The 61,452-nt window shown below is 36.1% G+C and overlaps 1 protein-coding gene and 1 long non-coding RNA gene across 2 annotated transcripts; one reads left to right on the forward strand and one right to left on the reverse strand.

The window, feature by feature from the left end:
- Positions 1-25,522: 25,522 nt before the first annotated feature.
- On the reverse strand, positions 25,523-27,207 carry PGK2 (phosphoglycerate kinase 2). Its single transcript, XM_050786372.1, has one exon. The coding sequence runs from the start codon at positions 27,057-27,059 to the stop codon at positions 25,806-25,808; it is 1,254 nt and encodes a 417-aa protein (XP_050642329.1). The 5' UTR covers positions 27,060-27,207; the 3' UTR covers positions 25,523-25,805.
- A 78-nt stretch (positions 27,208-27,285) lies between these two features.
- Positions 27,286-52,847, forward strand: LOC126952031 (uncharacterized). Its single transcript, XR_007724770.1, has 4 exons — positions 27,286-27,318; positions 46,629-46,786; positions 50,793-50,942; positions 52,708-52,847. It is a non-coding gene; the product is annotated as an uncharacterized LOC126952031 (long non-coding RNA).
- The last annotated feature ends 8,605 nt before the right edge of the window (positions 52,848-61,452 follow it).

A 61,452-nucleotide genomic window follows, 5' to 3' on the forward strand; every position in this document is an offset into this window, starting at 1 on the left:
TGAAGTTGAATTCATGTGGCTTTTTCAGGATGAAGTGCATACTGTCAGTTGCTCCACTCTTTTGGGGTCCAGACAGTGGCTCCACTTCTGCAGCCTCACTAGGCATTGCCCAGAATGGAACACTTTGTGGTGGCTATGGTCCTATGTCATACATCTGCTTGAGTACCCAGGCTTTCCTATACATCCTCTGAAAACTTTGCTGCTTAGAAATTTCTTCTGCCAGATAGCCTAAGTCATTACTCTTAAGTTTAGCAGTCTACAAAGCCATAGGCAATGGACACAATGCAGTCAAGTTCTTTCCTATGATGTAATAAGGGTGACTTTTGCTCCACTTCCCAGGAAATTCTCTTTTACATCTGAGACCTCCTTAGAATGGTCTTTACTGTTTAGGTTTCTGTCATTGTTTTGTTCATAATCATTTAAACAATTTTTAAGATGTTCCAAACTTTCTCTGTTTTTTTGTTTCTCTTTTTCTTTTTCTTTTTTTAAACGGATCTAACTCTTCCAACGTCTGCTCATTGCCCAGTTCCAAAGCTGCTTCCACATTTTCATTTATCTTTATAGCAACAGCTCACTTCTTGGTACCAATTCCCTTAGTTCATATAATGTGATTATTACAAAATATCAGAAGCTGGGCAATTTATGAAGAATAAAAGGATTATTTGGCTCACAATGGTGATGACTGGAAAGTTTAAGATTAGACATCTATACCAGGTGAGGGTTCCAGGCTGCTTTCACTCATGGCAGAAGGTGAAGGGGAGCTGGCATGTGTAGAGATTACACAGCAAGAGAACAAGGTGGTAGGAAGTGCTGGGCTTTTCTTAACAACAGACTCTCTCGGGAACTAATAGAATGAAAACTCACTCACCTCCAAAGGAGTGATTTAATCTGTTGGTGAGGGATCCACTCTCATAACCCAAACATCTCCCATTAGGCCCCACTTATAATATTGAGGCTCAAATTTCAACATGAAGTTCAGTGGGAACAAACTTCCAAATCATTGCATATGCCCAGCCTATCTAGCATGATAGTTTAGCCTGGCCTACGTTAAACATGCTCAGAACACTTACATTAGCCTACAGTTGGGCAAAACCATCTAACACAAAGCCTATTTTATAATAAAATGTTGATTAACTCATGTAGTTTATTGAATACGGTACTGAGAATGAAAAACAGATTGGTTGTTTACCCCTGTGATTGCCTGGCTGACCACGAGCTGTGGCTCACCTCCACTGTCTAGCATCACAAGGGAGTATCCTACCACGTATTGCTAGCCTGAGAAAACATCAAAACTCAAAATTTGAAGAATGGTTTCTACTGAATGTCTATCAGTTTTTCACCATCCTAGAAAAACCTGAAAAACCCAGGTTGAATCATCATAAGTTGGGGATCATCTGCATAAGCCACATGGCATTTGCTAAGCACTTGGTATGTGTAATTTATTCTGACTTTTGTGTAGAGAAGAGGGAGTTTGCAGCTCATTTGGATAGATTAATGCAGTGCTCCTAAAAGTAAATAAAAAACAGCAAGGTGCTTACCCTTTTTTTTTTTTAAGCATGTGGATTTTTGTCTTGCTTTATGTTGTTTTGTTTTGTTTTATACTAAACCTACTGACTCAGAATCTCTGGAAGTGGAGTTTAGACTTTGACATTTTCAGTAACCTTCCCAAATGATTCTTATATTCGGGGAACTCTTTTGAAGGCCAAACATGCGTTGAGCGACTTGAAACTTTTTCAAAGCTGGTTAGAATGACCATCTAATCATGGTACTTTAAAAGTGAAAGAAGACACTATTAAAAAATAGTCGCAGAACTCTCTCTCTCTAAATATACATATATGTGTGTGTGTGTGTGTATATATACACACACACACACACACCAGGGACTTCTCAGAAAACCAAGAAATACTTTCATTTTAGTGAGAATGGAATACTAGGATACATGTCTTAAATACAAAATCCAGGACAGACAAAACGTTTTAGATGTATACTAGACTGTTAGCTCCAAATTATCCCTATTCCTTTCAAGTTAGAACGCAAATTGTTGATCCAAGTTATTGCTAGTAACAGCTCATCTTTTACAATTGAAGCACCACAGTCCTAGATTGGGCCAGGCCCTCAGTTATTCTCCAGATTATACCCTTATTGTAGTTCTTACTCTTTCCAGTTTTTGTCTTTCTTCCATTCTTTCTTCCTCTTGATGCCAGAGCAATGATGCATAAATGATCATTCTATCATGTTTAAAATTGATTGTTTCCCCTTGATTTCAACTCTAACAAGGTACAGGAAACACCACAAAAATATATAGTATTAATATGAATAATAAAATATATAATGATGAAAATAACAGAGTTCTTATTTAACCAGTGTATACCAGACACCATTTGACAAATTATTCCTCTCCTTACCCCTTCAACTTCTCCTTGCCCTCCTCTGGAACCAGCCTGACTTCTGCTTTCAGAACCCAAATGAACTGTCCCACAATCTAGCAACGACTAAGTCTCAAATTGGCCCAGAAGTTTCCTGCTGGACCCTGCTCCAGCGCTATGACTTGAAAATGTTTTGCTAGATCAGTGTTTATGTTCTACTCATTATGGTTCATTTTTAAATATCCATTCTGAAAATATATAATCTGCTTTTCAGAGTATTACAAAATACTTCATGATTCGGCTCCTTCATATCTCATCTGCTGTGTGATTTGACCCCTCCTACTCTATGCTTCATTGCTGCAGAGAATGATATCTTCCCTTCCTATGTCTCCATGCTTTTGCACCTGCTTTCCAGACCACTCCTTTTTCCTACTTTTCTTTCCCCTAAACTTTGACTTACTGCTTGTAACTCAACTTGATTAACCTTTTTTTTTTTTTCATAAAGGTCTTTCCTAGCTCCTCAAGGCATATTTGAATGCTTTTCCTATACTCACATTTTATTCTGTATATATCTCTAACTCAGTTTTTAAAATATGGCTATTTATTTGTGTGTTCATCTTCCTTCTCAACAGTGATATTCTTGACTTCTGGGTTCATGTGTTTTCATGTGTATTTATCTCCAGTCCTTTGTACTTTTCCTGCATATATATTGATTGAATGAATAGATAATGCTAACTTGAAAGAACACACAGTTTTAAAAATGTTGGTTAAGATTAGTTAGATAGGGATTCATGAACATGATAAATTTTCAGCTGTACTTTGAAAGAAATAATGAACATGTTGGAATAGAGAGGAAGTTGATTTACACTGTCAACAACAGCAATATCAAAAAGAAAAACGCAGAAAAATAAATTAATACAAAGGTATTTGGAGAATGTAATTTGGGTTAGTAATTGAATGAGAGAGAAGAAAGAGAATTGTTCTTGCAGCATTTATTCTTTCATGCCAGGTTGAGGAATTTAGAGCTACACTACTGGAACAAGTACATCCAAAGCTTTACTTCCACACAATAACCTTGGGTTTGTAAGAATTGGAAAGTTTGTTCTTTCCTGGGCTTGGGTCCAACTCTGTACAATATCACCATCTGTGTCCCCAGAATGATTCAAATCCATGGTGAGCACTACTATACTCCTGTGCATTTGCCTTCTTTGAGCTCATCTTGTTTTTCTCTCAAAGGTCAACTGATGGTTGCTTTGTCTTGCTCATTCATTGTCCCTTAAGCGTGTAATGTTGTTTGCCAAATGTTAATTCCTTTTAAATTAAAGCTCAAGGAATAAAGAAATCCATTTAGTGATTTATCTGGGTGTTTCTCCAGTTGGCTCCGAGTTTTTGTTCTTTGATATGTGACCTTTTTATGTTTGCTTTAATACTTCACTGGTGTCCAAAGTTTATGATTCAATCCTTGGGGCTGTAAAACTATTTCTTGTCCCTCATTGAAGAAAGACCTCATCCGTCTTTAAAATGAAGCTTGTAGATTAGCTAACGTTGTTTATTACTACCTTTTAAAGGCTATTATTATTATCTAGGATACTCACGAAGTGAGAACAATTCAACCATCAGGTTAAATAACTTCTAGCGTGAGATTTTACTATTTCTTCCAAGTTACACAAAAATAAAAGTGACCCATATCAATTTCAATGTAATCTTAAGCAAAAGGAAAAGATTTTACAACCTGCCTGGGTTTACAAAACAAATTGTAATTATAGATTTTTTTACATGTGAATAACAAGTACTGACGCTTTCTTATATTGTCAGATCATGTTATTTACTCAAGTGATACTGGCCTTGGAAAGTCTCTTTCTTACATGGATTAATTACATTTTTCTTCTGCCTGCTGGAGAATTTTTTGGATTTAATTACCATGTGCTGTTTTCCAGGTTTCAAAACATTTTTCTATCTTGGGTTGGGTCTCCAGACATTCTTGATAGTTTAAGTGCCTATTTCTTCTACTGCTTGAAAGGTACCTCTTGGCCTAGGGAAACTCATGAAAAGGGATTACTATATTTATATGCATGGTTCTCAAGATTTGTTATGAGCCAGCTTTCAACGGAACCATTGTTCCACTTCATTTTATTGTTTAATTTGTTTTTCAGACTTTCCCTCTCGGAACTCCACGCTCCAGAAGGGTTGCTTTCCACAAATTGCACTTTGTGTTTCTCAAACAAATCACATTCCTCCTCCCTATTGATGTTGCAACAACACTGGATTTCCTAACATTTCTCACTAAAAGCTTCTTCCCACTCCAGAGACTTTGTACTTTCTGGACTCTCCACCTAGGTTGCTCTGTCCCTCACTCTCTCTCTCCTTGTAGCTTCATGGCTAGCTTCCTCATATCAAGTTTGGCTACCTCTAATTCCTTCAGATTTAAACTCAAATAATATTTTATTCAGAAAAGTCTTTTCTGATTCCCTTAGATTATGTTACATATATTGGCCATTAATACAAATGTACTGAATAAATGACTGGGTGGGTCCAATATTATACATGCCATATTTGAGGAAATGAAGAGATGCTGAAAGTACTGGAAGTGTATAGATGAAATGAGAAGGCCAGAAATAGATCCTATTAACATTTGCTTAACACTTTACAGTTTACAAAGCGCCTTTGCCTATGTTATATCACTTGAATTTTTAATATCTGTTAGAGAAAAATGTTACTATCTCCATTCTATAGGCTTAGAAAAGTAAAAAGACCTCAAGATCACATAGCTAATGAATAGAAGTTGGAACTATATTCTTAGCTCCAAATTTAGTATATTGTCCTCTATGACATGCTGAAATCCCCTGTCTTAAGTCTGAGGTTTATGAGAATAGATGTTCCAGGCAAAATGCCAGAAACATGAAGTGTACAAAAATCATCAGAAGTTAATTTCTTTCATGGACATTCAAATGCCTTCTTTGCTGTAGGAACAAAGGGAAAACCTTATCCACAGTCCCATGTGTTATCTCTGGCTGAGCCTCTTCCTAATTATATTACCAATGGCTAACTGTCTGCTTTAATTTTCTCTGTTATACATGAGGATAATTATAGTTTTAGATTTGTGCAAAATTAATTGCGGTTTTTGGCCTTGAAAGTAATGGCAAAAAATGCAATTTCTTTTGCACCAATCTAATACAGATTTTATAAAGGATTGTGAGAATTAAATTAGTTTATTTATAAAAAAGAGGCTGTAAGTATCTGAGCATTTCATTATGTTTTCTGGTGTAGCTGTGGAACAAAAATTTTGAATTAAAGTATATGTAACTTGTGAATTACTTTCATTTACTTTCTCTGTTAAATTATATATTATATTATTAACATTAATCTTTTAAAAATGTTCAGTACTGTTCTTGGTATTATGTTATTTAATAACATAATACATAATGTTATATAGCATTGTAATAACACAATATATGTAATATATAATGTTATATATTGTTGTATTAACATCAATTTACCAATTGTTCTTGACTAGGTACATTAGCATCTGCCAGTAGACTCTAATATTCTGATAGGAGATCCCTATATCCAAAACATAATTGGCATGTAAGTCCATGCCCGTTTTCAGTAACCATGGAGAGTTTAGAAATTTCCTGCTTTGAAATTATTTGATAGTGTATGTGTGTGCTTTAACTCTTCAAGACTTGTTTTAGTGGGGATGTGTTTACTCTCTTCACATTGTTCCAAAGTAGATCTTGCTCATAGATTTTACTTATATGCCAATTATGGTAAATTTCTAGGATTTGGTTCCCTTTGCAAGGGAGTTGCTAGGATTCTTGATATGAAGAGAAGAGCAGTGATAATGTTCTCCCTAAAGACTTTATGCTCAGAAACTTCCTTCCTATTCTATGATATCTTCTGCAATCTTTGATAAGATTGCAGTAAAAAGAAGTAATGTCTCCTTATAATTAGTCTGATATAGTGGTTCTCAACCCTATCAGATCCAGTGCTTTCTTCTTATAGTAAATTTTAAATACCACCCCCTGACAGACACTAGTTTGGAAATAAATTCAGGGATAATATACCCTTGATTTGTAGAGTGTGCAAAGCCCTGAGAATATAGTTTCTGTGGTGCCTCTTTTTAGTTAAACTACTTGACTTACCTAAAATCAGCAAGTAAGCATAGTCCTAGAGGCCCAATATTATTTAATCCTGTTAAAACACACACACACACACACACACACACATGCAATTAGGAGTGATCCACTGACAGGCAGCCTACTTGGAACTGAGGCCTGGCCACAGAAGCTGAGATAACCTATAGATTCAATCATGATGCCTTTGGGGGCAACTAGACCCCACGTATGGAGCAGAGACTTAGACAGAAGCTCAAAGGCAGGGAAATGGAGACTAAGAGCCACTCAAGTCCTAGACGTGGCTTCTAGGACAGCACCACTGGTCCCAGCTTATCCCAGCCACAGAAGGGAGGCTTAGGTATTTTCAAGAAAGTTACTTTAAATAAAAGCCGTCCCCTGAGATTCAGATATAGGGGCAGGGGTCCTGCTAGCTAAACATTTTTTTAGGATTGATGTTAATAACATAATATATAACATTATATATTATATGTAGTGTTATTATAATGTTATAAAACATTATATATTATGTTATTAAATAACATAATACTGAGAACAGTACTGAACATTTTTTAAAAGATTGATGTTAATAATATAATACATAATTTAACAGAGAAATTAAATGAAAGTAATTCATAAGTTACATATACTTTAATTCAAAAATTTTGTTCCACAGCTACACCAGAAAACATAATGAAATTCTCAGATATTTACAGCCTCTTTTTTTATGAATAGATTTGTATTTAATAAAATAAGAACATCACAAGCCTTTCTTTACAGGAAGTATAGAAAATAAAAGAACAGAAGTATAGACAGACACCAGAAAATATAGGATTAGAATAGTTAGAGACCAGACATATTTATATATGATAACAGAAAGAGGGAAATAACCTTAAATGAATTTGCGATTACATGACAAAGCAAATTAAAGATCGACGAATTGAAAAAATAAGGAAGTAAGAATTTCTTGTAAATGAGCTCAATGTTATCTATAAACGCACTGATAAAATAATTCCTTGGACTGTAATTTGGGTCTCAGAGGATTATTGTACTTTGGAATGATTCCCTTGAAAATTTCTAAGTCCTCTTCTTGTGGCTGAGACCAACTGGGTCTACAGCGACATGCAGGAAATGTTGCCCATGCCAAGATAGGTACCTACATGGGCTCCAGTACCCATTTCTCCTCTTTAGATTGCTCTTTCAATCCTGTATATATGGGGTGAAATTGGTGAAGCCTCACAAAAATTATATCTGCTATATTGAATTTCTAGCACATATTCAGGCATACTTTTAGTTTCTCTCATTTAAAATAAACTTGGAGACCATATTCTTCAAGAGGCAGTAAGGAATATAGGACAAATTTAAAAAATAGTGATTTGAGAGATTGTAGAGGAATTATGTAATATGCTGCTGAGGAGAGTATTGAAAATGATTGAAGACTGAAAGTGGTCCTTGACTCCAGAAAGACTTCTTGTATTGTGTGGTAAGAAAGTTGGAAGGTATTGATGACTTCCAAAAGGAGGTAATGTAGTGCGAAGTTAAAAATATCTCCCTACTTCCTCACTTAATCTGTCCCTATGTGGATGGTAGAATCAGAGATTCAGTGGAAGGGTGTCTGGCAGTCTACTAAACCATTTTCACATTTTGCTTTCAAACTCTGGGCTTTCCTGGGAATTGTTTAATCACTCGCATGCTGTAACTCTGTAGTACTCACTGCACATTTGAAAATAGTGTGGATTATATTTATCATCAGATAAAAACCGTTTTTGCTTACATAATTTGTTTTTACACAAATGAAAATATTTGAAGAACCAGAGGGAACAAAAAAGAGAAATCAAATTTGTCTTCAGAATATAATTAATTTCGTACATTTATTACCCTACTTATTGAATAATTATAATTTCTAGTGATTAAAAATTCTGTGAGGAAATAAAAAATAGGTTAGTTTTTGCATGTCAATCATATATTTGCTGGCTTCTTTTTTTTTCAGTTGAACATGGTTTTAATCTTATTGTCCCACTTGTTGATAATATTCTTCAATCTGAAAGTCTGATAATTCTTTGGACCACAATCATAAATCATAATTATTTTTAAAGTTAGATTTGCCTTTTCTACTTTAAATTTTTAAATTTTTAATTGTTGTGGATGACGAATGCATAATAATTGTGCATATTTATGAGGTACCTGTGATATGTCAATACAAAGCATACAATGCGTAATGATGAAATCAGGGTAATTGGCATATTCATTGTCTCAAGCATCTATCATTTCTTTGTGTTAGGAACATTTCAGTTGCAATCTTTTGGTTATTTTGGGTATCATACTAAATGGGGAAAAACTAAACCCCTTTCTTTTAAAATCTTGAACAAGACAAGGATCCCCATTTTCATTACTTTTATTCAACATAGTACTGGAAGTCCTAGCCAGAGCAATTAGATAAGAGAAAGAAATAAAGTTCATCCAAATGGGAAAGAAAGAAGTCAAATTATCTTTGTTTATAGAGGATATGATCTTTTATATTTAGAAAAAGCTGAAGTCTCCACCAAAAAATTCTTCATTGAATTGATAAACAACTTCAATGAAGTTGAAGAATACAAAATCAGCACACATAAATCAGTAGTGTGTCTATATGCCAACAGCAAACAATCTGAAAAAGAAACCAAGTAAGTAATCTTATTTACAATAGCTGCAAATAAAGTAGAATACATAGGAATAAACGTAAAGAAAGAAGTGAAAGCTCTGTACAATACAATATTATAACACATTGATGAAAGAAATTGAAGAGGACACACACAAAAGATGGAAAGATATTTCATGTTCATGAATTGGAAGAATTAATATTGTTAAAATGCCCATACTACTCAAAACAAACTACAGATTCAATGTAGTCCCTATCATGAATTATTGACCATGCACAGCAGTTTGTCATATTCTTACAGAAAATTCAATTTTATAAATCCTTCTGGCTCTTCCCATTTGTTAGTACATCTGGAGGAACGTTACAGACTGATCAAGTTTTACATGCCCACTCTACATAATTATAGGACTTCTGTAGATTATTTTGTTTCTTTTGAGATAGGAACAAGGAACGTTCAAATATCTATAATTGCCAGTATGCTGCATTTCTGCAGACAGAAATATTGGTTGAAACTATGGAATTGACATTATGCCATCTTGTTCTTTCCAGCCTTGCATATATAATACAAATTATACTGAAAGCGGAAAGGAGGTGTAAATGCCATTTCCTTGGTTAGTATAATCATGTTTCTGGATTTGGGTAATATTGTGGTCCTGCAAAATCATTGGGCAAGTAGTTATACAGTGTGGTTGATTCAGGAAGGAACACAATGTTTTCTTCAGTTAGTTCCACTTGGATTGTGCTTCTGAAACGTATCTTATTTCCACACCTCAGAAACAGGATGAAATAACAACAGTAATAATGATCTTGTAACTATGTAGTACTGTCATTATACACAATAGATATGTATGTCTTCAAGAGTTTGTAATACAAGTGCGATAGCAACTGCTTATATTATAGGCTCCCAAACACCACTGGTGCCTCATAGACATTCACAACTCAAATATTAAATAGTTAGGAACAAATGCTCTGACTTCATTATTAGCCAAATCATTCAAATTTCCTATATATTTTGTGTGTTGTTTCCACGGACACCTTTGCTCTATCTACAGTATCCCAGTATATCCCGTGAAGTTTGGTTCAGCTGCTCAGCTTGACCATCCTCCCTCAGCAGAGTAAGGGGTGAATATGGATTTTTGTTTGGAATATTTATGTAACACAATAATTCTAGGTCATATTTCTTCAAGTTATTTCTGTCTCATTATCAATAATTTCTCCCAAAGAGAGAGAAATCTGTCTGAAACCTAAGTCTGTCCTTTAGAATTGAATTCTTAGTCCTCTTAAAGCTCCAATCAAGCGTTCATCAGCACTAGTGTTCTCTTCTACCTAGGTAACCTAAATCACAATAAAATTCCAAGATGACAGGAGAGTACTTATAGGAGAAAACTAATTATTTACATTGGGCATTTCAGAACTCTTCAAAAATTTAAGTAGTAATAGTTTGTGTCAAAATTAATAAGACGTAGTTCTCCTCCAAAAGTATAGGGTGGGATATATGCATAGCCAGATAAAAGTAGAGCAAGTGCATTGCTTGACACCACTGAAGCAGCTATCTAGTGAACAAAAGTAGTCTTTATTCCCATGGCTACAAAATAATGAAAGATACAATATTCCCTCAAATTAACATGTAAAAGAGAAATAAAAGAATGTGTTTGTCAAAATTTCAGTACTAGTATGGTGACCTTTATAATCACTGAGAAAAAGGATGCATTAAAACTTTAATTGTCAAAGCAGGCTTTAAATACCAAGAAAAATGACTGGAGATCAAGGAGAGTATGTTTCCCTATATTTCAGAACATAGCTCACCCAAACTCTCCAAGGACACTGAAAGACTGCAGTTGAACAAAGAACTTGACAGGTATTTTGTAAGACTGACCTGACAGTTTATAAAAATGGTTTCCTGTAAATATTTCTTCTTTCCAAGGAAACTCTCATCTTATGAAAATGTTTTTAATCCATTTAACCCTGAATAGTTGCACAGAGTAAACCATTTTCTTATTATTACTAATATAAATGCATACCTATTTTTGAACTTTCTTTCAAACACTGTGGTAAGCACTTTACAAATATTGTATCACTTGGTTTTGTTAAAGAAACACTTTGGACAAATTAAATTTAACAGAGTTCATTTGAGCCAAGAACAATTCATAAATCAGGTAGCAGTCAGAATCAGAAGAGTCTCAGAGAGCTCCACCCAGCAGTGTGAGCAGTGAGATTTTATAGGATAGCCACAGAAGCAGAGTTGAGAAATTACCTGATTGGCTACAACTAGGCATCTGCTTTATCTGGGCATGGAGTGATCAGTTGGCTACCTGTAATTGCCTGAAACATGGCTGCTTGTGATTGGCTGAAACTAGACTCTTCCTTGTACTCCTAATTTAGGTTTGAGACTATTTGCATATTAACTTAGGTTGTAATTTGCTTTGTAGGGACTCAGGGTATGGAGACAACCTCAGGCTAATGGCCTCCTGCTTATTTATCAGTCTTCACACACACAGACACACACACAAACACACGCACCCAACTAATATATCTTAATATCATTTCCATTTTACAGATAAAAAACAAATAAGAATGCTTATGTGCCTCACTTTAAAAAAACTAGGTTTGATCAACAGTATGCCTTTAAGATAAGGACATAACATCTTTAATTTAGAGAACTGTTTTTCTTCTTGGCTGATGATTGCAAAACAACATTCTCAGTCTTTCTACTGTTTGTTTAGAATTCTTCTATTCGAAGGATTAATATTATCATGAATTAACTCGATAAACAATTTCACCATTAAGTAGTATATCTGCTTGCTTCAGAGTCAAAATAATCCTACTGGTTCTAGTTTTTGATAGACTATGAGAAATTAAATACGATTGAATACTTGAATATTGATAATTTTAAATTGGCTTATTGGTAGAATGGTTAAACTAATAAATATAAGAGTGTTATGGAAAGGTAATAGTCAGGCATTTTCACCTTTGCATCATTTTTATACAATACGACAATATATAATGCTTGGAAGTATTCAGATAATTTGCATATTGTATGACTGAATTAGAGATGTCTCCATATTTTGCAACTTGCTAAGTTACAGCTGAGTGTTTGGAGTGCAACATTCTTTTAAAGGTCACGAAATAACTGTAATTTGCTCAGGGAAGTGTTACAGGCTAGACATTGTTCACCCCTCCACATCGACACTCAGTCTCTCTTTACCAAGTTTCAGCTACTGGAGTCTGATTCCTCAGAAGTTCTCTTGTTTTCTGGCTTTCTGTTTGACAGAAAACAAGATTCTGCCAGTGAGAGATATCATCAGGAAATCTAAATGTGAAGAAAAGAGGTTAGGCATTTAGTTCCACCTTCCTCTCTAGCCCGCACCTCAAGCTGAAATTTGGCTCTGTACCTCCTATGCAACAGCTTCTCTCTCCAGCTACAGCTTTCACTAGTCTCTGATAACAGCTCCTTCTCCTTAGAAATTTCTGGTCTAGGGCATCCCCAGTAGCGGGCCCTCAGGTACTTCATCTTAATTCTTAACCCTACCCATACTTAAATAGTTCCTTCAATAAACTGCTTTGAATTAAGTATTTCAGTGTGCTTCCTAGGGTGACCAACTATTCTGGTTTGCATGACACTCATGATTTTATTTTAGCACGAAAATCAGATGCCCTTGCTACACACGAGGACAGTTGGTTACCCTCAGCTTCCTGACAGAGCCTTGTCTGATCTAGATGTCTAAGATAGTAAGGGTCTGGTAAAAATATAGGCTATATGGTTGAAACAGAGAGAGATATTTTATTTGGAAAGAGAGAATGTTAAGTTTTGCTTCAAGATAGTTGGCTTATTTTATAGTAAAGAGTGTAGAAAGTTTAGAGAGGGGTCAGAAGAAACCATGTGTAAGGTGAGCATATAAAGTGTCTAGCACTGTGGTAGGTGATTTTTATAATATTATATATATCTCACCATACCATAAATGTTTTTGAGTAAAGGAGGGTCTGTAAATAGTACACTTTACCAGCTCAGTAGACAAGAAAATTGGTTGCAGTCATTACATAAACTTAATCAATCTAAAAATTAATCTACAGTTACCTTAGAATATCTGTCAGAATTTTATTTATTTATTTATTTATTTATTTATTTTTATTATTATACTTTAAGTTCTAGGGTACGTGTGCATAACATGCAGGTTTGTTACATATGTATACTTGTGCCATGTTGCTGTGCTGCACCCATCAACTCGTCAGCACCCATCAACTCGTCATTTACATCAGGTATAACTCCCAATGCAATCCCTCCCCCCTCCCCCCCCTCCCCCCCCCCCTCCCCATGATAGGCCCCGGTGTGTGATGTTCCCCTTCCTGAGTCCAAGTGATCTCATTGTTCAGTTCCCACCTATGAGTGAGAACATGCGGTGTTTGGTTTTCTGTTCTTGTGATAGTTTGCTAAGAATGATGGTTTCCAGCTGCATCCATGTCCCTACAAAGGACACAAACTCATCCTTTTTTATGGCTGCATAGTATTCCATGGTGTATATGTGCCAATTTTCTTAATCCAGTCTGTCACTGATGGACATTTGGGTTGATTCCAAGTCTTTGCTATTGTGAATAGTGCCGCAATAAACATACGTGTGCATGTGTCTTTACAGCAGCATGATTTAAAAGGCAAACCGGATTCAGCAGCACATCAAAAAGCTTATCCACCATGATCAAGTGGGCTTCATCCCTGGGATGCAAGGTTGGTTCAACATTCGCAAATCAATAAACATAATCCAGCATATAAACAGAACCAAAGACAAGAACCACATGATTATCTCAATAGATGCAGAAAAGGCTTTTGACAAAATTCAACAGCCCTTCATGCTAAAAACGCTCAATAAATTCGGTATTGATGGAACGTACCTCAAAATAATAAGAGCTATTTATGACAAACCCACAGCCAATATCATACTGAATGGGCAAAAACTGGAAAAATTCCCTTTGAAAACTGGCACAAGACAGGGATGCCCTCTCTCACCACTCCTATTCAACATAGTGTTGGAAGTTCTGGCTAGGGCAATCAGGCAAGAGAAAGAAATAAAGGGTATTCAGTTAGGAAAAGAAGAAGTCAAATTGTCCCTCTTTGCAGATGACATGATTGTATATTTAGAAAATCCCATTGTCTCAGCCCAAAATCTCCTTAAGCTGATAAGCAACTTCAGCAAAGTCTCAGGATACAAAATTAATGTGCAAAAATCACAAGCATTCGTATACACCAGTAACAGACAAACAGAGGGCCAAATCATGAATGAACTTCCATTCATAATTGCTTCAAAGAGAATAAAATACCTAGGAATCCAACTTACAAGGGATGTAAAGACCTCTTCAAGGAGAACTATAAACCACTGCTCAGTGAAATAAAAGAGGACACAAACAAATGGAAGAATATACCATGCTCATGGATAGGAAGAATCAATATCGTGAAAATGGCCATACTGCCCAAGGTAATTTATAGATTCAATGCCATCCCCATCAAGCTACCAATGAGTTTCTTCACAGAATTGGAAAAAACTGCTTTAAAGTTCATATGGAACCAAAAAAGAGCCTGCATCTCCAAGACAATCCTAAGTCAAAAGAACAAAGCTGGAGGCATCACGCTACCTGACTTCAAACTATACTACAAGGCTACAGTAACCAAAACAGCATGGTACTGGTACCAAAACAGAGATATAGACCAATGGAACAGAACAGAGTCCTCAGAAATAATACCACACATCTACAGCCATCTGATCTTTGACAAACCTGAGAGAAACAAGAAATGGGGAAAGGATTCCCTATTTAATAAATGGTGCTGGGAAAATTGGCTAGCCATAAGTAGAAAGCTGAAACTGGATCCTTTCCTTACTCCTTATACGAAAATTAATTCAAGGTGGATTAGAGACTTAAATGTTAGACCTAATACCATAAAAACCCTAGAGGAAAACCTAGGTAGTACCATTCAGGACATAGGCATGGGCAAAGACTTCATGTCTAAAACACCAAAAGCAACAGCAGCAAAAGCCAAAATTGACAAATGGGATCTCATTAAACTAAAGAGCTTCTGCACAGCCAAAGAAACTACCATGAGAGTGAACAGGCAACCTACAGAATGGGAGAAAATTTTTGCAATCTACTCATCTGACAAAGGGCTAATATCCAGAACCTACAAAGAACTCAAACAAATTTACAAGAAAAAAACAAACAGCCCCATCAAAAAGTGGGCAAAGGATATGAACAGACATTTCTCAAAAGAAGACATTCATACAGCCAACAGACACATGAAAAAATGCTCATCATCACTGGCCATCAGAGAAATGCAAATCAAAACCACAATGAGATACCATCTCACACCAGTTAGAATGGCGATCATTAAAAAGTCAGGAAACAACAGGTGCTGGAGAGGATGTGGAGAAATAGGAACACTTTTACACTGTTGGTGGGATTGTAAACTAGTTCAACCATTATGGAAAACAGTATGGTGATTCCTCAAGGATCTAGAACTAGAAGTACCATATGACCCAGCCATCCCATTACTGGGTATATACCCAAAGGATTATCTGTCAGAATTTTATATCTCTGAAATTAATTGAGAATTTCTAAATAAACAATGAATGAATGTGAGTTTCAACTACCTCTGTATCATTTACTTAGGTATAATTATATAAATAACTTAAAAATAATAGGTAGCAAGTAGAGTTTTGATATAAATTTCAATTTTTTCTCTGCTAAGGAAATAATTAGTTTTTGCTGATGAAATAGTCAAACAATTCACTCTCAATATCTCATCACAGTCACTGGTTCCTTTCCCTTCATCACTCTTCCTGCTGGTATAGTATGCAGAACTAACTTTTTGTGCCTTTCATTAATGACTTCTCATTACTTATATAGGAATTCAACTCTTTTTTTCTCTAATGATTGATTATCCTGTATCCTGGTTAGCTCACTTTCTTTACTGTAGCATGCTGTGATAAGTGGAACATTCCATTTCCTTTAACAAGAAAAAAAAATTCTTGATTGTGAAAATGAGGTTCCTGTTATGTAGCAACATGGACATTGTTACATTTTTGCTCTCATTGTACAATTTGTATTTTCCACATATCTCTCAATATTACTTTCAATTTACAAAACAACAGCATCACCAACAATAAGAAATCAATAGCTGCAAATCTTCTATATGCCAAATGCTGTGCTAGACCCTGAAGTAGAGGGTTGAATAAGATGTAGTCTCTGACCTTCAAAAATTGAGAGAGGGATATGTCAACAAAACATTCCAATAATATTAAAGAGTAAAACAACAGGTTTGCACAAAGAACAAAATACCCCAAAAGTGTGATTCATTCATCTGGAAGTGTGGATTGGGCAGGAAATGTTGGGTTAAGACATTTTGCAGAGGTCATATCTGAGCTTATCCAGTTAAGTCCATTTCCTTCTCAATTGTAAATGACTTGTCCCGATGAAAAGATGATTAATGCACTAATTATACTGTATTAAGAGTGCATACAATGAAAACTAAGCCTCTTTCTCACTCTACATTTTTTTTTGCTATCTATGCAAGCAACCAAATCACAACTTTAAACAACCAACAAGAATAAGCAAATGCAAAATCAAATACTTAAATGTGCTGGTGTTGTATTAACTATCAATTTTCTCCTACAGAAACCAATTTCAGACATTTTGTGAATACCCACTTTTTCTCACCTGGGGAGTTCTTCACCTTCTTTTTATCTAAATAGCTCTATTAAGACAAAGAGTAGTTGAATCCATTTCACTGTTTTATATTTCTTTAAGTTCTTAGACACTGTAGTTTGGGGGATGTAGCCTTCATATATAGAAAGTAAATGTCAAGTTGCAAAAGGAATGTATAGTTGGAGAGCCAAGGTTCTGATTTTTTTTTTCTTCATCTACAATTTAGACCTCCATGTACAATGTCCTTTAGCTTCTAGGTCATTCTTTTCTTTTTGTAAAGAGTCTTAGTAGATAAAAATTACAGCCAACAGTCTCAAGGATACCAACCAGGGTTTCAGAGCCATATAATTTAAAAACTAGAAAGAACCTCAGATAACATATAAATAAATATATGCTTTTTCAGCTAAAGAAGCTCAGAGAAGTGAAATGATTTGCCTCAGTTAAAACAAGTAGGTAGTGGCATGACTGTCACTAGAACTAATTCCTGTTTCCTTTTAAACTGGTCTTTACCCTAATACGAAAGCTGAAATAGAAACACTGGAGAGCTGATTACAGTACATATTACTGGATCTCATCACCAGAGGTTGTAATTCGGTAGGTATAATGGAGGCCCAGTAATCTGCATTTCTAACAAGTTGCTGGCTGCTGCTGCTGCCTTAGTAAGAATACATGGAGAAACCTGCTCTACAGCATGCATCTTGAGGCCTTACGTAAGTATTCTTAAACCCAAGCCTGTAATAACTTAGTAGAAAGAAGTTCTGACTCTAAAGTGAATATTTCCTTTTCCTTCCTAATAAGACACTTCATCTCTCTGTAGTACACTTAAAGGTTTGATCTAGAACCTGAAGATTTTCTCTTCATAATTATTTATTTAATTTAAAGCCAGTTAATGTATGCATGCTTCTTAAAATATGAAATAACATTTTTACTGTATGACTTACACCTTTTTCATTAATCGAAAGTACCTTCATCAACATTCATGATTATTGATTTACACATCGTGAATTTACCTATCCAATATTTACCCATCTTGTCAAATTAGTCAACAATGACTGTAAATTATTCTGTCACAAACTTGCAATCCCCTGCTAACCCTTTACCTCTCTGCCTCCATCTTCCTTTCCCTCCCCATTCACTACCTGAGCTCATGTGGTCATGTCAGAAATATATCATTAAACTGCAATGATTATACTTTTGCTTTTCTTTGCTCCACAGACACACACTGACAAAAATCATTCTTCTTTCAAAGAAATCACAGTGTCTAAATAATTCCAAGGTTTTATAAATATATTAAGAAAACAAATGCATTGAGCAAATATAACTGCCATATTAAAAGATATTTTTAATATCACTAGACTATTTTTGCTTTTCTAAAAGTATAATTTCTACTAGGTCAGCTATACACGTTTAATTTGTATGCTCATTGCTTTCTATTAAAGCAATTATGTATATTTTCTGGAAAAAAAATCCTAACTTTTAATAGACAGAATTTAACTAGGGTTTTTGACAGAGATATTCTCAATCAACTAGCTATTCTTCTCGCTTTGGATGGTCATGAAGGCAGTCATAGAAAATGAAGGTTTATAATGAGACACTATAGTACCCTACCATGGGGACAATGATTGACATCATGTTCTCGTTAATCTCTCTTTTCTTCTTTTTTTTTTTTTTGGTAAAAAATAAAAAAGCCATATGAACATATAAACATTTTTCAGGGCAAGCATGGAGCCATTATGAAAGCTAAAATTGATTTTCTTCTTGAACATCTAAACATACACACATGTGGAGGACATATTTGGGTAGTGATTTTTTCTCAATGACATTCTTTTGGAGAAGGATGGGAGGTCATATCTTTTGAAGAATTTTATGAGCCTTAATTTTTCAGAAAGTCTTAGGTCTTCTTTATGATTCTAAAGAGTTAGAGAAACCTGTGGTAATCCAAAGAGTGAAACTAAAGACCCCTGTTAGTCTCCTTAACTCTGGGTTTAGTTGAGAAACCTTCAGCAGGATTAGCTACATAATTGTAGGGGGAGGATGTCCAGTACAAAGCATGGCTTGACTTCATGTTAAAAATTCTTAACAATTTCAAGATGGCAACTGTAGAGCATTAAACCAAATGTAGGGCTCTTCTGAGAGCAGGGCCCTGTGTGCCTGCGCAGGCCACAAGCTCACAAAGCTGACTCTACCTCCAATGTCTCCATGGATCTATTTGTGTATTGTGAAATTTTCATAGTATTTTTTTTAATGTTGTCTTAAATTCACCCTTTGTTATTCTTCCTTTTAGCAGCAGTTTTAATGGGGCCCATGATGACACAGTCAAAGAATATTATTGCCCAGGTTCCCTATCACCTAGATGTGATCATATTGCTAAGTTCAGGCTGAGGGGATGTAAACAAAATTGATGGGTGTGACTTCCAGTGCTCCTCCTTAAAGCTGACTCTACCTTCATGTTTCCTTCCAGAATGCAAAGCTCAATTCATCTGCAGAGAAAGAAGCTGGGGATTCAGAACAGAAACTATGAAGAAAAAAAAGAGTTGCATGTATTTGTACCTTTTGATAAATGAAACATGTCAAATGATACAAATGAAAAGTACCCTACTAAAAAAATTCCCAGGTGAAAGAGAAGGCAGGAGAACTTGAGGTACAGTTTGTTGGACTCTGAGGTGAGGAGATGCCAGCTAAAACATTGCTTTTTTAATATGTAAGTTCATACGCCCTCTGATTTGTCATTTTCCAAATTTTTCTCTGTTACTTTTTATGAGATCTCCTCCTCTTTCTAGGTTTATCATTAATATACTTTGCTTTAGAGAATGGTAACTGAGTCACAACATCTAGGAGACTTCTAATAAATAAATAAGATTTGAAATTAAGGTAAAGTTTAAAGCATAAGGACATAAAAATGGCACCTACTTTTATTTTCTAGCATTTAGTTTATCACAGCTTTACTAACTAATGTTCCTTGAAATAAGCTATATCAATTTACAGATATTATTAAAAATGCACAGAAAATAAATGAATACTAATATCTAAGCATGTGAATTAAATAACTCAAATTGAAACCTTGGCAATACCACCATTTTATGGTAACATTTTAAGGTTTTTAAAAATATGATATTAATACATAGCAAAGTATTTTTAATGGACACAATTATAATATATAACTACAAAATTCTTATAACTATACCAAATATTACATTAAATATATACATATATCATATATGCACATATATGATAGAGGTATGTGTATGTATTTATATACAGTCATACACACATTGTTTAACAACTGGGATATGTGTACTTACACAAATCTAAATGATATAGCCTACTACACACCTGAGCTATACGGAGTAGCCTATTGCTCCTAGGTGACAAACTCATATGGCATGTTACTGTACTGAACAATATAGGCAGTTGTAATGCAATGGCAAGTATTTGTATGTTTAAATATATATAAACATAGAAAAGGTACAGTAAAAACACTGTATAAAAGGCAAAAATGGTAAACCTATGTAGGGCACTTATCATGAATGGAGCTTGTAGGACTGAGAATTACTCTGGGTGAGTGAGTTGAGGGTGACTATGAAGGCCTGGAACATTACTGTGTACTACTGCAGACTTTATGATTTATTTATTTATTTATTTATTTATTTATTTATTTATTTATATCTTGAGACAGAGTCTCGCTCTGTTGCCCAGGCTGGAGTGCCATGGCGCAATCTCAGCTCACTGTATTCTCCACCCCATGAGTTCAAGCAATTCTCCTGCCTCAGCCTCCTAAGTAGCTGGGATTACAGGCGTGCGCCACCATGCCCAGCTGATTTTTGTATTTTTAGTAGAGACGGGGATTCACCATGTTGGGCAGGCTGGTCTCAAACTCCTGACCTTGTGATACACCCGCCTTGGCCTCCCAAAATGTTAGTATTACAGATGTGAGCCACCACGCCCTGCCTACTAGTGCAGACTTTAGAAACACTGTACATGTAGGCCACACTAAATTTATTACAAATATTTTTTTCTTTAATAATAAATTGACTATCTTGCTGTAAGTTTTTACTTTATAAACTTTTCATTTTTAACATTTTTTTACTCCTGCTTTTTGAAAACTTTTGTAACAAAACAAAGTACAAAGACATTGTACAACTGTACAAAATTTTTTATTTCTTTACATTCTTATTCTATAAGCCTTTTTCTATTTTTAAAATAATTTTTAACTTTTTAAACTTTTTTGTTAAAAACTAAGACACACGCGCACACCTTAGCCTAGGCCTACAGAGGGTCAGGATCATAGAGGTATCACTAGGTAATAGAAATTTTCCAACTCAAACCTGACCATATGGGTCCACTGTTGTACACACAGCCTGTTGTTGAGTGAAACATTGTTACTGGTCACATGACTATATGTAGCTCCACAAACATCTCTTTCTAAAACTTCATTGTATTGTTATTTTTCCAATATGCTAATTCACTGATTTTTTTCCCCCTGCCCTTTCAAGTCTTTTATTTCTACACCATTTAATATCTTGTACTGGCAGTACTCGAATTTGTCATGTATTTTTATAATCATTGTCAGTTTATTTTCTATCTCATGTGATTATCTTCTATATTCAGTTTTCTTCTTTCATAATTTTTTAAATGAAGTGTGCTTGTTCTCTCAATGGTCTCCTTTCTCTTAAAGTAAATCATCTATGAAAGCATTTTCTCCATGGGTCTTCCTAGTGTCTTGTGAAATTTTCATAGGTTTTTCTTTTTGATGTTGTCTTAAATTCACCCTTTGTTATTCTTCCTTTTAGTAACAGTTTTAATGGGGCCCATGATGACTCAGTTAAAGAACATTATTGTCCAGGTTCCCTGTCACCTAGATGTGATCATATTATGAAGTGCAGGCTGAGGGGATGTAAACAAAATTAATGTGTGTGACTTCCAGTGCTTTTCCCTAAGAACAGGATGTTTTCCCTGAATTCCCTTTCCCTGCACAGTAGGTTGGAAAATGTCAACAACCGAATTAACCATCGTGCTCCTAGAGATGAAAATCAAATACAGATAATGACAGAGACTTTATTAGGTCCTTGGATGAGCTCAAGAAGTGTCTACTTAGCTGAAACCCCTTGGAAAGTTACCTTAAGAAAGTAAAATTGCTATGTTGTTTGAGAAGTTATATTTTTAAGTATTGTTATTATGGTAGTTTCTAGATCAAGATTTCTCAACTTAATATGATTGACATTTGGGGCTGAATGTGTTTTTGTACTAAAAAGCTGTCCTGTGTATTTTAGGGTGTTTAGTAGCATCCTTAGCCACTACCACTAGACGCCTATGGCATTCTTCTGGTCGTGACTAGCAAAAATGTCTCTGGACTTTGGCAAATGTCCCCTGTGGAACAATTGTGTTTCTGCTTGAGAACCACTAGTCTACAGATTAATGAATGTAGACATTGTTCCCTGTAGTAATGCTGCCTTAATAAAACTTATAAAATCTTGCTTTCACTTAGGAGTCGGTGAGAAGAAGTGACAAGGCATTGAAGCCTGCAAGGTGGTGATAATTCACCTGCTGCAGCATTGGATAAAACTGTTAACTGTGGAAAGTACTAGGCAGAACGTATTCCTGTGGAGATTAAAGCTGCTAGAGAAGTGCTTAGAAAGGCAGAATGTCAGTATATTTTGATTGCTATACGCAGTTTTTAGTAAAATATTATAACAAAAAATGAGCACAGCTAGGAAAAAATGAACAGCTGAAATTAGAAATAGAGGTGACAGAACTTTTTAAGGGAGATAACCTAAAATTGGCTAATAAACTAGAAAAGTGAGATTTCTTAGAGTTGAAAAAACTAAGTCCCTCAGTACTTCAAACAATGGGAAAAAGAGTGTCACTCATGGCTTTTTTAAGAGTCCCCCCATTTGGACTTTTCAGCCAAAAGTATGAAAAAGTCACATGCAAAGATTAGATTATAAATATTGCCTTCATACCACTATGAACTTTTTCATATGACCATGTTAGTCATCTTTAAAATAAAGAAAAGTGGGCCCAGGGCCAAGCTTACGCCTTTAATCCCAGCATTTTGGGAGGCCGAGAGGGTGGATAACCTGAGGTCAGGAATTGGAGACCAGCCTGGCCAACACAGTGAAACCCTGTCTCTACTAACAGTATAAAATTTAACCAAGTGTGATGGCATGTGCCTATAATTCCAGCTACTTGGGAGGCTGAGGCAGGGGAATTGCTTGAACCCGGGAGGCGGAGGTTGCAGTAAGCAGAGATCGCACCACTGCACACCAGCCTGGGCGACAAAGTGAGACTCCGTCTCAAAAAAAAAAATAAATAAATAAAAAATAAGAATAAAAAAAGGCCAAGCAAAGAAGCCAATTAATTAAAAACAAGAATCAGAAGGTAAAGAAGTGTAACTAGAAGAGATTTTTGGTGAAGTTCTTCCAAATGAAACTAAATAGACCAGAAACTTTAATTCTTGAGAAAGTTGAAAAACCACTAGCTCAGCATTGAAAGGCTTTTAATGGTGTGATACAAAAAGATATCCTGGGTTTATTAAACCAGAACCAGCTGCTTGTCATGGTGGCTCACACCTGTAATCCCAGTACTTTGGGAGGCTAAGGCGGGAAGATCATTTGAAGCCAGGAGTTCAAGACCAGCCTGGTCAACATGGTGAAACCCCATCTCCACTAAAACTACAAAAATTAACCAGATGTGGTGGTACACACCTTAATCCCAGCTACTTGGGAGGCTGAATCATGAGAATCTCTTGAACCCAGGAGGTAGAGGCTGCAGTGAGCCAAGATCATGCCACCTTACCCCAGCCTGAGTGACAGAGACAGATTCTGTCTCGGAAAAATCAAACAAACAAAACTGTACCAGCAAAAAGAGGCTAGGAAATCTGTGCAGTGGCCTGATATGGCCTGATGAAGCATACCACCTGCTTCAGAATATGCCATGGAAGTTAAGGAAACAAAGAGAATTTCCCAATTGGTCAAATGACCAACCAGAAAAGAACAATGGATAAGTTCCTCCCAAAGACCAGAACCAGTGTAACCAAGGAAATTCTGCTGCTGCCAGGTCAGGGAGTTCTCAAAATTCTGATCCAGAGTGATTTATTTCATAATTTTAATGAGCCAGTGACTTTTTCTAGGTAAGTATTTTTGTTGCAGTTGTCCTATTTCTTTTTCACCATTGTATATTGGCTAGGTATGGAGTGGGGGACTGGGAGGTATGAGAAAAATGACTGTGTTTCTGAGTTCATCACTGTTGGGCCCCCACTGGATCACACAGAAAGAATTGTGTGTAATTCAGAGATACTCAATTTTGAGTAGGATGCAGTAACTGGACAAGTCATTTGATTGTATAGTATCTCTTGGAGAACAGATGTTTTCTTTTTGGAAAGCAAAACAGAACAAAACAAAACATGAATACTTGTACATGGATACTTGGGAGGCCAGTATGGAAGTCTGTCAGAAACCATTAATTTTCCTCAGTGTTTTTCCCCTCCTTACTTCCTTTCAACAATAGAATCTATTGACCTTTTAGCTGGGCACAAGGTATGCAGCTAGAGAGAATACATCCCCAATCCTCCCTTGCAAAATAGGCCTTATCTCACAACTAATGCCAGTAGGATAAGTGAAAACAAATTTCTAAACTTTTTGAATCATGTATTGAAAAGAAAACTAATTGCCTTTCAAGAACTTCCCCCTGCAGGTTGGCAATCAAGTAGCAAAAACTTGAACAGTGGCATAATACCATACACAGACTGAACCCCCTCACTGGGAGTAACAGATCTGTTTCACCAGTTTGGTTCCCTAGATGACCTCATAAAGGAAAGCCCATGTTATTTGCCCTGGGTTCTCAGGTGAGAGAGTGATATGTTTTAATCTTGTTTCAACTACAACTACTGAAGTTTTGATTCCATTAATCCTAACTCCTACATCTTTCCTGGGATTACTATGATATTAACATTCTGCTTAAAATATGTTGAAGTTTCAGATGTATTAAGATTTATATTTGAAGCTCAATTATTCAGGATATTGAATATACACAATTGATCTGGGGTTTCAGGACATGAGACATTATAGCTGGGAAAGGTTAATCTGCATTTTTACTCTTAATTACTATTGTTATTAATAGCATTGCTCTGAACTACCTCTTTGTCTACAGAATAAAGCAAAATATTTTCCAATAAGTGTTTTTTTTTTTGTTTTTTTCTACATTTCCTATCATTTTATCTTCTGTTTTCTAAGAGAATTATCTCTATTTTCCCATTATTAAACTATGTATATATATTTTATTTATCTCAAAAACCAAGTTTTATAATGTACCAGTTATGTTATCTATTTATTAAAGAATGTCTGCCTTAAAAATAAAACAATTACTTATTTCCAACTTGGGTTTAACTTGTAGCTCTTTTTCTAGCTGGCATTTGTGTGTATTCTTGTGCATTGATATGCACACAAACATAATTCTTGAGTTTAATTTCTTTTCTTTTTAAAAATTCCTTGGGTTTAATAAGGATCTTTCATTTCTCTTTCTTTTTCCTATTTAGTATAACGTTTCCTCTTAGCAGAACTTTAATGGTACCCATGAGTTCTTATACTTAATTATTTTTCTCAGTTTGAGCATATTTATTGTTTGTTTGTGAACTTTCATTCCACCCTTTCCCAACAACTTAAGTTTTGACTTTTGGGTTTCAAATTGTGAAACAATAGCAAAGTTGGATTAAAATAAAAAGATTCAGCTTCTTCAGCTCACCTTCTTTAATAGGCAACTTAAGAATAAGTCCTCCCTACAATGCACAATGGTGAAGTTCAAATGAGAACTTGAATAGACAAATACACGACCAAACTAAAATGAACTGCTGTGCTGATATTAAGAGTTCCTGGTGGCCCATTGCTTGTCCATTACATAGGTCTTGATCTAGGAGTAGATTTTAACAAAAGTCACATCGAAATGTGAAAGCACTAAGCTGAGTTAAAGGCTGTGGACAGAAAACAGAAGGAAGTAACACTATGTTAACTACATGTTGCTGAGGGCCTCTACGCCAGGAAGGATTTTACCTTCCAGAAGCTCTAGACTGGCACCACCTCCAGTGCTGACATGGCTGACTTTATCCTCAGTGTTCCATTTGGCACAGCAAGTAGCAGTGTCTCCACCCCCTATAATAGTGATGCAGCCCTTGGAAGTGGCTTTCACAATTTCATCCATGAGGGCTTTGGTTCCCTTAGCAAAGGCATCCCATTCAAATACTCCTAACGGCCCATTCCAAACAATTAGCCTTGCTTGAGCCACAACTTGAGCATGATTCTTATTGCTCTCAGGACCACAGTCCAAACCCATCCAGCCGGGAGGTATGCCAGATGCTACAGTGGCTTTTCCAACCTGAGCATTCTCATCAAACTTGTCAGCAGTAACAAAGTCAACAGGAAAAGTAATCCTTACACCATTCTTTTGTGCTTTGGTCATGATATCTTTGACAATCTTGGCTCCCTCTTCATCAAACAGAGAAGCACCAATCTCCATGTTGTTGAGTACCTTAAGGAAGGTGTAAGCCATTCCACCACCAATAATCATCTCATTGACTTTGTCCAGCATATTTTTGATAAGTTGGATCTTGTCTGCCACTTTGGCTCCACCAAGTATAGCCAGAAAGGGTCTCACTGGGTTTTCCAAGGCTTTAGCAAAGTAATCTAGTTCCTTCTTCATCAAGAATCCAGATGCTTTATGGGGCAGATTCACTCCCACCATGGAACTATGAGCCCGGTGCGCAGTGCCAAAAGCATCATTGACATAGACGTCCCCTAGCTTAGAAAGCGATGCTCGGAAGCCTTCTATTTTATCTGGCTCAGCTTTAATCTTCTTTCCAGAAGGATCTTGGCCCTTCCCTTCTTCCTCCACATGAAAGCGCAAGTTCTCCAGCAGGATGACTGAACCAGGAGCTGGGTTGGCACAGGCATTCTCCACTTCTGCGCCTACACAGTCCTTCAGGAACAGAACATCCTTGCCCAGCAAGGATTTAAGCTCAGCAGCAACAGGCTGTAAGGAATATTTGTCAGGCATGGGAACACCATCAGGCCGACCTAGATGACTCATAAGAACTACTGCCTTGGCTCCATTGTCTAGGCAGTACTTGATGCTTGGGATGGAAGCCTTGATCCTCTGGTTGTTTGTAATCTGGTTCTTCTTCATGGGAACATTGAAGTCTACTCTCATGATTACTCGCTTCCCTCTAACATCCAGTTTGTCTAAAGTCAACTTCTTAGAAAGAGACATCTTGACAATATAAAAACATAGGCTGACACCTGGATCTTAATGCTGAAGAACCAACTTGCTGTTGGGAGGCTGAGTCGGTGGTGATTTTTAACGTCCTTGCCCCTTGCCCCACCCCTTTCTTTTCCACACTGTCTCCAGCACAACAGCCACTGTTAGACTGGAAAGGAAATCTAGCTTTGTGATTGGCTCATGGTCCTGTCAATCTGGATCTGAAATGTGTTGCTAGGTGAAGATTCCAACTGCCTGGACAGAGGGCCAGGTAGGGGATTAGAGGTACCTGGCTTTGGGTGAGACTTGAGTAGGTGCAGAAATCCCAGAATAAGAATGGTTCTAAAAAACAACAAGAATGGTCCTCAGGTCTGCGACTCCTTCTGGCTCTTTTTGCCCCCACCCCACAGCTCGGTTAACAGTTGCTCTTATTATTAAAAACAAAACAAAAAGAACTCCACCCCCACACCCGCAAACCTAAATACACCACATTCACTTTAAATCTTAACATTTTGATATATAAAAACCTCTGTAGTGCCAAATTAAATAAATATTTGAAATAATGATTTTCATATGAAACCTTGCTTATTCCAGTCAGCATAGTATAGTTCTGTTTTTTCCTTGTCTTGATAAATATTTCTGTTGAGGATGCGGCTTGTTGTTAGCCTTCATCTTTAGATATATTCTAGGATGGGATGGTAATGCTGTCATATTTTCACTACTTTGCTTCTTCCATTTTACTACCATGGAAGAATTTCAGACTACCATGAAAGAATGGTCACTTCTGCAGGAGAATCCCATAAAATCATAGCAAAAAGAGTATCAGTAACAAGTGCTGAAAGTAATGGTGACATTTCTTTCAGACTACAATGTTACGTTGAGGTTCTTTATTTTTTCTCTCCTCTCTGTTTGCTTTCCTACCTATACAACTTAGAAAATGAGCTGAGAAAAGTGCATGGTTTTCATAAGGATGAAAACATCTATTAGAATTGAAAGTGAGTGAGACATTCCATTTTTGGAGAAAGCAAATGTATGTGGCTAGTTGGTTTAGTAATGAAAATTGGCTTTACAATTTTTTTCATTCAACTCTATAAGCTGAGTGAACTAAATATGTAAAATGAAGTCTTTGACAGAAATATATTTGAGGCATCACCTACTGAGATAGCCAAAATAAAAAATAAAAACAAGTGTTGCGAAAGACATGGACAAATTGGAATCCTCATTTGTTGCTGATAGGAATGTCTAATGGTGCAGCCACTTCAGAAAACAGTATATCAGTTCCTCAATGTTGAAAATTAAGTCAACAGTATTTAAAAGCAACCTTAAATGGTGTTAAAAATATATAGTAACAGAAACTCTCATTTATTGCTCCCAGGAATGAAATATGCTACAGCCATTTTGGGAAACAGCTTGGCAGTTTCTTACAAATATGCATAGACTTACCATACAAGTCATCAATCCTATTTCTAGATATTCATCCAAGGACATCAAAAACCTGTATTCTCTCAAAATTCTGTAAACAAATGTTTAGAGTAGTTTTCTTAATAATTACCAAAAATTGTATATTCTTCAAGTAATAAATAAATAAACTGTGATATATCCATGCGATGGAATATTACTTTAAAAAAAGAAAAGAAACAAGCTATTTACTTACACAAAAGCCCTGGATAAAACTTAAATGTGTCTTACTAGCTGAAGAAAGCCAGGCAAAATAATTATGTAGAGATTGTACAATTCCATTTGTATGATATTTGAAAAAAGGCAAGACTATAGTGATGGAAAACATACCAGTGGTTTCTACATGTTAGGAGAAGACAGCGTGGTCAACTATAATGGGGATACGCAGAAGGATTTTTAGTGTGGTAAACTTTTCTATGAGTTACTGGAGTGGTGGATACAACATTCTATGCACTTGTCAAAATTCATAGACTTGTACATTGTAGAGAGTGAACTTTAATGAATGCAAATAAAAAAATATGATCTAGAGTGTTAGGGAATCTTATTATGTAATGTAGCCTCTGACAAATAAGCCTAACTGTATTGTAATATATAGGAAATTTTACTACAGGTGATGTGGAAATTTTACTACAGGTCATGTGGAAAAAAAAAGAGGATGACTTAAGTAACTTTGCAAAAGAGGTATTCAGTTTGTAAAATTAAAGACGAAAACAACTGTCCATAAATATAATACTCTAGTTGGTAAATTTGAATATCACACACTTATAGATGAATAATTCTTAAACTATGTGTGTTATTAGAGATAAGCAAATAATGGAAGATAATAAAAAGTTTCTCACTGTCAGGAAAATAAGTTACAAATAAGCAAGAGCAGAATGAACTCTGTGGTGCTAGACTAAGAGTCTGAGATATCCGTATGAACTCATATTAAGTTCAATATACACATAGGTTGATATGGAAATAATTACAGATATGTATATAATATGTGTTCATTTTCTATTGCTACTGTAGCAACTTGTCACAAATTTAGCTACTTGAAATAACACAATTTTGTGTTCAAAAACAATCCTGTACGTCAGAAATTCAGGTTGGCTCTCCTGGTTTCTTGCTCTGGATTTTATAAACTTTTTTTGGCTGGGTTTTCATTACAAGGCTCTAGGAAGAATTTACTTCTAATCTCGTTTAGGCTTTTGGCAGGATTCAGTTCCTTGCAATTATAGGACTGAGCTACCTGCTTTTGGCTAGCTGTTAACAAACCCCTGAAGGTCCTCTCAGGTTTGTAGATTCCTATATCCGAGAGCCAGCAATGATGCATTGAATTCTTAGAATTGGAATCTCTCTGATTTTCATTTCTACTCCATCTGTTTTCCGCTTTCAGCCAGAGAAAATTCTCTGCTGTTAAGGACTCATTTGATTAAGTTGGGCCAAACTAGATAATACAGGATAAACTCCCTAATTAAATACTGTGATATAATTATATCTGCAAAGTCTCTTTTGCCATGTAGCACCAGTATTTACAAGTTCTGGGGAATAGGATATGGACATCTTTGGTGGGCCATTATTCTGCCTACTCAAACAGGATTTGGATACACACAAATATTTTCAAGCTCTGTTCATAAGAGGGCAGAGAAGCAGTGACTTATAAATAAATAAGTGGGGGTGGGGGAAAGGACAAAATTTGTAGAGGAATTCCAAATAATGTGTGTAGATACATTCCTCTACTAGAAGTGGAGCTTAATTGACTGTTTGAATGTAGTGATAAATAGATTCTGAGTATTCAAATTATTATTCACCATGATTTAGAAATATTAGATTTGAAAGACCCAAAAGGAAAATATGCTCTTCTGTTTTGACACCTTTCTGTAAAGAAGATTTGCAGTGTGTTCTGCACTGACCTAAACCACAAGGGCATTTTGTCACCACTTCCCCAAGATCTGTCTTCATGTAACAGCATCAAGCTCTGAGGACCTTGTCTTTCAAAATTAAAATCCTGATACCATGTATCACCCCACATAGAGGCTGAAATGTCTTCTTGACTAAATCAAGTTTTCATCTATATTCACAGTATCAGTGTCTCTACGTCCTGCTGTTCTTGGACAGGTTTTTCAGGTTTTGTTTATGCAAATGTCCTCTGTTTCTCTCCAGGACTTTTAAGGCCTGCTTACTTAGCTACTAGTATTTGCTCATGGTGGTGACTGATTAAAATCTATGGTGGAAAGATTTCATTACAGGTTTTCAATATTCTTTGAAAATTGGAACATGTTATGGATATACTCTATTCTTCTTTCTATTAGGAAGCCTTTGAAATATTTGGAGCAGTTTAACTTCAATTCACCTTTCTGTTGACAATGATTGTAAAATATGCAACTACATATTCCCTATGTTATGCAGAGTTCTGGGTGCTGAAATGACCAATAATCTATAGTTACATATATTCTCATGTACATATCGTGTCATTTTAGTCACTAATTTTTAATATTTCAAAATATACCAATCCTTCTTTTAAAAATTTAAAAATAATTTTTAAATTGCTTATGAATTTGTAAATGTCCCTATTAATAATAGCAGCAAATTACAATTTATGCATTTGAAAATATTTCCATGAGTTCTTGGGATCATTGTAAAAGGTAGGCTAATGTCTGTGTGGTGCTATTTCCCACTTTCAATGGTGAAAACCGCTACTCTTGTATCAACCTAATAGATAACTTCTTACATAGTGCAGAACTAGTTTGAAAACAACAGAATAATTCACACGATAACATTACGTATGAATTAGCTGATGCATTTGTTTTAAAGTATACCTTTTTTGCATTTGTTCCTCCATCTACTTATCTATTCTTCTAACATAGTTCTGTTGCATAAATTTTAAGTAAATTTTACTCTTTTTATATTTTGTTTCTATAATTTAATTTTTTAGAAGATAAAAGGACATATGGAGATATGGCCAAAATTAAATAGCTAAGTTACCCAATCACAAATAGGTAAATTTTAGGACTTTTGTGTATTAAATTCCTACAGATCTCTGTTATTGATTATTAATTGATGTAGGCACTGAATAGGCCACACTCAATGTGAAGACTAAGGTAAGAATTTTAATGTTATTGCAATAAAGTTAGTGCGATATAAGTTCTATAAATATTATAGTATATAATACAAATCTTTACCAGTTGAAACTAATCCTAGGGGAGGATTGATGTATGGCTGAGATTAGGTTTTATTTTCCTTAAGGAGTCCAAATTAGATCAGTGGATGTAATCATCCTTAATAAGAAAATTGTCTTCTTAAAGTTATAATTGAAAAGCGTGTTTCAAGAGGGAACATTTTAATTAAAATTTTAATAAAAGAAATTGGAAGCTACAGAGTTTAATTCACAGTAATAAGTTATTCTAGAGTTATTTTAAACTAATAAGTAACCTGGGATTATTTTTCTAAAGACGTTCCAAAAACTTTTGTCAATTTAGCTTTAAATATATTTTATTATTCTACAATAAAATAATGAATTAATTCATTAAAACTAAAACAATGGCAAGTATCAGCTTGTCTTCTAATACTGAAACTTAGGACATTCCCATTACTATATGATTTTTCTATTACTCCCAAGCTAAAAAGTTTCAATAGAAAATAGAAGTATGGGATACCTCCTGAGAAACAAATGGTCCACTGAATTTTAATAAAATACATCTTTATTTATTAAGGCTACTACTTAATCCTCATTATGATGTATCTAATTGTGGCTTGCATTATGCAAAGCATATTTATAATTTAAACAATTATATTAGTTGATTAACTTTTGATACAGTCAAAATATTTGCCTGATACTATTTCTTGGCGTTTCATCTGTTATAGCATGTTGAGGATAACACTGCAATAGAGAAAGGGCATAGATGGGAAAGGAGACAGCTGTAGTTTGCATAAGCTCTAAGCTAAAAGAAACACAGATTATGAAAATGTGTCTTTGTATCTCCAACATTAACTAGGGGAATTGGGACAGTTATTGGATAAATTCACTACAGGTGACAAGAATAATTGACCAACTAGTTTAATCGAAATATATGGAAGACTATATACATTCCAAAAATACGGCCCAACATCACTGATTTCTGTATAAGATGAAGACCTGTAAAATAGATTCTAGTTCTCAGTCTCTTACCTAGTTTTGGAAATTCCAGTGTGAGACAGGGAATGATATGGAGCTCCTTTTAGTAACAACCAAAACCTATGCGAGGCCCATGGGAGCCTAAGGTTTTTGAATTCTTGCATTTCCTGGGAGGTAGAAAGTGGCCTTCAGTGGAAGTCCAAAAACCAAGAAGAGAGATTGAGTTGCTGTAGGGGATATTTGTTGCACTGTTTCTCCCTCCATTGTATGCAGTTGAAATCAAGCCTATTCATGAGTGTGATCAGGATGGACTTAACTGGAGCAGCAGTTGGAAAGGGTATGCCTTGTAAACTGTGATGGACTAAGTCCTGGGCAGTATTGAAATGTTGATGTTATAATTCAGTGAAATAAAGTGTCAAGAAAAAAAGAAAAAAAGTGAAAAGACAAAAGAGAAGAAAGGAAAACTAAAAAAGTGAAAAGATCAATAAAATAAGAGAGGAAAGAGAAAGAAACTTGAAATGTCATTTCGATCTCTCTTACTTTGTCACTTCAAAATCTCCTTCTTTTATTGTTCCAGTTGTAGAGTTCTATCGAGGTGATACTGGAGCCAGGCTGGAGTGAAAACCCAAGAACAATAATTATGCTTAAGTCTGGTAGGCTCTAGCTCTCAGCTGATAATCTAGGAAATAAGCTATTGAAGTACATGTACTATCATGTTCCCTAGAGGACAGACAATACCTATGCTGTAAATGGGAATAGGGAGCAGGAAATCATGCACTATATTGTCGGAGGCTCTTCCAATGTATATTTTCCTCCAATTTCAACACACACACATAAAGGAAGTTAGTACTTCAGGCTTGGCTCACCCCGCAGATTGGTAGTAATGACAATAAAGATATTTATAACGAGAAAAATTCAACATGTCTGAGGAGCTTCAGTATTATGAGTGAAAGCTAGCAGATAGCAAAATATATCTAGGGAAGCCAAATTCATAGCTTAACACAAGATTTAAACAAATGGAAAAAGTCTTACAGAAATAATTACAATGGAAATACGAAGGACAATGAAGCCATTATAAAGCATAGCCACTTCAATATATTAGATACAAAAAAAAAGTTGAAATATGTAACTCAAAGGGATAGATTGCATCATAAAATAAAAGCTTTAAAATAATGAATGAGTGGTCAGATAATTTGTGGAGGAATTCTTGCATAAGACACCAGAAGAGGGCCAAGAGGAAATGAGTGAGGACAAAGTTAAGGTGTGAGGAAATTAAAATCTGTAACAATACTAATATCTATCACAGAGAAGTCATAAAAGGAGAAAAAATATAAAATGAAGATGATTAAGGTTTTAACAAATTACATCCTATAATAGAATAAAAAATCAGATCTCAGGTTCAAAGTGTTCATAACATGATATGCAGAATAGCCAATATTTGAAACAAATTCACACTCTAGAAGCACTACAATGAATTTTAGGAACATTAACACCAAGAACATATATTTTTCTTAAGTTTCCAGGGTAGAAAAGCAGATCACTGCAAGGGAAAAGATTCAGATTGAGATCCCACAACAGGGTGACTATAGTCAATAACTTAATTTTACATTTTAGAATAACCATTATAAAAGACTATGATTGTATTGTTCATAACACAAATGATAAATGCTTGAGACTATGACACTCTATTCTCCATGATGTGATTATTTCACATTGCATACCTGTATCAAAACATTCAAAACATCACATGTACCCCACAAATATACACACTTACTATATACTCACAAAAATTAAAAATTAAAAAAATTAAATTAAATACAAAAATGTCCACAATTAGCAAAAACAATTTTTAACCTAAACTTTTATATCTAGATAATGTATAATTTAAATGGGAGAGTTAATTAAAAGTATTTTCAATCATAAAGAATATGAGAATTTTTGTCTCACTGAGAGATAAAAGAAGTTTCTTAAAAAAATAAATAAAAACAAAGACCAACTCTGGGTGACTTTATTCAAATAGGAGGAAATTGAAGTGCAGAACAAATCAATAAGTTTAGAAAACGAAGCATGACTAAAAACTCTAGTAGAATTAATTGTCCAAATAAGTAATCATCACAATTTTTAGGGTATTCATTGTTGTTTTAAATCATAATTTGATTTTTATAATATTGTCTTATAGTTTTGTCAATATATAAAAGCACTGTTTATGTTGATAGGTTGATCTTAAATATGTCTTCCTTGCTGAGGTTTCCTACGAATGTAAGAAGAATCTTGAAATAATGAATGTACAAATGACTTAAGTAATTGCTTAATGTCAAAATAATTAGATTTCTCTTTCCTTCTTATCTTTGTACTTATTGTCATATATCTTAATTTGAATTGTTTTGGACAAGGAATCAACAATATTTCAAACACTTGAAGTGATATTAGGCATTGATATGGTTTGGCTCTCCCAAATTCTGGGAATTGTATCTCCCAGAATTCCCATGTGTTATGGGAGGGACCCAGGGGGAGGTAATTGAGTCATGGGCGCCAGTGTTTTCTGTGCTGTTCTCATGATAGTGAATAAGTCTCATGAGATCTGATGGGTTTATCGGGGGTTTCCGCTTTTGCTTCTTCTTCATTTTCTGTTGCTGCCATGATGTAAGAAGCACCTTTCACCTCCCACCATAATTCTGAGGACTCCCCAGCCCTGTGGAACTTTATGTCCAATTAAACCTCTTTTTATTCCCAGTCTTGGGTGCGTTCTTTATCAGCAGGGTGAAAATGGACTAATACAATAAACTGGTACCAGAAGTGGGGCATTGCGGAAAAGATACCTGAAAATGTGGAAGCAGCTTTGGAACTGGGTAACAGGCAAAGGTTGGAACAGTTTGGAGGGTTCAGGAGAAGACAGGAAAATGTGGGAAAGTTTGGGACTTCTTAGAGACTTGCTGAATGGCTTTGACCAAAATGCTGATAGCAATATGGACAATAAGGTCCAGTCTGAGATGGTCTCAGATGGAGATGAGGAACTAGTTTGGAACTGGAGTAAAGGTGACTCTTGTTATGTTTTAGCAAAGAAACTAGTGGCATTTTGCCCCTGCTCTAGAGGTCTGTGGAACTTTGAACTTAAGAGAGATGATTTAGGATATCTGGTAGAAGAAATTTCTAAGCAGTAAAGCATTCAAGATGTGACTTGGGTACTGCTGAAGGAATTCAGTTTTAAAAGGGAAATGAACCAAAAAAGTTCAGAAATTTCCATCCTGACAATGCAATAGAAAAGAAAAAAACATTTTCTGGGAAGAAATTCAAGTCAGCTGCAAAAATTTGCATATGTAGCAAGGAGACTAATGTTAATCCCCAAGACCATGGGGAAAATGTCAATAGGCCACCTCAGAGAGCTTCCTAGCAGTACTCCCCATTACAGGCCCAGAGACCCAGGAGGAAAAAGTGGTCCAGGCCCAGGGTCCCCATGCTGTGTGCAGCTTAGGGACTTGGCACCCTGTGTCCCAGCTGCTCCAAGTTTGGCTGAAAGGGGCCAACATACAGTTCAGGCTGTGGCTTCAGAGGATGGAAGCTCCAAGCCTTGGCAACTTCCATGTGGTGTTGAGACTGCGGGTGCACAGAAATCAAGAATTGAGGTTTGGGAACCTCCGCCAAGATTTCAGAAGATGTATGAAAACACCTGGATGACTAGACGAAAGTTTGCTGCAGGGGCAGGGCCCTCATGAAGAACCTCTGCTAGCACAGTGCAGAAGGGAAATGTGGGGTCGGATCCCCCACACAGCGTTCCCAGTGGCGTGCTGCCTAGTGGAACTGTGAGAAGAGGGCCATCATCCTCCAGACCCCAGAATGGTAGATCCACCAACAGCATGAACCATGTGCTTAGAAAAGTCACAGACACTCAATGACAGCCTGTGAAAGCAGCCAGGTGGGTGGCTGTATGTACCCTGCAAAACCACAGGGCAGAGCTCCCCAAGACCATGGGAACCCACCTCTTGCATCAGAGTAACCTAGATATGAGACCTGGAGTAAAAGGAGATCATTTTGTAGCTTTAAAGTTTGACTGCCCCGCTGGATTTCGAACTTGCATGGGCCCTGTAATCCCTTTGTTTTGGTCAGTTCCTTCCATTTGGAATGGCTGTATTTACCCAATAACTGGACCCCCATTGTATCTAGGAAAGAACTAGCTTGCTTTTGATTTTACAGGCTCTTAGGCAGAAGGGACTTGCCTTGTCTCAGTTGAGACTTTGGACTGTGGACTTGTGGGTTATGCTAAAATGAGTTAAGACTGTGGGCTGGGTGCAGTGGCTCACGCCTGTAATCCCAGCACTTTGGGAGGCCTAGGTGAGTGGATCTCCTGAGCTTAGGAGCTCAAGACCAGCCTGGGCAACAGGGTGAAACCCCATCTCTGCTAAAATACAAATAGCCAAGTGTGGCAGCATGCTCCTGTAGTCCCAGCTTCTCGAGAGGCCGAGGCAGGAGAATTGCTTGAACACAGGAGGCAGAGTTGCAGTGAGCCAAGATCATGGCACTGCACTCCAGCCTGGGCAACAGAGCAAGACTCTGCCTCCAAAAAAAAAAAAAAAAAAAAAAAAAAAGACTGGGGGACTATTGGGAAGGCATGGTTGGTTTTGGAATGTGAGGACATGAGATTTGGAGGGGCCAGGGGTGGAGTGATATGGTTTGGCTGTGTCTCCACCAAATCTCAACTTGAATTGTATTTCCCAGAATTCCTACCTGTTGTCAGGGGGACCCACGGGGAGGTAGCTGAATCATGGGGGCTGTTCTTTCCCATGCTATTCTCACAATAGTAAATAAGTCTTATGGGATCTGATGGATTTATCAAGGATTTCCACTTTTGCTTCTTCCTCATTTTCTCTTGCTGCTGACACATAAGATGTGTCCTTCGCCTCCCACTGTGATTCTGAGGCCTCCCCAGCCATGTGGAACTGTAAGTCCAATTAAACCACTTTTTCTTCCCAATCTTGGGTATGTCTTTATCAGCAGCATGAAAATGGACTAGTACAGGCTTATTTCAGACGCACTTTGTTTTTTCCAAATTTTAAGTTCTCTGAAATCAGGATGCTCCTGGCATTGAAGTGAGTTACAGATATGAATAGAATCTACTATTCATTCTAGTAGAAGACAGAAAATTTTGTTCAATTTGTCTTAGTTTCACTTTTCTGTTGGCAGTATATGTAAAATATACCTTTCATTATCCTATGTACAGAATTCTGGGTGCTGAAATGACCAATAATGTATATTAATAAATAAATTTAATCAATTATTTTAGGAACAAAACAGACGAATACTTTAGTAAATATGAATACTTACTTTTTATGAAACAATTAATATCCCATTTAAAGCTATTAATGTAAAGTTCTAAAAAACTTTTGCATCCTAAAAATTTTCTTTTTTTTTTTTATTTAGCACCTTAGGATTTATTTTAGATTGCCATTGATAGCTCATTAGTCTTTTTAAAGCATCATTTCTTCCTTGGTTCTGTCTTTTTTTAAGCTTTTATTTTAGGTTCAAGAGTGCATGTGCAGGTTTGTTATACAGGTAAATTGCATGTCATGGGGTTTTGCTGTACAGATTATTTTATCACCGAGGTAATAAGCATAATGCCCAATAGGTGGTTTTTCATTCCTCACCCTCTTCCCACCCTCCACCCTTAAGTAGGCCCCAGTGTTTGTTGTTCCCTTCTTTGTTCCATGAGTACTCAATGTTTAGATCCCACTTCTAAGTGAGAGCCTGCAGTATTTGTTTTTCTGTTCCTGTATTAGTTTGCTTAGGATAATGGCCTCCAGCTCCATCCATGTTGCGATAAAGGCAGCTAGAAAGAAGGGGCAGGTCACCTACACAGGGACTTTATACTAACAGCAGAACCTTCAGCAGAAACCCTACAAGCCAGAAGAGATTGGATGCCTAGTCAGCATTCTTAAAAAAAGAAGTTCCAAGCAAGAATTTCACATCCAGACAAACCAAGCTTCTTAAGCAAAGGAGAAATAAGATCCTTTTCAGGCAAGCAAATGTTAAGAAAATTTGTTACCACCATATTTGCCTTACAAGAGGTCCTTAAAAATTGAAAAATAACTTTCTATATGCCTGCATAATTGTCTTGCAATAGACAGGAATCTTATTTTCCTGTTTGACTTTTTATTCTTACAGAGCTCAAAACTTTCAGTAGGACAGCTGGGTGCAGTGGCTCACACCTGTAATCCCAGGTGGGTGGATCACGAGGTCAGGAGATTGAGACCATCCTGCTAACATGGTGAAACTCCGTTTCTACTAAAAATACAAAAAAAATAGCTGGGCGTGGTGGCGGGCACCTGTAGTCCCAGTTACTGGGGAGGCTGAGGCAGGAGAATGGCATGAACCTGGGAGGCAGAGCTTGTAGTGAGTCGAGATCTTGCCACTGCACTCCAGTCTGGGTGATGGAACGAGACTCCATCTCAAACAAACAAACAAACAAACAAAACAAAACAAAAAAACTGTCAGTAGGACATAAAAGATTATGACTAGGGCAACCAATTACTGAGTTTTCATTAAACAAATCTTTTCATTAGTCTAGGGATAATGTTTAATTACAATTGTTATATATCCAATAGCGGTCTCCCTAATAAAAACCATGTTTTATAATTTTTAATAATTTCATAATGTTTACATGCATAAACATTTTATGTTTTATAATTAATTATATTTAATTGATTAATTTTCAAGGTCTTTAAAGTTTTGCAGTGTAATCTACCATGTGGTTTATCTATAATAATATGTTGAAAATAACACTGCCACAGAGAAGGGGTAGAGGCTGCAGATGAGAGGGTTGTAGTCTGTTTCTTCCCTCTGACAGTGATCCTGGCATATGCCCTGAGATTCCTGTGCTGCTGAAACACTCCACGATTGAAAGGCTGTGGTCATAAAGAGGGGAGTGGGAAGTATTAGTTTGTCTCACATTTCTGAGATATGTGAGCTATGTACCATATTAATCACATTTGGATTCTGGTATGGGTTGGCTGTGTCCCCAACCAAATCTCATCTTGAATTATAGCTCCCATAATTCCCATATGTCATGGCAGGGGACCCAGTGGGAGGTAACTGAATCATGGGGATGGTTCTTTCCTGTGTTGTTCTCAATGACAGTGAATAAGTCTCACGAGATCTGATGGTTTCATAAAGGGGAGTTCCCCTGCACAGGCTCTTTTTGCCTACCGCCATGCAAGAGGTGACTTTGCTCCTCCTTTGCCTTCCACCATGATTGTGAGGTGTTCCTGGCCATGTGGAACTTTGAGCCATTTAAACCTCTTTCCTTTATAAGTTACCCAGTCTCAGGTATGTTTTTATTAGCAGTGTGAAAACACACTAATACACGTTCTCACAAATTATTTTAATTTTTGAAGCAACTTGAATCTCTTTCTTATAAGGGATATAATTTGTACCCAGATCGATCAAAGAAATCACTGTCTATGGGCAGCTATAGCTTTACAAAATGTATTTCTTAAATAATAAGACTTGAAAATTAAAATTACTCTTTGATCCATGGGTTGCAGAATTGATATTGCGTTAGCAGGCATGAAAATAGTATTAAACTCCTTGGACAACTACATCACAACTCTTGGGTGACCAGTTGCATTGTCAATGACCAGTAACATTTTGAAAGCAATATTATTTTGTCAGCATTTAATCTCAACAGTGGGCATAAAATATTCAGAAAAACATGCTGTAAAAAAATGTTCTGGGCTGGATGCGATGGTTCATGCCTGTAATCCCAGCACTTTGGGAGGCCAAGACAGGTGAATCATGAGGTCAGGAGTTCCAGACCAGCCTGGCCAACATGGTGAAACCCTGTCTCTACTAAAAATACAAAAATTAGCCAGGCATGGTGACAAGTGCCTGTAATCCCAGCTACTCAGAAGGCTGAGGCAGAAGAATTGTTGGAACCCAGGAGGTGGAAGTTGCAGTGAGCTGAGATCATGCCACTGCACTCCAGCTGGGCGACAGAGCAAAACTGTGTCTCAAAAAAAAAAAAAAATGTTCCGGAAAATAGCTGATTAGAAGCAGCTGTGGTCTGCAGCTCTCATGGAGAAGAATGAAAATGGCGAGTGAATTCTATACCTTCAACTGAGGTAACCAGGTTAACCAGGTTCTCACTTTGGGACTGACTAGGTGGTCCGCATGACCCACAGAGAGTGAGGAAAGGCAGGTGGGGTGATGGCCCACCTAGGAGTGTCGTGGAATCAGGGGAACCCCCACCCCCAGCTAAGGGAGGTGGTGAGTGATTGTGTGACCTGGGCCAGGAAACCACATGTTTCTCATGGATCTTGCAGCCTGCAGATGAAGAGATCCCCTTGTGAGCCAATACCACCAGGGCATTAGGTTCAAAGCACAGAGCTGTGCAGACTCTTGGAGGTCACTCAGGCACACACAGAGACCCAGGAATTTTTGCATACTCGGGCCCTGGGAATTCTGGTGAGGCAGATCTGTCCATTCTCCTAGGAAAGGGGCTGAAGTCTGGGAGCCAAGTGGCATTGTTCAGCAGGCCTTGCTCCCAAGTTAAGACCCACTGGCTTGGAATTCCAGCTGGCCAGAAGCAGCAGGCTGGACACTCTATGAGATGTTCAAGTTCACTGGAGGAGGGTCGGCTGCTATCTCTGCAACCTGAGTTTGCTGTTTTAGTCTGCCGGCTCCAGGGAGTCCGGGTGGTCCAGACCAGGAGCAATTCCCCAGAGCAGAGGACAGCTCTGTGGCAGATCATGGCCAGACTGCTTTTTTTTTTTTTTTTTTTTTTTTTTTAATGGAGTCTCACTCTGTTGCCCAGGCTGGAGTGCAGTGGCACTATTTTGTCTCACTGCAACTTCTGCCTCCCAGGTTCAAGCAATTCTTCTGCTTCAGCCTCCTGAGTAACTGGGACTCAAGGTGTCCTCCACCACACCCAGCTAATTTTTGTATTTTTAATAGAGATGGGGTTTCACCATATTGGCCAGGCTGGTCTTGAACTCCTGACTTTGTGATCCGCCGACCTCAGGCTCCCAAAGTGCTGGGATTACAGGCATGAGCCACAGCATCTGGCCCAGACTGCTTCTTTAAGTGAGACCCCAATCCATCCCTCCTCAATGCGCGGGGCCTCCCTTCAAGAATTTTAGTGACTCTCGCCAAGGTTTCATGGACAGAACTCTGGTCTTTCTGGGTGGAGTCCCTCAGGGGAGGGGTGGCCATCATCTTTGCAGTTCAGTGACTTACGCTTTCCTGCCTGCTGGATCTGGAGAGTTCAGGAGGTCTGGAGGAGGGGGCTTTCCCCCCAGTGCAGCATACCTACTCCACCAACGGGCAGCCAGACTGCTTCTTTAAGCGGGTCCCTGATCCCATTCCTCCTGACTGACTGAGACCTCCCAATAGGGATCTCCAGGCACTTCCTGTAATAGCATTTGGGGGCAGCATCAGGTCGGTGCCCTTTGAGATGGAGCTCTAAGAGGAAGGAGCAGGCTGCCATCTCTACTATTTTGCAGCTTCACTGGTAATACCTCCAAGCGCAGGGGGTACCTAGGTGATTAAAGTCTGGAGTGGACCGCCAGCCAACCACAGCAGCCCTACAGAAGAGGGGTCTGACTGCTGAAAGAAAAACAAACAAATAGAAATCAACAACAATAGCAGCATCAACAAAAAAGACCCCACAAAAACCCCATTCAAAGGTCAGCAACCTTAAAGATCAAAGACAGATAAGATCACAAAGATGAGAAAGAATCAATATAAAAATGCTGAAAATTCAAAAAGCCAGAGCCCCTCTTCTCCTCCAAATGATCACGACACCTCTTCATCAAGGGCACAAAACTAGGCTGAGACTGAGATGGCTGAATTGACAGGAGTAGGCTTCAGAAAGTGGGTAATAATGAACTTCACTGAGCTAAAGGAGCATGTTCTAACCCAATGGAAAGAAGCTAATAATCATGATAAAACGTTACAGGAGATGATAACCAAAATAGCCAGTTTAGAGAGGAATATAAATGACCTGATGGAGCTGAAAAACACAACAAGAAAACTTCACAGTGAAATCACAAGTATCAACAGCCAAATATGCCAGGTGGAGGAAAGAATCTCAGTGCTTGAAGACTATCTTTCTGAAATAAGACAAGCAGAAAAGAATAGAGAAAAAAGAATGAAAAGATATGAACAAAACCTCTGAGAAATATGTGATTATGTGGAAAACAAATGAACAAACAAACAAACAAACCTATGACTGATTGGGGTAACTGAAAGAGACGGGAGAGCAGAACCAAGTTGGAAAACATACTTCAGGATGTCATCCGGGAGGACTTCAACCTAGCAAGACAGGCTAACATTCAAATTCAGGAAATCCAGAGAAGTCCATTAAGATACTCCACGAGATCAACCCCAAGACATCTAATTCTCAGATTCTCCAAGGTTGAAATGAAAGAAAAAATGTTAAGGCGGACAAAAAGAAAGGCTAGGTCACCTACAAATGGAAACCCATCAGACTAACAGTGGACCTCTCAGCAGAAACTCTGTAAGCCAGAAGAGATTGGGGCCAATATTCAACATTCTTAAATAAAAGAATGTCCAACCCAGAATTTCGTATCTGGCCAAACTAAGCTTCATAGGTGAAGGAGAAATAAGATTGTCTTCAGACAAGCAAATGCTGATGAAATTCATCACCATCAGGCCTGCCTTTTAAGAGCTCCTGAAGGAATCACTAAATATGGAAAGGAAAAACTGTTACCATCCACCACAAAAACACACTGAAGTACAAGCAGTTCTCATGTCTCAGCCTCCCAAGAAGCTGAGATTACAAGTGTGTACCACCATACCTGGATAATTTTTGTATTTTCTATAGAGATGGGGTTTCACCATGTTGTCCAGATTGGTCTTGAACTCCTTGCCTCAAGCAATCTGCCCACCCTAGCCTCCAAAAGTACTGGGATTATAGGTGTGAGCCACCACGGCCTGCCAGCATTAATTATCTTAGATCTGGATAACTTGCTGCAGCTTCTCCATCAACATTTGCTCTTTCACTTTGTACTTTTGCTTTATGAAGATGGCTTCTTTCCTTAAACCTCCTGGAGCAACTTCTGCTAACTTCAAACTTTTCTTCTGCAACTTCCTCCCCTCTCTCAGTCTTCATAAAATCGAAGAGGGTTAGGGCCTTGCTCTGTATTAGGCTTTGCTTAAGGAAATGTGGCTGGTTTGATCTGTCCAGACTACTAAAACTTTTTCCATGTTTTGCTTTTATATTATTCATGTGTTCATTAGAGTAGCACTTTTAATTTTCTTCAATAACTTTTATTTGCATTCACAACTTGATAACCGGCACAAGAGGTTTAACTTTTGACCTGTCTTAGCTGTCAACCTGCCTTCCTCACTAAGCTTACTCAGTTTAGCCTTTTGATATAAAGTGAGAGACTTGCAACTCTTCCTCGCATTTGAATACTTAGAGAACATTGGAGGGTTATGACTTGGCCTAATTTTAATATTGTTCTGTAGAAATAGGGAGGTCCAAGGAGAGGACGACATATAGCAACTGCCTATTGTTGGAGCAGTCAGAACACACACAACATATATTAATTAAATTTGCCATCTTATATGGGTGTGGTCCATGGCACCCCAAAACTATTACAATAGTGACATCAGGGATCACTGGTCACTGTAACAAGTATAATAATAATGAAAAAGTTGAAAATATTTTGAGAATTACAGTATTGTGAGAATGTGGCACAGAGATGTGAAGGGAGCACATACTATTGGGAAATAGTCCTTAGAGACTTATTTGATGCAGGGCTGCCAAAATCTTTAATTTGTAAAAAAAAAAAAAAAAAATGCAGTATCTGTACAACACAATAAAGTGAAGTGCAGTAAACAAGGTATGCTTGTATTTGTACACTTATGCTCATAGCAGCATAATTTGCAATAGCCAAAGGTGAAAACAACCCAAATGTTCATTGACAGCCGAATGTATAAACCAAACGTGCTATATACACACAGTGGAATATTATTCATCCTTCAAAATAAATGGCGTTCCAACACATTACAACATGGATGAACACAGATTGAAGATATTATGTTGAGGGAAATAAGCCCGTTACAAAAGGACAAACACTATATGAGTACACTTATATGAGGTACCTAGAGTATCAAATTGATAGAAACAAAAAGCGAAATGTGGTCTCCAGGAGCTGAGGAAAGGGAAAATGAACAGTTATTGTTTAATTTGCACAGTCTCAGTTGACAAAGATGAAAAAGCTCTGTAGACAGTGAGATGGTTGCAAAATAATATCAATGTACTTTATGTTCCTGATCACTAATGCTACATAATTAAAAAATGATAAATGGTAAATATTATAGGAATTCCGCTATTGGAAAAGAGGCAGAAGCTGTTGTTTTTATTATTTACATACATTACAAATGTAACTTAAAAATGAGATTGATTTTGTGGCTTCTTGAGAAACCAAATGAAGAAAAATGGAACTAAGGGATGTCAATGATAAACACAGCCAAACATTAGTTAAATTGTTGAGAAAATACTTGAGTCAGTAATGACTATTGCAGTACGGAAAAGAATCCAGTGTGAACTCAAGTCAACTTAGATTCATACAGAGTGACTGGCATTATAAAGGGAGGATGAGGAAATAGGGAGCGGGTGAGTGGAAGCTCAATAGTGCCAGAGAAAGAAAACAAATTTAAAAGTGGGGAGTTTGTCCATGGAAAACACACCTGGGTTTGCTAACTGGCACTAACTGGCACTTGTGGGAATTAGGCTACACTTTTCCCACAGACACTGTGACACAGGGGCCCTAATCTTCAGGTGTTGGCTGAAACAAACTTTTGATGATCTTGAGTTTTTTCAGGAATGCACTTTAAGAAAGCCTAATATCATCCTACGGATGCAGCCTTAAACTGTTTGAAATGATTGAAGTGTGTTTTCAAGTCTTTATAGGCCAAAATTGGCAGGTATATTTAAGAAATAGGCTCCTCTGAGCCAGGCTAGAGTTTGGTAAAATAGAATCTTTTTTAGAGGTTAAGCATCTTCTATAAGTCATATATTAAGGGAATTACACTTCATTGGGATCTGAATTATAAGAGGAATTCAGTAGGTCAAGTGTAAGTTTGTAATAAGCCAGTAGAATGATTACAGTTTTTTCACATTTTCTTTTTTTGGTCACACATGCTTACAGTCACTTAAAAATACATGTATTTGCCAACACACAGGCTTACCTTTTTATAAAGGTTACCTGCTATATCTTTATCTGAGGATGTCCATTCCCCACTCTGAAAAATTTTAGACTCATTGTACCAACCTTCAAATACATTTGATCATGAGACAGGATAAGATGAAAATTGTATATTTCCTCAACAGACATTTACTCTCTGAAAAAGGGAAACAGGGCTGGGTCACACTCTACAAGAATATTTTTCTCATTTTTATTTTACAAATGCTTCTCTGATCATCTAGGCAACATCTAGAGAGGGTAAACTCCGTTATATCCCTGTTGGCAATCTTCTTTCTTTCTCATTGATAAATGAGTATGTGGTGCCCAGGTTCAGTGATAAGTTGACAGCAGGAGATGATAAACAAGTTTTGAAATCAGATCAGCTAACCTTTCAGTCTCTGCCTCTTTCAAGCTAATGGAGATAAGTGAAACCAAATCAGAGAAGCTTAAGAATTGTAACAGGGTCCATGGCTACTCTAAAGCCATTGTATTCATTATGTAAGGACCATGAGATAAGCATCTGTTCTATTTAACCATCCACCACCTATGGTGTGGGCTTTTCATCCAGCATGGTATTCAGGAATGATCCTCCTTTCTCTGGGCCAGGGAAGATTCAAATTGTCAACTTATTGAACCCAGTCCCACACTGTTTCCCAGGGCCACAATTTTTCAGTCCAATACTCACCCACCACTCCACCTCCTCCCACATCTCAAGTACTTTTTGGTAGAGTGGCCATGTCTTCCAGTTCAGAGTGTCCCAAGGTATGTGAAAACTAAATCCAGGAAGTCTACCTAATGATGAACTTGCCTTTCTCTACACAGTATTTGAGTTTCTTCTCTGAAAAACACCCTGCTACTTACACCAAGGAAATTAATGCAGCTAAGGAAAACACACGACGGTGTATTCATCTCCTGTCTTTACAACAACCACCAACAGTAGCCAATTCAGCTTATAGTGTTGCTTCTCTGTGATAGGCAATGTAAGTATTCAAAAGGCTATTCAGATTTCTGTCCCATTTTAGGAGAATATGAATTTAAGTAATTCAAAAGCCTAACATTCTGTCACAAGGGATTGTGAAGAGAAGACAAGGAAGAGAAAGAAAGTTAAAAAAAAGAACTTTAATTTCCTGCCCTACCTGTTCATCCTCTATCTCTGGTAGTTCCCATCCTCAATGGGGTAGTGAGCTTTAGAAATATCTAGATAGGTATGGGAGCAGCTAGAAAATTGGGAGTACTTGTATGCTTTCCTCAGAGAATAAGGAGTAAGCAAACTTTGAGGGAAGCCTTGAGTTAACGGTTTTACAATGTGTCCTTGGTAAATAAATCAAACTGCTAGAGCCCATGTCCTTTAATATGGCTTGGGTTAATAACTTTTCAGTTACCGTAGAAATGGCACACAAAATTGCTAAGGGTGCTCAAGAGTAAACAAGAGGTAGAGAAAATCCAAGAGAAGAGTATTTTACTTTAATTTGCAAAAACAAATTTTAAAAAGTATTGTACTGCATTAGACCAAATTTGCTACACTGAATTCAAATTTATTTTATTTTTTTCAAAATGTTTTTTCTTCACTATTTAGCAAAAAGACTAGCGAGGAAAGTTAGCTCAATTCACAGAAAATAAACAAATTAATATTTTCCCTACACTTTTCAGTGAAATGGTAGCCATTTGGTGATCTGCAGAGTCAGGTTGGTAAGGCTGTGTTGAGCTGTGTCCACAGTGGAAAGGTTAGCCACCACCACCTATTACTGATGAAAAACACCAGCCAGTCCTCTTAGTTCCTGCACCCAATGTTGCTTTCTAAATTCCTTTAAGAGCTACTTTTACTTGCTGTGTATTTTTAAGGTGGATGTGTGATGAAATAAGGTCATATATGTGTCTATATACAAGTAGTACACTTGAAAAATAAAAAAAAAAATTTGATGAGTTACAAATGCTAAAGCATACAGTATGGTGAAATCCTTTTGTCATAAGAGTTTTGGAGAACATCTAAAAGAGCTTAGTTTTATTCAGTTATGCTACTGAAAATTAATTTGTCAATGATATTGCTCAAAAATTACCAATAATCTGTAGATATAGAAGTTCCATTAGTACTTTTTATTATTTTATAATGAAATATTCTTGTCGATACTCTTAATATCTAATAATAAAATACTAATGGCTTTTCTGAAAACTAGCAGTGAACCTAATTTACATGGTTGTTATATTGCCATGAGATGGGCTCACCTTTGATCCCTTAAAAATGTTCTTATGGGTAGATGAGAAGAATTGCATATGGACAATTCCTAAAGCTAAAGAAATCCTAGTGCTAATATACTGTGGGTAGCTGACATAACTGCATTGAGTGGAAACCATCTAAGCATCTAGCTGCCTGTTCAGTCATTATTGCATTGCTCAAATATTCTATAATTTTTAGAGCTTTGATTCCCTTATCCTTGGTGACCTGAATTTGGAATCTATAAATGTGAATATTCAAATTAAATAATAATGATAATTTTTAAAACCCTGTGTATTAGGCCACATTTCATTGTCAAGTATGGGTACAAATGTAAATACAGACTGCATGATGTTACTTACTCTTGCCGTGAAATTAACAACCCCTGGAGAGTTTTGAGCCCAAAGATGGGCCATATATGAACCCACTGCATATCCCTACTTGCAATTTTCCATTCCTGTTCTTTGATCTGTATTAGTTTACACTACTTTGACATCATTCTGGCCTTTTGTGCAGCATCTTTACTCCAGTTCTATAGAGGAAGAGTAAATATCAAACACATGATCTTATTAAAATTTCCATGATGAGTCTAGATTATTTTTTACAATCACATCTAGCAATATCCTCAACTTATAAGCTAAAAATTTAAATAATGAAATTACTCTTGAATATTATGGTAGAAAAAATAAAACCCAGTTCCTTAAATTCACAAATTCAAAAGCTGATAACATTCAGATTAGCCTCTCTTTCTGATGTAGTAAACACTTAAGGAAATGTTTTCAGTAGATCTACCAAGATAGAAATCCATCACATCATTTATTTGTAGTTTTACCTCTGACATGTTATTTTATCTATTGATATCTCAGTTTTTTGACTCATAATTCATATTTAAACATTTGTTCAAAAGGCATAATGTGATAATCAATGCCATATAATTATTATATGACAAATCCTATACTATGTGCTGAATTAATAAATGGTAACTATAATTGGAAAGAAGTATAGTATTGGGCATCTATATTTAAAATTGTGAATAATAAAAATTGATAGGTAACACAACACACTAGAATCTGTTTCTAATTCTGCAAATGGTGTTTCTTACTTTTTCCTCACAGCAACTCCAAAATGGAGGTACTATTGTTATCTCCATTTACAAATTAGGAAACTGAGGTACAGATATGCTCTCGCGTACTTGTCAGCAGTAGTTGTTCTACAAATAAGGTGAAAAGTAAAACCTCTTTATCATTAGGTATTGGATAAATAATCTCCCTAAGACTGTTTCATCCTTTGATTCTCTACATTGATTTAAAGGACTGCCACTATATTCACATGCAAAACATTAACAAAAAAAGTGTGAACATTGTTTTTTCAATAGGATTTTATGTAAGTTATTTAGCTTCTCATTAGAATAATTTTAGAATGACAACCTAATTTAGAATTTCAGTATTTTCTCTTTTAGTGGAAGAAGTCTTAACTATATGTGTGTGCTGCCATCTGATGATAACTTTCTAGGACTACATTTCATGTTAATGAATTTACTAAACTACAAGATGAGTGAAATAATTCATTAGCCTAACACTGTGTAAAAACATGGTTGTCAGCTTTTATTTTTTTCATGCAAGAAAAGACACACTTGTTACAGCCTGTGTCTAAGGAACAGAGATACAACACCACATTCAGTTTTCCCAGCAGAGGGAATATTATCACACTTACTAATAAAGATAACTTGCCTATTATTGAATACATATACTTAGAACAGGAACTTACCTAGTTAAATCCCAACTGACTGCTTGTTGTGGATGCTGTGCATCATCATTCTGAAGGGCTTATTCGCCCAGCAGCTGGGAGTCCTACCCCAAAGCAGCTCTACTGTCTGCCCTTTCTGAAAATTGCCGTAATCCCTTTGCTGGGCAAGCCAACTTCGAGAGCCGGTAGACATACATTTCAGGCTACCTTTCTCCAGTTCAGGACAACTCAGAAGAGCTTTCCTAGTTTTATAGCTTCCCATGGGATTAGCTAAGGCTTGTGTTGTGACTATATCACAGACCAGTTTCTTCTTGTGCTTAACCTTGCTCCTTGACAGGTACATTGTAAAAATAAATCTGTAGATTGCCCCCTAATAAACATTCTGCATGCTAATCTCCATCTCAGAGTATGCTTATTACATCCAGGGTAACCTCCCTGTAACACTAATTATATCCAGTTTGTACTTCAGACCACTTTGAGAAAACTGTCTAGGATATTACCTCTGACTACTGTTGGTAAAATACTTCTGTTTTATGATACATCCAGGAATAAAGTCACAAATGGGTACTCATAGTTGCTGCACCAAAGCTATGAATTCCAGCTTTAATAAGTGATTTTATTTAATCAGGTTGTCACTTTAGGTGATGACTTCTTTTTCTGTTTTCGAAAATCTCTGCAGGCAGTTATGTTTGGCCCTTCATTCTAACTGTAATTCTTTCAGGTTCACCCCACACATCCCATGCATTGGTTATAAAACAGTTTATTCTATATTCTCATATTTTCTTTGAAATGTCAATCAGTTTTAGTGATAAATTTAATTTATAATCTTGTTACTATTTCATAATTTTGTACCTTGGTACTTGAATACATGCATTCTTATAATATTTTCTAATGTCTCCTTTGTGCTCATCTTAACTCCCCAGTAATAAGGTTTCTAAAATCTTATTTTTAGACAAAAAAAGAGAAACCTTACTTTTAAATGAGCTAGTGTAAGGCTATGATTTTTATTTATTCTTCAATCGTTTTAGTACTAACTAGGAACATTCATTTGCTCTTCTGGCAACCAAGGAGTTTGGACCCTTTTTGTCCTAAGGAAGAAAAGTGGCTAAGAGCAGAATACCTGGAGCTGGCCCACTTCCACTGGAATATGGACTCCAGTGCTTATAACTTTGGATAAGGTACTTAATTTTTCTGAATGTCAGTGTCATTATCTGTAAAATGGAGACGGTGGTATTATCTACCTCACAGGATTATTGGAAGAATTGAATGAGTCAATGTAAGAAGGTACTAGAAAATTGCCTGTCAATAAGCACCATATGCATGTTAGCTAAAATCCTTCCAACAGGAGAATGCTTATGATAGCTATTGATTTGTATTGTTTTGTTCAAATGACTTTTTGAATTCTAAGATGACCAAGATTAAAATGTTGTCCTTATGTAATTTGCATGAAGAAGTTGTTCATTAGAATCACCCTGCGGGGCCTGCACTATTTTCTAACCCTTGTTGCTCTAGGCCAGACCAGGGTTCAAGAAGCAGGTTGAGAGTGCTCATAAACCTGAGTGATACTGCTGGCCAATGAATGTGAAACTAATTACCTCATGTGCCTGACTTTCCTAAATTGGTCTTGTGGAAGAACGTAGGTTTAGAGTGCAAAGACAGTTTCTCTCAGCATTTATGGAATGCAATGAAACTAGAGAGTAAATTTACCAACATTTGTTTATCTGACAACATCAACAGGCTAAATATCTGTATATCTTAAATCTCAGACGAGTGTCTTAGCCTCTGGAATACTGCCCAATGAGGAAACCTATGAAATGTATGGATAACTTGTTAATCAATATTTGCCACATGTGCTGGCAGCATCAGTATCAGTTGGGAGCTTATGGTGACCTCCATGTCAGACCTCCTGAATCAGAATATCAGAGAAGGGGGCCCAGGCAAGTGTGCTTTACTAAGTTCTTCAGAAGATTCTTAAAGACACTGAAGTTTGAGAAGCACTGTCTTAGGGTACATAAGCATGAAGCTAGACTAGCAGAAACTCTACATTGACTAACTGTATGATGGTGAGAAAGTTGCTTACCTCTTTTTAGCTTCTCTTTCTTCTTCTGTATCATATGTTTGTTGTGAAGATCAAACTTTTAGTACATTGCAAGTGCATGGAACTTAACGAAAACTCAGTAGACATTATTATTGTTATTGCCAATATTGATGTTGCTGATTTTTAGGTCTTACCATCTACAGCATGTTGCTGGCTGGTGAAATGACTCCTCTCCTGAGGGTGTAATATGCATTAACAATTTCTTCTTGTACATTTGGTGATTCAATGTTTGTTATTTAAGTGGTGAAATTGTTCACTACATTTATTAAATATTTAAATGGTAAATACTACAACTGCAAGGAAACAATGGATAAAAACTAAAAACACTACATATCAAGGCACCAGTTGAGATTGCTTTTAACAATTTTAGAATCCATGGTAGTAAATATACTGTAAATGTATGTGCAGGTATATAGTTTTCCATAGCTGCACCTTATCTAAGTTATAAACATATACATTTTGCATAAATTCCTTATATATGGTTTTTAAAAGCAAATTAATGAGAGGGCAGAGAATTGGTGCTCATTACGTCTAACCTCAGAAGCAGGAGACAGATTAATTTACTTAGTCTGTTCCATTTTTAGAAGCAATGAACTTTTTTGAAAAAGTTTAAATAATCAAACTTCAGCTAAATTTTTAGAGTCATCCAGATAAAGGGAGACAAAGGAAGATGAAGACTCGTGAAATCAGCTGGCATTTCTCTTAGGCTGATTTATTTAACATGTAGTTCAACCTCCACAGTATTCTATTTCTTTCAAGTTGATTTACAGAATAATTTTGTGTTTTACAATTAACGGCATCTTCTATTAGATGAAATACTTTAATATATTGATATTAATTCCTAGGTTACCATGCTTCATCTGCCAATGCATTGAAAACTTTGAATATAAATTAATTCAACCACTGTAGAAGATGGTGTGGTGATTCCTCAAAGACCTAGAGGCAGAAATACCATTTGATCCAGCAATCCAATTACTGTGTATACACCCAAAGACATATAAACCATTCTATTACAAAGATACTTGCGTGCATATGTTCATTGCAGCATTATTCACAATAGCAAAGACATGGAGTCAACCCAAATGCCTATCAATGATAAAGAATATGTGGTACATATACACCATGGAATACCATGCACCCATAAAAAGGAACAAGATCATGTTCCTTTGCAGGGACATGGATGGAGCTGGAAGGCATTATCCTAAGCAAAATAACAAAGAAATGGAAAACCAAACACCCCATGTCTTCACTTCTAAGTGGGAGCTAAACAATGAGAACACATGGACACAAGGAAAGGAACAACACACACTGGGGCCTGTTGGGGGTAGGGGGAGAGAGAGCATTAGGAAAAGCAGCTAATACATGCTGGGCTTAAAGCATAGGTGATGGGTTGATCGGTGCAGCAAACCACCATGACACATGTGCACCTATGTAACAAATCTGCACATCTTGCACATGTACCCCAGAACTTAAAATAAAAATAAAAATGTAAAAAACCTCAAGAAAAAAAGAAAATGTGATTTCTCATTGTAATATTGGAAATGTAAGTTAATAGATGGTAAATAACAGTATGTTTACATCATTAGAAGCAAGTTTTATGACTGATAAATGTTTGTATGAAACAAAATTCTAGCCAGTCTATGGAGGTTGAGGAGACTTCCCTGCTACTTTCACCAATTTTACCCAGCTTGTCTTTCACAGGTATGAATCTTGATGACACCATATGACCCCACAACTAGGTCAACCTGAAATGTGTGTTTTATTGAAGCAAGTTTTTGCCTATGTTTACTGTAGAGATAATTTTATAGCCTCCTATATCCTGCTGTTGCTCTTGGGCAGGTTTCCCAGGTTTTGTTGGTGAAGATGTCCTCTGATTGATTCTCTAGCAATCCTTTGATGACTGCTAGCTTAGGCCAATTTTCCTAGTGTGATGATTAAACTACAGGTAAGAAGATATCAATACAGACTGTTAAATTCAGAAGAAATTCAAAGCAGTTTGAAATCAACTTTGAAATATGACACAAGTAATAATCTATTATTTATTCTATTAAGAAAATATTGAGAATTTAATGAAATTCAATTCACCTTTCTCTTGACAATATATGTAAAATATGCATTTTATTAGGCTTGTACAGAGACAAGATGAAAAGATATACAATCATTTATATTTCTCTAAGCAAATTTAATCACCCGTTTCACGAACAAAACGATGAATTATTCACTCATTTGATATTAATACATACATTTTATGAAGCAACGGTCTTCATTTTGAAACTACCCATGAACTACCAAGTTTGTATCGTAAAAAATTTCTGTGAAATTTTAGGATTGTTCTTAAAGGTAAAAAAGTGGCAGTGCAATTCTATTTACTCATTATTCAATGCAGAACAGCTTTTTTTTAAATTAAGAGATTCTTATTCTATCACATCGTGGAAAGATAAGTAATGCATACATTTTAACATACCTTCTTTATTATTCTATTGGTTTCTATATCTATTTAGCTACTCTTTAACATATTACTGTTACATAAATATTAAGATAATTTAATTTTGTTTAATTTTTGTTTCTCCAATATGGACATTTGTTGTTTCCTAAGTGACTGCAAAGTGCGTTAGATAATCATGGGGACAAAGTTAAATGGCTAAACCACTCAAATCACAAGGACATATTTTCTGTAGGTACTATGCATACTGAATACCTCCTCATCTCTGTTATTAGTTATTATTTCAGGTAATCACAGAATAGGACAAACCCATGATGTGAGGTCCTACATGGAAATTTTAATTTTATTAAATTGAATTAAATAAGAATCATTACAAAGTAAACAAGGCAAATCATCTTTATCTCAAACTAATCCTAGAAGAGGACTGATATGTTGCTGAAATTCAATTGTGTTTCATATTCCCTTAGAATTCAAATTGTAGCTGAATCACCTTGCATAACAAAAAATTATGTTCTAAGATTTTTTATTTTTCATAAAGTGCTTCAAAAATGATCCTTCAATAGAATTTTAAAATAGCAATTAGGAGATAGAGATTTCAAATCCACAATAACAAAGTTAATTTTCTAACAATACTTCATTACTAAGATTTTCTTAATTTTAGTCTTAGGGAGATTTTTAAAAAATCATTAAATAAAGTAATGAATTTGTTAATAAAAACTGGAATACAACTTCTACATGCCTGCATAATTATCTTCTAATACACACATGCAGGAGTCTCATTTTCCTTTATGAATTTTGGTCACTGCAGAATTTATACCTTCCAAAAGGAAATAGAAGAATGTGACTAAAACAAATTGAGTTTTCATAAAACACACCTTTTTTTATTAATGACAGTCATGCTATATCCTCTGCAGGTCTGCATAATGTAAAATAGATTTTCTTATTAAATAACTGCACATGATTGAACGATTTTTAATGTCTTTAAAATGTACGCTTTGTAATACATCATGTGATATCTTCCACTGCCATACAGGATACAGGCAGGGGAGGAGAGACTCGTAGTATGTATAGGGTCTAGCTCCAGCAAAGAAAAGGAAATATAATGTGTGTTTTTAGTTCCAGCATTAAGTAGGGAAACTGAGGAGAGTTACTTAGAGCTAAGGAATATAGAACTGATGAGAATTAAATAGAGATTAGATGAACTATGTAAGCGGACACAGATCATTGATTCTCATAACCTTAATAGAAATATCCCTTAAGAATATACATATTCCAGAAAATGGCCAGACATCACTAATTCCCTTATAAGGTGGAAATTTAAGTAAGACATACTAGTTTTCTGAACTTCCTCTACCCCTAGAGACAACAGAAATTAGACCTGAATTTTAATATAGCTTTTTTCTCAATTATAAAAATTGATGTACCCAAGGATGGTTAATTCTTTTGTTTTCTTGAGGGGCACAAAGAAATAGCCTCATTAGGAGATGTCCAAAGTTCATGGGGAAAAGATAGGTTGCTGTACAGGATTTTTGTTGAACTATCTATCTTGGATTCATCCCTGTTGAGATCAAGCCAGTGATTGAGATTAGGATGGATGTAACTGGGGTAGCAGTGGGGAGGGGAATGAACTTTGATGAAAGAAGTGCTGGCCATGTCTGGAATTTAGGTCTAAGAAGTTCAAAAAATACGTCAAACAAAAGGAAACATCAAAAAAATAAAAGGAGGCAAAAGAAACTTGTATCTTGATCATGAGACAGGTATCGTGGAAATAGATTTAGAGCATCTGCTGCTCTCACTTTGGCCATTGTAATTTTAGAACACTGCTGGAGGCAGGCTGAAGTGGGAAGCCAAAAACCTAGAACGACAAATACATTTAAGTCTGGCAGCCTCTATCCCTTGACAATTAAAACAGATGTAGCAGAGAAGGAAGAAATTATGAGTACAGCAGCAGAGAGGTTACCCTGTGAGAAGGAATTGTCCATTTGTGGAAACAGAGGATAGGGAGGAAGAGACCATTAACTGCAACACAAAACATCTCACGTCTTGTGACTTTCTTCAACTCAACCTAACACAGAAAAAAAATAAATAAAGTGAGAAGTCTTTTCTGATGTCTTCAGATATACCAACAAAGCCAACAAATATATCGATTCAAAAATATTTAATCTTATGAGAGGAAGATAACAGTGGAATATCATATACTAAAAGAAACTAAACTACTTAAAAAAATCAATACAAATTGTAAAAAGCACAAAAGTTGCAAAGAAATAAACATAATGGAAATCTAAATGGTGATCAAGCTATTATAAAATATAACTGCTTAGAGATATTGGAAATGAAATAAAAAAATAGTTAAAATAAAAACTCAAAAGGATAGGTTGCATAGTTCATCAGTTATATAAATAGGTAAAGAAAGAATGAGTGAGCTGAAGCAAGGGGGTGCAGTGCTTTCAGAATGTATTGAAAAGGGCCAAAGAGAATGATAACAAAGTCAAGATATGTAAAAACTTAAAGAAACTGTCAAGATCCACCAGTGATAGTCATAAAAGGAGAGAAAGTATAAATAAATGTGACAAAATATTTGAGAAAATAATTATGTATCATGAAAAATAACATAAGATCTCACAAAAAAAGAGGATTATGCCAAGAATGGTGGCGCACTCCTGTAGTCCTAGCTACTCAGGAGGCTGAGGCAGGAGAAATACTGGAGCCCAGGAGTTCAAGGCTCTAGTGCACTATGATCGTGTCTGTAAGTAGTCACTGCGCTCCGGCCTGGGTAACATAGCAAGACTCTCACCTCTGAAAAATAGAGAAGGGGAGAGAGAGAGGATCATGCGTTATGCAAAACAGCTAAGATTTAAGACACGTACGTAGAAATAGCACAATGAATTTAAACAACACAGCAAGAAGCAGGGATAGCATTTCAAGAGATATACCTAATGTAAACGACAAGTTAACGGGTGCAGCACACTAACATGGCACATGTATACATATGTAACAAACCTGTACGTTGCGCACATGTACCCTAGAACTTAAAGTATAATAATAAAAAAAGAAAATAAACAAATAAATAAAAGAAAAAAAAGAAAATTGTTTAAAGTTTTCAGAAAGGAAAAATAAATCACATATAAGAGATGTCTAGTTTTCAAAATACTCCTGGGTATTTTAAACAACTTTGTCAAGTAATTACAGCCATTTTTTATATTTTGAACAACTGCAGTCATGACAGGCATATTATAACGGCTTCTTTATACACAATATATTTTACTTTTCATATTAGTTTAACAGTTCTTTTTATCAGGTTTAATAATTTCACTTCCATTCTTAATGTATTCTGAAATATCAAGAGATTAGTCAAATTTAAATTTATTAGCCACTATGAGTGAAGAACACGTTAAAACTCTATTAAACGTATTTTTTTTTTTAAATCTGGAAAAATAACTGACACACATGTTCATGGGTGAGATGATTTGGCAATGAAAGAAGAAAATTTTTCTCAAACAATCTATAAATTCATACAAAGACAATCATAATCCATAGGATTTTTAGAGGGTGGACAGATGAACATATCGTAAGTTTTAAATGGGAAAATAAGAACTTTTTTAATAGGGACATTTAAGAAAGATAATAATAGAGCCCCTCGCCCTATCAGATATTAAGACAAATATGAAGCTTAAACATTGAAATCACAGAGAAAAAGGCATAGAATGATTTAAATAGATCAATAGGATAAAAGAGAAAATTTAGGAATAGACCCTGTACATTCAGACACTACGTTCCATAGATGATTGGATAGAGAAAATGTGGTACATAAATACAATGGAGAACTATTCAGTCATAAAAAAGAATGAGATTCAGTCATTTGCAAAAACGTGAATGGAACTAGAGATTATTATGTTAAGTGATATAACCCAGGCACAGAAAGACAAACATCACATGTTCTCACATTTGTGGGATCTAAAAATCATAATCGAACCCATGGACATAGAGAAGAGAAGGATGGTTATCAGAAGCTGCATAGGGTAGTGAGGCGTTGCGGGGGAGGTGGGGGTGGTTAATGGGTACAAAAATATTTAGAAAGAATGAATAAGTCCTACTATTTGATAGCACAATAGAGTGACTATAGTCAATAATAACTGTACATTTTAAAATAATTTAAAAGACTGTAATTGGATTGTTTGTTACTCAAAGGATAAATGCTTGAGGAGATGGATACCCCATTCTCTATGATGTGATTATTTCACATTGCATGCCTGTATCAAAACATCTTGTGTACCCCATAAATATAGACACCTACTATGTATACACAAAACATAAAAATCAAATAAATAAATAAATGAAAATAGAAAATAGTTTATATGGTAAGTAATATTTGATAAATTGGCTTACTGACAGGGGAAAAATAGAAAAATAGATCCTCAGCTAACCTAAATTATTTTTTAAAATATTATAATACATGAAATACATTAGGAAAGAATTCAGGAACAAATAAAACTGCAGGTCCAGGAATTTCTGCGAGTACATACTCATGTAAAGGGGTTTATGGAAGAAAAGTAAAGACATTTTTCACAAATGGATGAAAACTACTAAAGGAGGTGAAAACCTGAGAGATGAATATTAATATATAGTTAACAGCAAATGGATAACTTATGACCATATTTTTTAAAAAGTCAAATTATTTGTTCAAAACAATATGGTTTGTGCATTAAACAGATGTTATTAGATATTGCTTGTTGAAAATATTACCATGGTTCAGATTATACTGGAGAAATCCTTTGTTGTTTCTTTGTGGCATCCTTTCATCTTGTAAGTTATCTTTTCCAATAGACTGTGTCCATATTTATATTAGTGGTACCATCAATAATTGCACTACCTTCAGTGTTTTAGAATTTTCTGAAGGCAATTGAAAAGCAGGAGATTGACTTGCCAATGATCACATACTGTAGGAGCTTCTTCTTCATATATTTGCAATTTTTATACAGTATCTATGCTGAGCTGTAACATTCCATATAAGTAGTTGGCAAATGCGCTTGACAGAAAAACAATTTTTTAAAGAAAATGACAAAGATTCATAATAAATAGAAATAGATAATACTAATAAAAGGATCCCTCAGACATTCAGCTCTTTATCGTTCAGTTGAGAGCAACTTCTTGCCAGAAATTTTTCTGTCGAGAGAGTTTACACGTACCGTATGCCATAATGATTTGTCACTTTACAAATACGTTTCATGGCCCTGAACCACAGTGGAGAAGTTCTTACTCAGATTTTAAAGCCCCACCAATTAGAAGAATTGCTTACTCTATATATTGCAGGTCAGGAAACCTCTGTTTTCTTGCATCTGTAGATAATTGACCCCCTACACAGCGACCTTAGGAAAAATCTTCATTCATGCAAAAAAATGCAAGTTCACTTAGTGATAGGGTATTGGCCAAGTTAGAGGAGCCACGTTCTCTCAGATCCTCCTTCTTAAAACTGAGAAACTTGAGCATACACAACAAACAAGTACAGGAAGACTCTAGAAGTGAAACTAAGAAAGCAAACTGCATAAGGACCTTGGACTTGAGTATCATCATAAAAATGACTTCTCTGAGTTTCCTTTTTGCTTCCCATGTATACTAGACAGAGCACTGCAGAAGTCTCAACCCCAGAACTAGTAACAGGATCAGGCAAAAATTAAAACAAACAAACTAAAACAGAATAAGGAAAGCCTGCTCAACTCAGCCAAGGGATGAAGAAGGGTGAAATAATAAAGAAGGAAAAAGAAATTGGCAATAACTGTCTGACTCCAGACAGAAAATGTAAAAACTGTCCACAAAATGCTTGGAATGGCTTCAGTAGAACTCAGCACAGAGGCCATAACACCTTACAAACTTCTGAAAAATTAGAGCTAATGAAAAAATTTAATAGGCAGAGAGGAACAATGTATACCTATGGATGAATAACAATTTTAGTGACAGTAGATTTCTCATTTGAAACCACAAAGTTCAGAAGAGAGTGGCACACTTTACAAGTACTTGAAAAATAATGATTAACCCTGAATCCTATATCCAGTGAAGGTATACTTCAGGAATAAAGGGAACATAAAGGCATTCTCACATAAAGAAGGGTCAGATAATTGATTTGTAAGCCTACCCTTAAAGAATGGCTAAAGGATGTTTTCTAAAGAAAAATAAAAAGAAATGATAAGAGAAGTTTTAAAAATTCAGCAAAGAAAGAACGTCAGAATGGATAAAAATAAGGGTTAAATATAAGAGACTTGTCTCTTCATGATTTTCTTAAAATATTTGTTGGTTGAAGCAAAAATTGTTACACCACACATGGAGATGTTTAGTATATGTAAAGTTAGCACTTAGCATAAATATATTATTAAAGTGGGAGGGAAAAGTACCTAAATAAAAGTGAGGTTTCTACCCTTCACTCTAAGTGACAAAATATCAATACAAGTAGACTGTGATAATTTAAGTAGATATATATATATATTTTTTTATATGTAGAGCAACCACTAGAAGAAGCTATACAAAGTGGTATACTCAAAAACAGTATAAATTTAAGATGGAAATATTAAAAATGTTCAAATAACTCACAGGAAGGCAAGCAAAGAGAAACAGAGGAATAACAAACAGAGAAACAAATAAAAATAAATAATACAAGGCCAACTTAAGCCCACATATACTAATAATTTTTAAAAGCACAAAGAAAGAAAATGGTGGAGAGAGTATCAAGAGGGATCATGACATAGTTCAGTAAACAATTGAATTCAAAGCTTGACCAAAATGAGAATTCTGCTATGACAACATCATTTAATACATTATATTTAGATATGTACGTGGATACAGTTTCAGTGATAGTCATCACAAGACCATCGGGCAAGGGAAATTTCAATGGTATTTGAGTCTTCCTGGATACCTCTGGGAGGCATGATGATGTGGTGGGAATGGTATTAGACTCAGTCCAAAGGAATGGTTAAAACGAGATAAGAACCCCATCGAATCTCTCACATAGTTTCAGACACAAAGAGAGGTATCAGGGCTCCATACCAGGTCTGTTCTCTAAATTGAAACATGTCTCACTTAGAAGCTCATTCTCTATCATGGTTCTAACATTCTAATTATTATTTGACAGCTCTATGCAATGCTTAGTTTAACAAGT

Source organism: Macaca thibetana, chromosome 4 (genome assembly GCF_024542745.1).
Source record: "Macaca thibetana thibetana isolate TM-01 chromosome 4, ASM2454274v1, whole genome shotgun sequence".
In the NCBI taxonomy this organism is placed as follows: domain Eukaryota; kingdom Metazoa; phylum Chordata; class Mammalia; order Primates; family Cercopithecidae; genus Macaca; species Macaca thibetana.

What these genes read in the sequence shown, in the direction of transcription:
- PGK2 (XM_050786372.1), bottom strand. Translation starts at nt 27,059, where the DNA reads ATGTCTCTTTCTAAGAAGTTGACTTTAGACAAACTGGATGTTAGAGGG.